Raw genomic sequence first — 54,138 nt, forward strand, 5'->3', positions numbered from 1 at the left:
AGTAGTTTTAATTTGTATGTCACTTATGATGAATCAAGTTAAGCATCTTTCATATATTTAAGGCCAATCTGTATTTATTTATTTTTTATTTTTTGAGACAGAGTCTCGCTCACTGCAACCTCTGCCTCCCGGGTTCAAGCAATTTTCCAGCTTCAGCCTTCCGAGTAGCTGGAATTACAGGCACGTGCCACCATGCCCAGCAGTTTTTGTATTTTTAGTAGAGATGGGGTTTCACCATGTTGGCCAGGCTGGTCTCGAACTTCTGACCTCAGTGATCCACCTGCCTCGGCCTCCCAAAGTGCTGGGATTACAGGCGTGAGACACCACGCCCGGCCACCAATCTGTATTTCTTTTACTCAGAATTGTCTGTTCAGGTCTTTTTCTCATTTTACTGTTGGGTTGCTAGATTTTTCTCATGAATATAAGGGAGTTCTTTATGAGACATTAGAAGTTGTAGAAAAGTTTTCCAGCTTGTCACTAGTGTTTTGACTTTGCTTGGGATGTTATGTTGTTGGAAATCCTTTTAATGGTTGCATTTATCAGTCATTTTAACCTTTACTTAGGAGAAAATCTCTCAATCTGCTCCAGACCTCTAGACCCTTAGAAACATGATGTGGTGTTGGGATCTTGTGTTTTTGTGGGATTTATCTTCCCTCCTGGAATGTAGGTGAGTGTCTTACTAAGCCATGTTGGTCATCTGCTACATCCTGCAGTTGTGAATCTTTAAATCACCATCAGGGTGGTTCAAGTCAGGCCTCTGTTCACCCTATCGTAGAGACGTTCTTGTTTTTTAATTACTATACAGATCAGGCAGAACCTGCATGAGCTGCCCTGTAATTTGGTCATAGGGGACCCATAATCAATCACCTACTGCCAGGTAACAGAGATCCTGTTATTCCGAACATTACCCCGACCATGCTGCCTATTTTCGTAAGAACATCCACCATGCCTTTGCCTAACCTCCGCCATCCTGGATCATGCTTTTTCTCCCCATAGAAATCAGGAAGCTCATTTCAATTTAGACATTTTTCTGATGGCCAGTATAGCAATATTCAAAGATGCTGGTGCTTCCCTTTCCAGTGTTTCTCAAAGTCTTGGTGCACACTGGCCGGGCACGGTGGCTCACACCTGTAATCCCAGCACTTTGGGAGGCTGAGGCGGGTGGATCACCTGAGGTCAGGCGTTCGAGACCAGCCTGGCCAACATGGTGAAACCCCTTCTCTATTAAAAATACAAAAAAAATTAGCCAGGCATGGTGGCAGGCACCTGTAATCCCAGCTACTCTGGAGACTGAGGCAGGAGAATTGTTTGAACCCGGGAGGTGGAAGTTGCAGTGAGCCAAAATCTCATCACTGCACTCCAGCCTGGGTGACAAGAGCAAGACTCCATCTTTAAAAAAAAAAAAAAAGTATTGGTGAACACTATCTTCTAGCTCTTTAAGGGACATATTTTGGTGAGGAGTGAGCAGTTCACCCATTAAAAAACCACTCCAGCATTCCTATTTTCCTAAGCCTTTGAATTACTTCCTTTGTATTATACTAAGGAATTTCTGGCACCTCAACTTCAATTAGCATGGGTAAGCTACGGCAGACCACAAAGGAGACCAAGGTTTGTACATTGGTGAGAATGACAGCTCAGACTTAGCTAAGGCTTCTCTCACTAGACTTTACAATTGCTTCAAAACCTTCACACATGATTAAGAATACATGTTGGTGTGAGTAAACGAGCACCTCAGGATCTCCTTTTTAAAATTACTTATGTATTTATTATTATTATTATTATTATTTTTTTTTTTTGAGACAGAGTCTCCCTCTGTTGCCCAGGCTGGAGTACACTGGCACATTCTCGGCTCACTGCAACCTCTGCCCCCTGGGTTCAAGCGATTCTCTGGCCTCAGCCTCCCCAGTAGAGGGGATTACAGGTGCCTGCCACCACGCCCGGATAATTTTCATATTTTTTTAAGTAGAGATGGGGTTTCACCATGTTGGCCAGGCTGGTCTCCAACTCCCGACCTCAAATGATCCACCTGCCTTGGCTTCCCAAAGTGCTGGGATTATAGGCGTGAGCCACTGTGCCCAGCTGGGATCCCCCACTTTATTTTTTTGGAGACAAGAGTCTCACTCTGTCACCCAGGCTGGAATGCAGTGGCATGATCTCGGCTCACCGCAACCTCGGCCTCCTGGGTTCAAGCGGTACTCCTGCCTCAGCCTCTGGAGTAGCTGGGATTACAGGCTTGAGCCATCGCGCCTGGCCAGGATCCCCATCGTTAATTACAGAGGTGTACCCTCAGTTTGGTGGTCTCAACAGCCCTCCCAGAGTGATGAATTCATCAGGTCAATGGAGTTGAGAAACATGACTGCCTTTGATACCACTTTAGGCTGTCCATTATTTCAAGGGTCCCACCTATTTCCAGAAAATAAAAAAGAAAACTTCTCATCTCACTGCAGGGACATAATCTGGTTCCTGCTGTTTTTATGCCTTTCTGCATCCTCAGGCCTGCTTGAGGCTTTGTCGTTGCAGGTCTGGGCAATAGCTTGCCACAGTGGGCCAGCTATTTTGTTGTTGTTGTTTTGAGACACAGTCTCACTCTGTCGCCCAGGCTGGAGTGCAGTGATGCCACCTGGGCTCACTGCAGCCTCCACCTCCCAGGTTCAAATGATTCTCGTGTCTTAGCCTCCAAAGTAGCTGAGATTCCAGGCCTGCACCACCATGCCTGGCTAATTTTTGTATTTTTAGTAGAGACGGGTTTTCACTATGTTGGCCAGGTTGGTCTCGAACTCCTGACCTCAAATGATCCTCCCACCTCAGCCTCCCAAAGTGCTGGGATTGCAGATGAGCCACCGCGCCCAGCCAATGGGCCAGCTTTTAAAATAGAAATGGAGCACACAATGAGAATTGCTCCCAGCTGTTTGATCTAGCCTAGCGATTTCAGAATCTCTGATAATTTCATTCACATTGATGATTTCAGCCTAAAGTTTTCATCTTTCCTACTTAATCTGGCGCCCTCAGAATAAACCTTAGGTAGCCTATTTTTTTCCTCTAATATAAAGTAGCAAAAACTCTCCCCTTAGTCTGACTTTGTAATTGCCTCATTAGTCCCATCTAGGCACTCCTCAATCTAGTTCAGCTGACACCCAACATTAACCATCACACGTGCCCAAACTCATGCTACAGAGTGAGTCTGCTGGGCAGACACACACAGCCACTTGCACCTCTAACATCATCAGTTTTGGACAAGGACACGAAATGTCTGTTCCTGCTGCCTCTGGGAAGTGGCTGTAGGAGGGAGGCTGCGTGTGCCAGAATAGAGTCAGTATGGTTTCTGCTTTTTTGAATCACTTGCTTCCAGTTCATCTGATGAATGGAAACTTCATGTCAATGTCTTTATTCTAGATTGCAAAGTAGCTTGGGAAAGCAAATACCCAGCATTTTCAGCTTCTGTAGTGGAGGTTTGGGTCTCTCCAAATACAGAAAGCAGTGTTTAAATGCTGAGAAACCAAAAAAGAATGACAAATGGCCACTTAGGGTCGTATAACTTGACACTCACCAAAAGAAGAAATTTCTCTCTCCAACTCCTCATCATTGAAAAGAGGCATTCAAGATATTTTTATTGGCCTGGGAATGGTGGCTCATACCTGTAATCCCAGCACTTTGGGAGGCTGAGGCAGGCAGATCACTTGAGGGCAGGAGATTGAGACCGGCCTGGCCAACATGGTGAAACCCCGTCTCTTTGAGAGGTGAGGCAGATGGATCACTTGAGGTCAGGAGATTGAGACCAGCCTGACCAACATGGTGTAACCCCATCTCTACTAAAAAAACAAAAAACAAAAACTAGCTGGGCGTGGTGGCGCGAGCCTGTAATCCCAGCTACTCGGGAGGCTGAGGCAGGAGAATCGCTTGAACCCATGATGCAGAGGTTGCAGTGAGCCGAGATTAGGCCACTGCACTCCAGCCTGGGGGACAGAGCGAGACTCCTTCTCAAAACAACAATGAAAAAAGATATAGGCTCATGCCTATGATCCCAACACCTTTGGGAGGCTGAGGTGGGCAGATCACTGGAGGCCAGGAGTTCAAGACCAGCCCGGACAACATGGCGAAACCCTGATTCTACTAAAAATACAAAAATTAGCTGGGGGTGATGGTGCATGCCTGTAGTCCCAGGTGATTAGGAGGCTGAGGCACGAGAAATCACTTGAATCCAGGAGATGGAGGTTGCAGCGAGCCAAGATCATACCATTGCACTCTAGCCTGGGTGACAGAGCAAGACTCTGTCTCCAAAAAAAAAAGGAGGAAAAAAACCGAGAATTATATCTTCTTTGTACTCTACTGATATGCTGAACCTATTGTATTTTCAAGTATTAGATTTTATACATATTAAATCCAAAAGTGTATGTCTTATATATTAAAATGTTTGAAAAATAGTAGAGTCATCAAAGAGAATATAATAAAAACAGCCTCTTAAAAAAAAGTTTGATTCTTAGTATTTGTTGGTACAATATACTAAACCCTCCTGGGTTTGTTTTGTTTTGCTTTAAGTAGAACCAATGATGGTCCCATCTCTTTGCAGGAAATTGGGTTCAGTGAGGGGCCGCTGCAGCCACACACAGTCCTTAAGTGGCAGTCCATTTCTAACTCAGAGCCTCTAGCCATCACACTAATCCTGGCAATATGAGAGTGAGACAGCCAGATCAAAGCCCATTTAGAGAAAAAAAGAAAATAATTCCAAACTGCTCCTTTGATGTCCCATTAGGCCATTAATATACATCACATCTGTTTAATTTAAAACTTCTGCCCAGTGCTGGTATGAGCTAATTGCACACCTCTCAAGACCCAGCATTAAGTTACTATGTGCTTGAATGGGAAACATGATTTGTGTGGTAGTTAATGATGGGGTTTAGAGTCAAGTCCACAGTCATGCATTCTCTATTCTCTCCACCAGCCTGACTGCATGCTCCTCATAAATAACATTTTCAGTGGATGAGGGGACCGTAAATCTGTCCAGAGGCGGGACACCCTGTTCTACTCTCTTCCTGGACACTACCTTTTAATTCACTAGAGGATAATGAGAAGTTGGAAAGTAAGTATCTTCTCTCTCAGTGGCCTATAGTCATTTCTGTCCTGCCTTATTCTGTGTTACGGAAGAGATGGGAGGTTGTTAGGTTTTTGACAATATCTCTAACATACAACCATCATTTAGAATATCATTTCTATTCATATTCCAGGCATTTTAGAGCATGGTCCTGTTTTTTGATTATAGAATGTTTTATTTTAGAGATTTATCAAGCTTTGTGCAAAAACTGGAGGAGCTGAAATAATGGGGAAAAAAGTAAAGAAGACACAAAGCTTTAAAATTATATAAAATGGCCGGGCGCAGTGGCTCATGCCTGTAATCCCAGCACTTTGGGAGGCCGAGGCGGGTGGATCAAGAGGTCAGGAGATCGAGACCATCCTGGCTAACACAGTGAAACCCCGTGTTTACTAAAAATACAAAAAATTAGCCAGGCGTGGTGGTGGGCGCCTGTAGTCCCAGCTACTCGGGAGGCTGAGGCAGGAGAATGGTGTGAACCCAGGAGACAGAGCTTGCAGTGAGCCGAGATCAAGCCACTGCACACCAGCCTGGGCGACAGAGTGAGACTCCATCTCAAAATAATAAAAATAAAATAATATAAAATATGCTGGGTGCAGTGGCTCACGCCTGTAATCCCAACACTTGGGGAGGCCGAGGCAGGTGGATCACTCGAGGTCAGGAGTTCAAGACCAGCCTAGCCAACATGGCGAAACCCTGTCTCTACTAAAAACACAAAAATGATCTGGGTGTGGTAGTGTGCACCTGTAGTCCCAGCTACTCCAGAGGCTGAGGCAGGAGAATCGCTTGAACCCGGGAGGTGGAGGTTGCAGTGAGTCGAGATCACACCACTGCACTCCAGCCTGAGCAACAAAGCGAGACTCTGTCTCAAAAAAAAAAACAAAGTATATAAAATAGCATCATCAACTCTGTTTAACTTTAGCTAATGTGGGAAATGCCATATCAGCATTAGCAGATTTTAGCAGAAAATGGCTCCTGCCTTTGCCTCCTGTCTTTACAGTACAGCAGGAGAAGCAGGTCTGTATTCATGGAAAGAAACTGGAAGAAGTAACTGCAGGTGCTAGGGAGGGAATGGAGCCATGTGAACAGGTGAGTCGGGGTACAGGTGCAGAATGGGAGAGACTAGTGTGCATGTATGTCCATGGATTAGCACTCTCAGGAAAGGGACCCCTAATATGAGAAAGCCAGCATGGTCTAAAACCATGGGCCTCGTGAACAATACTTGGGTATCTCTAGACAAATTTTTTTTAAAAGAAAGAAAAAGTTCATAAGGGTTTAGCACTCTTCTTGCGGTCCTGAAGTGCAGCCTAGGAAGAAAGGCAACCTTTAAAAGGGAATGTAGGCTGGACACAGTGGCTCATGCCTGTAATCCTAGCACTTTGAGAGGCCAAGGTGGGCAAATCACTTAAGGAGTTCAAGACCAGCTTGGCCAACATGGCGAAACCCCGTCTCTACCGAAAATACAAAAATTAGCCGGGTGTGGTGGTGTGCACCTGTAGTCCCTGCTACTCTCGGGAGGCTGAGGCACGAGAATCGCTTGAACCTGGGAGGCGGAAGTTGCAGTGAGCTAAGAGGGTGCCACTGCACTCCAGCCTGGGTGACAGAGTGAGACTCTGTCTCAGGAAAAAAAAAAAAAAAAGGGAATGTAAGTAAGCCTTAGTTGTGCCTGTTTTAGAGTTAGCCTACCTGGGAGACAGATGGCGGGTGGAGGGAAGAACCAGAATGATAAAGACCATACATTACACAAGTCAATGTTAGCTAGTTTTCCTCAAGGTCAGTGAACGCTGACTAATGTCAACATATTAGGTTAGAGAGTATCTTAAACTTCCACCAAACAATCCTGAAAAAACGAAAGGGAATATATATCCTGAGGGTGAGAGGGCTGTTGGAGAGATGATGCTGGCACTGCAAACAAAAATTTCTTTAGAATTTGCTGTTTGATCTTAAAAATTCATATACATGTTGCATTCTGTTTGGTTTTTAATATAAAATATTTTAGGCTAATCACCATTCAGCAAAATTGATTCTCCAAAAAAACTGCATCCCTGTTAGTCTATGATTTTGCAAAGTCTATAGGCCATTGCTATGGGAATCTCTGAGGGGGCTGTACTGTCTGTCATTTGAGAAGCACATGAAAAGCAATTAGCTCATTTCCAAATGTTGTATATGAAAATATTGTGACTTTTGTAAAGCGTATTCAATCATTTAGCCAAATATTTTAATAGCCTGAAGAATCCCAGGGAATATAAAGTTAAACTTTGGCCTGTTCTGTTCTCAGTTGAGCAGATGAAGCTTTGCATGACTCCTTTCCTGCAGGAGATGCTTAGTTAAATCAGAGGCATTGCTCATTCTAAAAATTTGATCCAAATCTAGAGTTAGTGTTAAATGACACCATATGTTTCCTTTGGTTAAATAAGGTCAATAAATCATGTTCCTTTTTGTTTCAGAAAACTGAGATATTTTAGTCTATTCATGTTGAAAGAACACTAATTGTGAATTTAAAAAACATGAAGGGGTTGTGGGGCTCTAAAAAACATGGAGGGGGAGCGTGGCCCTAAGTCTGTACTTGGCCTGATGGTCTTATCTTCAGAATTCTGGGGTATATGAGGTATTACTATAAAGATACAGGTCTGCTTCAAAAAACATATATCTTATTTTATTTTATTTTTTAGAGATAGGGGCTCTGCCGGGTGCAGTAGCTTATGCCTGTAATCCCAGCACTTTGGGAGGCCGAGGCGGGCGGATCACGAGGTCAGGAGATCGAGACCATCCTGGCTAACACGGTGAAACCCCATCTCTAGTAAAAAATACAAAAAGTTAGCCGGGCGTGGTGGCGGACGCCTGTAGTCCCAGCTACTGGGGAGGCTGAGGCAGGAGAATGGCGTCAACCCGGAAGGCAGAGCTTACAGTAAGCCGAGATCGCGCCACTGTACTCCAGCCTGAGCGACAGAGCAAGACTCTGTCTCAAAAAAAAAAAAAAACAGATAGGGGCTCCCTGTGTTGCCCAGACTGGTCTCGAACTCCTGGGCTCAAGGGATCCTTCCACCTTGCCCTCCCAAAATGCTGGGATTACGGGTGTGAGCCACTGCGTCCTACCACAAGTATGCTTTGCTTTTGTTTCTTTTTTTTTTTTTTCCTTTTTTAACTTCTTATTTAAGAAAAAAAAGAGAGAGAGAGAGAGACGGGGGATCTCACTTTGTTGCCCAGGCTGGTCTCAAACTCCTGGGCTCAAGCAATGCCCACCTTGCTTTTCTTATGGCTTAAAGTAAGTAAAATAAAATGCTTTGAGAAATGATGGCATTGTTAAATAAACATATAACAAGAAAAGACAATACTCACTTGAATATACAAGTTAAAATTTAAAAATCATCAGTAACTAAATGAACATCAGAGTTAAGCACGAATTCCTTCCTTCAAAAAATGAAAAATCTCATTTTCATTTTTTGAATGAATACTCAGGCCTCTTTGATTATTATAACGATCCCAAAGTCCCTATACTACTCAATAATTATTTTGCCTGAAAATATGTGGAGGAGGAGGGGATTAATAAAGATAAAAATCTCTTAATTGAATATAAACAATTTAACTGTTCAAGAATTCCCCAAGTAAATTTTATCTACATAGTGTGGGTTAAATGTGGGGGGAAAAGGGATGGTAGATGCAAAATGCAGTTATTTGCTTCAAAAATCTATCTGTGTGAGTAGCTCCAATGTATAAAAGATCAAATGAAGAAAGTTTTACCGGCTTGTTTCCAATGCCTCCGACTTATCTGGGTGGATCTTCCCCTCTGACTCATTCTGGAACAGTCCTCCATAAGTCAAGGAGACAGTTTACAAGCTGGGGAGGTTTCCCTTCATAACGGCTGAGGGAACTTATTCTCTCCACAACCACGGTTCAATGTGTCAGGTACTGACATAAGGAAAGAATGTCTCTGACCTAAGGAATTCATAATCTAATAGGGGAGACGGACAAATAAATAGGTAAGTTTAAAAATGTCAAGTTCCCTGTCAAGGTAGAAAAGTATAGGGTGTCTTGGAGCACAGAAGAGGGTGTCCAGAAAGGCAAATGCAGATCAGATACAGAAGCAAGGCGTTGGGGTCCAAAATGCCCAGGTGGATGTCCTGGTCGGATCTCCAGAGTCCTACAGAGGACTTCCTCCACACAGGGCGGGTCAGTTTCAACCCATGGGAATGAAAGGGGGGGAAAACATGGAGAGCAGCTTCCAGCGCAGGGGGAGGAAAACATTCCCCAAGGAAATACTAGATTCCTGAAATATGTCCAGCCCTTGTGGAAAAGATGTAGTTCGGGCTGCAATTCGAGCAAACTTCGGAGAAGCTTCAAAAGCTCCGACTTGGCAATTCAACTCAAAGCGCTCTTCCAAGCTCTTCCTATTCAACTGCAACTTCTAAGGCAAAGTCATTGTTTACAGCCTGGCGGAGTTGGAAGAGTCTCCAAAAACACAACTTGCCGTGACAGTTGGAGTTTATAACCACCCTCGGACTTTAATGACAGGCAAGTCTGAGAAGCTTCCAGCACCACGGCCTGACTGACTTCTGCGGGGCTGGAGGGAACGGTGGGTCCCAGATTTGGGACCACCCTTCTGCAGTGAACACCTCCCCCACATTCTCGTTTGCCACGCCTCTAGGCCACCTGGAGCTGAAGTTTCGCTGTTTTCCACGGCATTTCCGGAATGCCAGGGCATGCCCTGTCAATCCTGCACGCCCTGCGGCCGCGCTGCTTTCTCCACCGGGGCAGCGCTGAGTAGGCGGGGCATGCGGGTGGGGCGGGGCTCCAGCCAGGGTGGGTGGGGCCTCTGCACGAACACCTGCCTGTACTTGGGCCCGGAGCTTGGATCTCTGCCCAGAGAGCTCCGGCAGCCCCAGTCATCCCCGGCAATCAGGAGGCAGCGCCGCTCGGCTGCTGCAGAGGGCGTTGCCCGACTTAGCGACAATTTTGTCCTACCTCCTCTATACACCTTGCTCAAGTGACTGGACTCTCGAGATTCAATTTCCTTATTCACAAAATGGGGTTGATTATCGTTAAATTTCACAGCTGTTTGAGGATTAAAAGAATGACGTATCTATATTGTTTATGTGCCAAGCACTGACACTTATTCATTAGTGCTCGTTTCTTTCCTTTTTCTTTCCAAATTCAGTCTGATTCAGCAAATAGCTACCGAGGGTCTACTTGTTTCCAGTCACTGGGGATTTAATGGCAAAATAACCCTCAAGAAGCTTATTGTCTAGTGGAAAAGACCAACAGGTAAACGGGCAGTGGGAAGTGCTGTGAGGGTGGAATTGCTGGGTGTTGGACAGGTAGAGGGGGCTGTGGAGGAAGAGCACGTTGCAGCTAGTTAGAGAGGTAGGATGAGAGCAAGGACAGGGAGAAGCTGGAAGTAGTACAGACCCTCTGGAAAGGTGAAGCTGGATCATGGGGCCAGATCATGAAAGAATTCCTAAATTATAAATTCTAGTGGCTACAGATTTTTATGTTGAAGCAGAGAGGAAACATGGAAGTATCTTAAGCAAGAGACTATGATGTGATTTGGATTTTAGAAAGATTCCTCTGGGTAGAGATCACATCGATGCAAGGCACAATTTAGCTCCTAAGCTCATTATTAGCAGCTTCATTTGAGGGTCACATAAAGAATTCCCCTAGGGTCTAAATAAAGTATTTGGAATTTTTTAGGTCAGGCCATGTAATTCTGAATTCTAGAAAATGACTAGAATTGGTTAGTTCTTTCTCTATAACTGGAATTGAGTTGGGTTTTAATATCCCCTCTATAAACCAGGCTTGATTTCAAACCAAATTTTATTACTCAGTTGGAAAAAGAAAACTTTTATACCTACATTAATCAACTGCCCCTTTGTAAACTTGCTTTCTCACTCACCTCCACGTGCCTAGCTTCTGGGATCAAGAAACCAGGAGGCAATGAAAAGTGTTATCAGACTTGCATTAAGACCAGCCCCTCCTTAAAGATGTTCTGGAGACAGAACTTAATCAGGTGGAGCTGGGCAGGGCTGAGGCTTCAGGCTCAGGCTCGCAGGCTGGTTTGGGGGATTAAAAGCCTAAACAAGTTAGTTGGGTTGTTCCTCTCCCATCATTTCCTGTTAGGTGATATGTGAGTTGGTTATGTTCTTATTTTAATGATTCACCCCTGAACATTGCTTCTGAAACAGCAGTTTGCAGGGTTAGCGAATAACTGTGCTGTCATCCCTATTTAAACCCAGTGAACAGTGATTTAATCTCAGATGTGCTCAGTGCAGGCTTCAGGTTCTCTCTGTCTAGTCCTATCATTGCATAGGATGGGTGACTGAGCTGGTGTGGGGATGAATTAATTGGCTCCTCCTCAGAGTTCCTCCAGGTGGGCAGGTTCTAAAAGAGTGAGTCTTGTCAGCACCAACTCCTTTTTTGTGTGTGGCAGAAGGTAGGTCTGAAATTTTGCCCTGAGTTGCTCCTAATTTGTTCAGTGATCTGGAATTGCTCCTTCCATTCTTTGAGGCTTAGTTATAAAACAAGAGTTTGATAACATGCTGGAAATTTCCTTCCAGCTCTAGGAGGGTTCTGGTCATCAGAGCAGTCAATATCAAATCCCTACATTTAAAGGTACAGCGTGAAACTATAAAGAATTATCCTCAAACGCTCCTCTGGGTCTACACCTTTGCCTGGCAAGCAGTCTCTTTGTCATTGCAAATTGATTTCTAAATGAAACTGCAAATCTTGTCAAATATACAGGATTACATCAAGCTGATGAAAGTAATAATGGAGAGAGCAAGTTCTTTGCACAAACAGGGGTCTTGCTAGGGAGATTACCTAAAAGCTGAAGAAAAAAAAAATAAACAAGAATGATGACAACCTAAGTGCTTCAAAAGAGAATGATTAGATTAGCAAAGGATTAATAGAGACATTTTGAAAAAACTTGGTGAAGCCTATTTACATTTTTATAAAAATGGCAAGTCAAACATGATGGAAAATACCTGAAAAGTGATGTCGATAAAACAGTAAATACTTGATTTATTGGAATTATAAATAATACTTGTTTTATAATTTCATTATGTTTTTCAAAATGAAATCCAAACTTTTTTCTATGAAATTTTGTTTTCCCCTTTGTGTCCATTTTAAATGGCTTTTTCGGATATCACTATTTCCTTTATTAATCTTCAATCTTGTTTCAAAAGGGATTTAAGAGGCCTAACATTCTGTGTTGAATACCAGTATATTCTAAACTCTGTTGCCAAATAAATCCACTTTTAATACCTCTGATGGTTCTCATTTTAAAAATATATTTTGCCTATTAATTGGCATTTTTTTCTTCTTCTTTTGAGATGGAGTTTCACTCTTGTCGCCCAGGCTGGAGTGCAATTGTGCGATCTTGGCTCCACCTCCTGGGTTCAAGCAATTCTCCTCCTTCAGCCTCCTGAGTAGCTGGGATTACAGGCACCCGCCAACACACGTGGCTAATTTTTGTATTTTTAGTAGAGATAGGGTTTCGCCATGTTGGCCATGCTGGTCTCAAACTCCTGACCTCAGGTGATCCGCCCTCCTTGGCCTCCCAAAGTGCTGGGATTATAGGCGTGATCCACCACGCCTGGCCGCCAGCAAATTTTTTTCTTTCATCTATCTTTTTTGTCTAGATATATATCCTCTTTTCCTTTATCAGTGACTTACAGACTTATCTTTCACAGTAATGATGAAACTAGCATATTTAGTCCTGGTGTGGTGGCCAGTGCCTGTAATCCCAGCTATTTGGGTGTTTTCAAACCACCATTTCCCCAATGACCCCAGCCAGAACTCTGAAGTTATCCTTGAGTCTTACCTCTACCTTGTCCCTTCCATCCAATCATTGTTTCGATATGTATTTATTAAGGCTCCAGTAAGTGCCAATCACTGTTTCTGTATGTGGAAGGATAGAAGGGTGAACCAGACAAAGTCTTCACCCTAACACAACTCACATTCTCTCTCATTCTAGTGAGGGACACAGTCAACCTACAAACAAGTATAGATTTTATTGTCAGATATTGGTAAGTGCTATACAGAAAATAAATAAGGGTAAGGAGATGAAGAGTGGGGGGGCTATTTTAGGAAACCTGACTATATATATTAATTTAATCTCCTAAAAGCCTCCATACCATGTCTTTCCATTCCACTGACATTATTAAGGCACTTCATCATCCCCTGTCTGGATGGCTCTAACTATCTCACGCCCTTTACTACCTTGAGTCCTAAATCATTAGACCCATATCTGATCACGTTATAGCCCTGCTCAAAATACTTCAGTGGTTCTCTATCCCACGGAGTATAAAGCCTAAACATCTCTGCCCTCTTGGCTGATAACCTTTCCTCCTATTTCACTGAACGAATAGAAGCAATCAGAAGAGAATGTTCATATCCTCCTGATACCGCGAGTACCCACCTTCCTGCATTTTTTGCCCAAATGCTCTGCTTTTCCTTGTGCTTTTAGGCATGCACTGTTCACACTCCTAAAATCAATACCTCCCCTTGTATTCTAGATCCCATCACTTCAAATGCCTAAGGATTTCACTCTATCAGTTTCCACTTTCTCTTCTGCATGATCAAATTTCCTCTCTTTACAGGAACATTTCCATCGCAGACATCTTATTTCTAGCATTATAAAATTCCTTGTTGATCCTCTTTTCCCTTGGTTACAGCCTCATTTCCCCTATCGCCAAGGCTCGAAGTTCAGTACTCTTGTCTCTTGTACACTTAGTCTCTTCCTGATATCACCCAGTCTCATGGCTTTAAACCCCGCCTACCAGTATATGCTGACATCTCCTCTTTTATCTTCAGCCTAAAACTCCCCTTTGAACTACAGACTTGTATATCTAGCTGCTCTACAAAGCCTTGTCCTCTCTTCTTTACATTTCAGTAATGATAATGCCATCTTTCCTAGATTCTGAAGCCAAAAACCTTGGAGTCGATCTTGAAGTTCTTTATTTTACGTCCAGCCCTCACATTCAAGTATTTGCTCAAATGTCATCTTCTCTGTGAGTCCTTCCTGTCTGCTGTATTTTTTAAAATTTATTTTAATTTTTTTATTTTTTTGACATGGAGTCTCACTCTGTCGCTGAAGCTGGAGGGCAGTGGTGTGATCTTGGCTTACTGCAACCTCTGCCTCCCAGGTTCAAGTGATTCTCCTGCCTCAGCTTCCTGAGTAGCTGGGACTACAGGCACATGCCACTACACCTGGCTAATTTTTGTATTTTTAGTAGAGACGGGGTTTCACTATGTTGGCCAGGCTGGTCTCGAACTCCTGACCTCTTGTGATCTGCCCACCTCGGCCTCTCAAAGTGCTGGGGTTACAGGTGTGAGCCACAAAGCCCAGCCCTGTTTGCTGTGTTTTAAATGGCAACTCTCTTCCTACAAGTACTGTCTGTCACTCTTCCCTGATTTATTCTTCTGCATAGCATTCATTTCCATCTTCCATAAACAGTGTCATGAATGTATGCCATTTCTTTGTGTATGAGATACTGTTTTTGGCTTAGTATCTTAACTAGGGAGGAGGGAAGGGTAGTTTCAGGAGCTTCTCCTAGGCTACCACATTAGTGGATAGTTCTTACCTCCCTGGCTAAGGACTCAGTGTGGGTTTCTGCTGAATATGTCTATTCTAGTAACACATTTAGGGAGTAGGGAAATGGACATTGGAATGTCCACTGGAATGCAGAGCCATTCCATTTATTAATTAAGTTAAACTCCATTTATTATTTTATTGTCATATGCTTCACTCTACAAGGAGACTCATGATATTGCTTTGAGTCTTTGAGTATCAATTTCAAATCAGATTGGCATCCAGTGGTTCTTGAAATGCCCCTTCTCCAGTGTGCAGCTATTTGAGTACATGGCCACTGGTCTCTTGGGCTGGGAGAATCTTTACCATATATACTTGCCATGGTGTTTCAGGGTCCTTCCTCTTGGAGACATACCCTCTCTTTTAGTCAGTGGGTTCCAAAGTTGAAAAACTGGCTCAAGGTTCAGAAATGGAGCCGGGCATGGTGGCTCACGCCTCTAATCCCAGCACTTTGGGAGGCTGAGGAGGGTGGATGACCTGAGGTCAGGAGTTCAAGACCAGCCTGGCCAACATGGTGAAACCCTGTCTCTCCTAAAAATACAAAAATTAGCCAGGTGTGGTGGCACACACCTGTAATCCCAGCTACTCAGGGGTCTGAGGCAGGAGAATCACTTGAACCTGGGAGGCGGAGGTTGCAGTGAGTCAAGATCATACCACTGCACTCCAGCCTGGGAAACAGAGCGAGACTCCATCTCAGGAAAAAAAAAGTTCAGAAACTTGGAAAAGCATTTTGACTTTTTATTGAGCTAACTGCTGTCAGCCTCCTGTTTATCCATCTTTGATTTCTTTGGATTGTATAGCTTGAGTTCCCCCTTGTTGGCTGCCTGTGTGGAGGCTGAGTTCTGTTAATTATCTCCATAACTGTTTGGGTCAATCTTCCCTGGCTGCCCCTCTGATGATGCCATTCATTATTGTAATTGCATATACCCACCTTTTAATAGCTAAGCTCTTCCACTTGGCCTCTGCTTTAGGGTCCTAAAACCCTGTGGCTGTTAATCACCTCTATTCTGTAATGATGCCTCCTGATAGCAGCCCTGGCCTAGAGAGAAAAGCCACTACTGATCTTGTTGGTGATTGTCTTAATCCATTTGTGCTGCTACAAAAAAATACCTAAGACTGGATAATTTATAAAAAACAGACATTTATTTCTCACAGTTCTGGAGGCTGGGAAGTCCAAGATCAAGCTGCCAACAGATTTGGTGTCTGGTGAGGCTGCACACTCCAGAGGGGCAGAACGCTGTGACCTCACATGGCAGAACTGAAGAGCAACCTAAGGTAACGCTGTGTGAAGCCTCTTTCATTAGAGACTTAATCCCATTCATGAGGGAGGAGCCCTCATGGCCTAATCACCTCTTAAAGGCCTCACTGCTTAACACTGCCACATTGGCAACACTAGAACTCTGGAGGGGACACATTCAAACCATGGCAGCGATACTGACACCACTCTCATCAGCACATTCTTTGTTGCTTTGGAAATTGATATATTTATTGGGTAAAAGGCCCTGCCATGGAACATAGTCCTCTGATGGTTTTTTTTTTTTTTTTCTGGCCTTATATCATTACTTGCAGGCTCATTTCTCTGAGCTTTTTTTTTTTTTTTTTTTTTTTTTGAGACAGAGTTTTGCTGTGTCACCCAGGCTGGAGTGCAGTGGTGCAATCTCGGCTCACTGCAGCCTCTGCCTCCTGGGTTCAAGTGATTCTCATGCCTCAGCCTCCCGAGTAGCTGGAACTACAGGTGTGCACCACCATACCTGGCTAATTTTTGTATTTTTGGTAGAGATGGGGTTTCACCATCTTGGCCAGGCTGGTCTCAAACTCCTAGCCTCCAGTGATCTGCCCGCTTCTGCCTCCCAAAGTGCTGGAATTACAGGTATGAGCCACTGGACCAGGCCTCTCTGAGCCTTTTAATACCTTCTGCTTTCCAGCATGTCCACCTCACTTAGTGTGGGCTTTCACTTTTCCCTGCTTCTAGGACCCATCCTAGCAGCCTGTCTGCAACACTTCTGGGGGTCTTTTCCAGGTATTAAATGCTATATTCTGCTCTGAGTTGATAAACTCTAACTTTCCCTTATCCACTATCCTTTCCCTTATCCTTTCATGTTTCACTCTCCTTAGTCTAATTCCACGCATAGTCTCCTGGCTACTGCCAGTACTTGCTGGCTGGGACCTGCAGCCTCTTTGTATCAGTTCCTTTCCTTCCTTATCAGACCCGGCATGACCCCATCTGGGTTATATTGTGACTTAACCTAGTTATTAGCCTTGGGGCCAGCAGGTTCTGTGGGGACTGATCTTGTGGTGGGACAGGGTATTTTGCAGTATGTAAAAATCCCTATTAATTGCCATATGATTGAGCCAAGATCTATCTTCCAGAGAAAACTGAAGTTTTAAACTATAAGCAGTGTATATAATTAAAGTTCCCTGTCCTAAGACTGTTTTGTGCACTGATGACATTTTTTTCCTTTTTTAAACCTAAAGGCAATGGAAGACTTTTCTTTCAAGTAGTTGCCTCTGCTTTTACCTGTTTCTACCTGATTTTCATTTCCCATGTCATCAGCCATTTGTTCTCACAGTAGGAATGTTGCATGTATGAATGTTTCCTGTCATCATATACTTTTTATTATTTACGAGAAATGGATAGCTTGTGGACTTATTGGCAGGCAAGGAAAACATTGTGAAAGTTGATCTCTGTTGCTACTAACTAGCAAATTGGTAGTAATCACTTAATAGGAGTGGAAAAGTACAAATTGTATTTGATGCAGCAAAGTGGTAATTTCTTCAGATACACAACATCACTTGTTTGTCCTTATTGTGAAGTTAACTGAGACTGGCACCCACATTGCTTTAAGCCCTGGCTCACCATACCACATCCCTCAGCACAGCCAGTTCCAAACTACAAATGGGCTATGTTCCAAAAACGTGGTTGAAAATCAGTTTAAGACTCAAATCACTTTTTCCATGGAAACGATGTAATAAGTAAAAGTCCAGTCAACTGGCTGGTTCCCCCAAAGTCTATTTAGCACACAACATGGCTGAAATTGAGCTGGCGGGAGTAGTATTCTACATGGCCTCCTCCTCTGCCTGCACCCCTAATCTCATCTGCTCTCCACGCAGCAGCTGCCAGTGATTTTTCTAAAGTATAAGCCTCATCATATGACTCAGTGCTTAAAATGCATCCCAGAGCCCTACATCAAATCAATTCTCAATTCTATGCCCTGAACACTTCTCTAATCTTAATGTTTTTCTCCATTCCCATTGCTGTGATCTTAACATAGGCTGTGATCTATTCTTACCTAGACTATGAGAATAGTCTCCTAACAGTTCTCCCTATGTCTAATCACATCACCTTCCAATGTGTCCATCATGCTGCTGCCAAACTCTGGAACTTGTCAGGCATGACCTCTCCGTCCTGTCACAACCCACTTTTAGAGCCTCATTTGCTTCCACACCGACTCACATACTTCGGCACATTGTGTTTTCTTTACTTGGTATTTCCTGAGAAATTCCTGATCAAAGCCATGTGTCAGCTTCTCTGGGAAGTCTTTCCCTACAGCCAGAAAGAGGAAGTCACTCATTCCCCACTGCTTCCACAGCACTGTCAATATTGCCCACCATGTGCTAGGTGCGACGGATAATCAATGGGAATATCAAGGAGACAAATTCCCACCGCCTGCTCTCAAGGAGCTCACCATAGACAGAAAAAGAAATCGCTAATTAGAAACCATTGTGAGGGCTGCGCATGGTGGCTCACACCTGTAATCCTGGCACTTTGGGAGGTTGAGGCAGGTGGATCACCTGAGGTCAGGAGTTCAAGACCAGCCTGGCCAACATGGCGAAACCCTGTGTCTACTAAAAATATAAAAAGTTAGCAGGGCATGGTGGTGGGTGCCTGTAATCTCAGCTACTCTGGAGGCTGAGGCAGGAGAATCGCTTGAACCTGGGAAGTGGAGGTTGCAGTGAGCCAAGATCACACCACTACACTCCAGCCTGGCTGACAGAGTGAGACTGTCTAAAAAAAAAAAAAAAAAGAAAAAGAAAAAGAAAAAAAAGAAAAAGAAACCATTGTGAGAAATATGGTAGATGGGCGTGGCCGGGCGCAGTGGCTTATGCCTGTAATCCCAGCACTTTGGGAGGCCGAGGCGGGCGGATCACGAGGTCAGGAGATCGAGACAATCCTGGCTAACACGGTGAAACCCCGTCTCTACTAAAAATACAAAAAATTAGCCGGGCATGGTGGCGGGCACCTGTGGTCCCAGCTACTCAGGAGGCTGAGGCAGGAGAATGGCGTGAACCCGGGAGGCGGAGCTTGCAGTGAGCCGAGATCGCGCCACTGTACTCCAGCCTGGGCGACAGAGCGAGACTCCACCTCAAAAACAAAAACAAAACAAAAAAAAAGGATAGGCGTGTCTTGAGTGCGGCAGATCCAAGGACTTTTACTTACCTAAGGGACCCGCAGTCATTAAAGAGGTGGTGGTGATTTGAGTTGACTTGTGAAGGATGACCAGAGCTTCATGGAGTATTCCAAGGGAAAGGCCTTACAAGTAGAGAGATGAGTAGTCAGCTCTCCACATCCATGAGTTATGCATCTGTGGATTCAACCACTTGCATATGGAAAATATTTGGAAAAAAAATCATATCTGTACTGAACATGTACAGACTTTTTTCTCATTCTTTTTTTTTTTTTTGACAGAGTCTTGGTCTGTTGCCCAGGCTGGAGTGCAGTTTGCCTCCTGGGTTCAAGCAATTCTCCTGCCTCAGCTTCCCGAGTAGGTGGGATTATAGGTATGTGCTACCATGCCTGGCTAATTTTTGTATTTCTAGTAGAGACGGGGTTTCACCATGTTGGCCAGGCTGGTCTCGAACTCCTGACCTCAAGTGATTCACCTGCCTTGGCCTCCGAAAGTGCTGGGTTTACTGGCGTGAGCCACTGCGCCTGGCCTTTCTTTTTATTATTTTTTAAACAATAGTATAGCAGCAATTTACATAGTATTTAAATTGTAGTATGTATTATAAGTAATCTAGAAATGGTTTAAAGTATACAAGAGAGGCCAGGCATGGTGGCTCACGCCTGTAATCTCAGCACTTTGGGAGGCTGAGGCAAGCAGTCGTGGTGATGCACACCTGCAGTCACAGCTACTTGGGAGGCTGAGGCACGAGAATCACTTGAACCCAGGAGCAGAGGTTGCAGTGAGCTGAGATCATGCCACTGCACTCCAGCCTGCGTGACAGAGTGAGACCCTGTCTCAAAAACAAACAAACAAAAGTATGCAAGAGGATGTATGTAGGTTATATGCAAATATTACACCATTTTATATCAGGGACTTGAGCATCCTTGGATTTTGGTATCTGCAGAGGGTCCTGAAACCCCGATGGATACCAAGAGACAACTGTATTTGCAAAGGCATAAAGGCTTGGGAAGGTTTGGCATATTTGGAGAATTAAAAATAATTTTGTATGGCTGTAGGACAAGGTGTGTATGATAAAGCAGTGGGAACCAGGCAAAGAAGATCATTAAAGCCCTTACCAGCCAAGGTATGAAGTTTCCATTTTATTTTATACAAATGTCTATTACAGAGTTAAGGATTCCAGGTCATTCCATCTTCATATCACCTCTGATACCTAACATCATGCCTGGAACACAGTAGGCCTCCTCTTTACACTTTCTAAACTGATTTAAAATAGTTTTTGTCATCTCTAAGTGATAAAATCTGGGGAAATAGAGTTAAAACTAAAGTTAAATCTAATACATTTGCAAACAAATTTCTTATTTCCATGTGTTTGCTTTCATTATTTTAATACCCAAACAAACCCAGATATACAAGAAAATGAGCTATTACTTTTTCACTTTAATTTTATGTTTCTCCATGGTGTAAACATTTTAAAAATCAACTTCATATACTTTTCCAATTTAAAAAAGCTTATGTTTTGTTAATAAAGAAAATAGAAGCCTAAATATTGAAGGTAAAAAGTGATTTCCTCATTAATTTACATTCCCTCTGAGATTTATTGCACAGTAAATTAGTTAATTGCAAACCTTCTAACAATGTTTTACTCCATTATAGATTACTTTGGAAAAACAAATTTGATTTTTCCCTCTTGAACAATGAGTGGTTTATTTTAAAGTAGGTGAAAGGTAATGTGAAGGAAAAAAAAACCCAGCTTCACAGATGTATAGTTTAAAGTTTGCCAAGTACTTAGCAAAGGGTTACACTAACTTCAAACGGTTGGAAAGTATAATGTAATGTGAGAACTCGAAGGTCTTGTTTCTCTTTCAGCTCCCATTCTCACTCAGTCCCCTGCAAACCATCGGCATAAAGAGCAAAGTTTCAGAGATCACATCCTCTAGTGGAGAGCAAATGAACAAAAGGGGAAAGAGAGACGCGATGAATTGCACGTGCGCTATTATATTTGCAAGCGGGTTACATTGTCCTTGGATAAGAATTTTATATTCCCCGTGAGTCGGAGACTCTGTGCTCTGAATTATGTTGCTCAATTCAAGCGATGATCCAAGGCCAATGACAGTATACCAAGCTATCATTTCTTGGCAGGTCGAATAGTCATGTGTATATTTTATGTTCCTTATAAAAGTTAGGCGATATAAATATTGGTGATATGAAAGTTGATATTTTACATAAATTGTCAATTGCTAGTCAAACACGTCAAGGTTTTTTCTTTATGTGGTGGGGCTTTAAAATCTCAGCAGGGAGTTCTTTGAGTTTGAAGTGTCTCCCCTAAGCTTTCCATTTCAGACACTGTTTTTTTCCAAAACAGGTCTCAGTGTGTTGGTGTTTCCAAAGTGCAGATGATTCCTGTTCTTATTTTGTGGCTGTTCTTGCAGAATGCTATCAGCCCCAGATCTAGGGTAGAGGACAGGCTTGATTGGAGCCTTTGCCTGTTACAATGCATGATTCCACCACAGGCCAGCTGTGACCATTCCGCCCAGTGACAGCGTGGTTGTCTTTCCTCATAGGTGAAGGAGGTGACTTCTTATGGGACATGATTTCTGAAGCAGAAGTTTACCTGAGGTTCCTGGAAGAAATGTTTTCCCCACCTGTTGGCTCCCTGAGTATTAACATGCCAGATGCAAAGCTTCATTCATTCTATTAAAATGCAAATGAGCCCAACAGTGTAGTAAAACAGTTTGCTGCTAGAAGTTATTTACAATATTCTAAGAGTAACGCTCTTATTCACCCTAAGCACAGGTTTTAATAAAAAGTGGAAGGGATCGCAAGGGTATTGAGATCTCAGCAAGAGAAGGAAAGGGAAAAGGTTGTTTAAAAACAACATTAATAGAAGACATACCGTATAGAGAGAAAAACGCAGACTGTGCATGTTCAAGATAACTTTCATTACAATTTTGCCTAAGCCAGGGTGAATGCAAATGTTTCAGTTTTAACAGACTGGATCATTCATTCAAAAAGCATTTATTGAGTGCCTTCTCAAAAAAGAATGATAATTAGATTTTTTAAGTTATAAAGAAAATATAAAACCAAAACTGGAGAAATATACGCCAACATTTTTCCAATGGTTCCGTTGTCAAAGTAGAATTAGAATGTAAGTGCAGAGTTAAATTCCATTGTCTATCAAGAAGTAATTGTAAAGGAGCTATGTCTAAAAATGTATCTTTTCAGTGATTTTTGTTCTGAACAATCTTCTGCCTCAAATACATTTTGGATCTATGATTTGCAACCACTTTTTTTTGGTGGGTCAAGATACCAGCACTGTAACTTTAAGAAGTTCATCATTAGCATGCATTTAAAAAAATGTACCAAGTTAAGAAAAAAATTGAATAAATGTACATCTGTCTAAAGCAGGGGTTAGCAGAGTACAGCCTGCAGGTCAAATCCAGTCTACTGCCTGTTTTGTTTTTGTTTTTGTTTTTGTTTTTGACTAGAATGTTAAGATACATTTTTAAATGGCTGCAAAAAAAAAAAATCAAAAGGATAACATTTCATGACATGTTAAAAATTGTCTTCAATTCAAATTTCAGGGGCTGGGTGTGGTGGCTCACACCTGTAATCCCAGTACTTTGGGAGGCCGAGGTGTGTGGATCACCTGAGGTCAGAAGTTCAAGACCAGCCTGGCCAACATGGCAAAATCCCGTCTCCACTAAAAATACAGAAAATTAGCAAGGCCGTGTGCAGTGGCTCACGCCTATAATCCCAGCACTTTGGGAGGCCAAGGAGGGTGGATCATGAGGTCAGGAGTTCGAGACTAGCCTGGCCAACATAGTGAAACTACATCTCTGATACAAACACAAAAATTAGCTGGGCATGATGGCTCACGCCTGTAGTCCCAGCTACTCAGGAGGCTGAGGCAGGAGAATTGCTTGAACCTGGGAGGTGGAAGTTGTGGTTAGCCGAGATCGCACCACTGCACTCCAGACTGGACAACAGAGCAAGACTCCATCTCAAAAACAAAACAAAACAAAAACAATAAAAACAAATCAACAAATCCTGAAACCCTTCTTCCTAGCATTCCCTATCTACATTTTCTGCATTATTTAGCTTTATAGTATTTATCATTAACACAGCCTACATTTTACATATTTTTAAAAAATTGTATATCATTCCTTATTAGAATATTAATTAAATCCCAGGGATTTTTGTCTTTGTTTACTGTTGTATGCTGGAACCTAGAAGAGCATATGACTCCTATATATTGTAGTCGGTACTTGTTTGTTGTGTGTGTTAGTGGCTGAGCCAGGGCTTGTTGCAGACCTGCTTCCATGGTCAGGGAAGCTGGCAAGGTAATGGAATGAATGTGAGACTTTAACATCATATGTGTTTGGGTTCAGATTCTAATCCCAGCCTTTAGTAACTGTTGCAATTTGGAGTAGATTTCACCCAGATATCGGTGATATAAACAAGGAAAATGTTTATTCTTATTATTCTTTTGTGATAAAGAGGTCCAGCATTGATAGAGCAACTCCACAGTCATCAGGGACCCAAGCTTGTTCCACACCCCTTAGTATATGGTTTCCAATGGCCAGGCATGGTGGCTCACGCCTGTAATCCCAGCAGTGGGAGGCTGAGGCTAGAGGATTGCTTGAGCCTGGGAGTTCAGGACCAGCCTGGACAACATAGCAAGACCCCATCTCTACAAAATTAAAAAGAAAATTAGGCCGGGCACATTGGCTCACACCTGTAATCCCAGCACTTTGGGAGGCTGAGGCAGGTGGATCACCTGAGGTCAGGAGTTCGAGACCAGCCTGGCCAACATGGTGAAAACCTGTCTCTACTGAAAATATGAAAAATTAGCTGGGCTTGGTGACGGGCACCTGTAATCCCAGCTACTTGGGAGGCTGAGGCAGAATAACCGTTTGAACCTGGGAGGCGGAGGTTGCAGTGAGCCGAGATCGCGCCATTGCTCAAGAGTGAAACTCCGTCTCAAAAAAAAAAAAAAGAAAAAAAGTAGCCAGTAGTGATGACGCAAGCCTGTAGTCCTAGGTACTCGGAAGGCTCAGGTGGGGGATTGCCTGAGCCCAGGTGGTCAAAGCTGCAGTGAGCTGTGATCATGCCACTGCACTCCAGCCTGGATGACAGTGAGACCTTGTATGAAAAAAAAATAGAATATGGTTTCCATTCTCAAGTTTTTTCCTGACTATGGGAGCTCAGTCATGATGTCTGTGTTGGGGTGGGAGAAAAAACTCAGTTTCCTCTATTTAGTCTTCCCAGTGACTTCTGCTTCTCTCTCAGTGACTATGAGTAGGCTGAAAAATGTAGTAATTAGGGTGAGCATATTGCCAACCCAAATAAAACTTTTCTCTGTTGGTAAGAAAAAAGGAAAGGGTGGCTATTAATAGGTAGATGACTAGTAGGCACTGACATAGTAGCTGCCTAACTTGGGCAAATTACTTAATGATATCTACCTTGTGGATTGTATTAGATTTCCAGGGCTGCCATGGCAAATTACTACAAATTGCGTAGTTTAAAATAATAGAAATTTATTCTCTCACAGTTTAGGAGGCCAGAAATCCAAAATCAAGGAATCAGCTTGGTTGCTTCCTTGCCAGAGGCTCTGAGAGAGAAACCACTCCAGGCCTCTCTGGGTCTCTAGGGGTTTCTGGCAGTCCTTGACCTTCCTTAGCTCATAGGCCCTTCACTCCAATCTGCCTCATCTTCTCTGTGTCTCTGTGTGTTCTTCTGTCTCTTATAGTGACAATTTCCTTGGAGTTGAGGCCCACCCCCCTCCAGTATGATCTCTCCATTCTTACCTTAATCGCATCTGCAATAACCCTATTTCCAAACACAGTCACATGCTGCGATTCCAGGTAGACGTGACTTTCTGTGGGATACTATTCAGCGTACTACATAGAGTTATTATGATAATCAAAGATTCTGGGTATAAAGTGCTGGCATAGTCTGTCATATGAGGAAAATAGATCTTTTTTTACTCAGAAATCAGTATGAAACTACATGTAAATCACAAAACTCTTTTTGGAAGTTATAGCATGAAATGGGGATACCTTTTTCTGCCTTTTTATACTTGTTTATATGTAGCTTCTTGCACATATCATAGGCATTTAGTTCCATTAACTGAGTGAAGCCTGAGGATTACCTTTGGAGAAAAGTAGGTGTTGGACTTAAGCAACATCATTCATCTGTACCGTGAGGAGGAATGTTAGGAAAATGAGTCAAAGTGCATGTGGCAGGTGCATTTTGGGTTGCACGCCCTGCTCAGAGTCATTCCTCCCTTTCTAGGAACTGCCAGCAGCTGGGATACTCCTAGCAGACTGCCCAGAGGCCATAGGTGATTGGTCTATGGATGAATCCTCATCCTGGCCTATCAGATCAATTTTTTTAAAAGAGACTGGAATTTTGAACTACAGATGTAAATAGGGGGTTACGGGGCCTAAGGCTATTTGATGCAGCCTCCTGTTTCTGCTTCCTGCTTACTCCAAGGGAAACCTACATCCTTCTGATTAATTTGTGCTTCGGGGTTTGCTGAAGCTGGCACAGGTCATTTTCTGCAACTCAGAGAGCCTTAATTTGTAAAATACTGAAGTTACAGGATAGTAAACCCAACACACAAAGAATAGTAAACAGATATATCTACTTTCATATGTTTTCTATTTAATTTTTTTGATCTTGAAATCGTTGACTAATGGCACAAACCTGATTTTAAAGCAACCTTTCATTTTATGGATAAACATTAGCACATTAAAATGTGCCAGTAGGGGACTAGATGTGGTGGCTCACGCCTGTAATCCCAGCACTTTGGGAGGCCAAGGCGGGCGGATCATTTGAGGTCAGGAGTTGGAGACCAGCCTGGCCAACATGGTGAAATCGCATCTCTACTAAAAATACAAAAATTAGCCAGGCGTGGTGGTGCAGGCCTATAGTCCCAGCTAATTGGGAGGCTGAGGCAGGAGAATTGCTTAAACCGAGGAGGCGGAGGTTGCAATGAGCTAAGATTGTATCACTGTACTCCAGCCTGGGCAACAGAGCAAGACTCTGTCTCAAAAAAAAAAAAAAAAAAAAAAAAAAAAAAACTGCCAACGGGACCCAATCTTCCTAAGAGGGTCAGTGGACCTTTAAATAGCAAGACTTGGGCTGTTCTGAACTCCAGGAATATGGAGCTAAATAGCCAGAAAGATGCCAATGAAGCTGGCACAGCCGTTAGGATTTCTATTCAGTTCTGCATGTTCCTTTACTATCTATTATTTGGCTTGAAAAATCTAGGGCCCAGACTATAAGAAAGACAAAACAGAATGGAAGCTAAGATGGCCAGTTTTTATAGTAAAAAATCTATTCCAAGGGGATTGGGTTGACACTTTCTCTATTTGCAAATAGAGAAAAGTAAATTAAAGAAGAAAAAGCCACACAAGGTATTTTTTTTCTGAACATATGTATTTAAAATATTTGTCACTGCATTTTGACTTATTCAAATTGTTTAATATGATATTTGTTGGTTGTATTTTTAGTAAAATGGAATTAAAGGCAGTTTGTATTTTGGCAACCTATTTTGTTCTGGTATCTTGGAGAGTGGAGTGAGGGGAAGACGATCTGAGAAAATTCTGGCATGGGGAGAGATGAGGAATGGGAGTTCTTTTTCACCTTCTAATGTTCTTGAGAATGCATCTCTTGGGGCTCAGGAAACAATACCCCAAATATGGCACTTTGGCCTCCTGAGTACTTTGATTTTTTTTGTTTGTTTTTTTGAGATGGAGTCTCACTCTGTCGCCCAGGCTGAAGTGCAGTGGTGTGATCTCGGCTTACTGCAACGTCCACCTCCCAGGTTCAAGTGATTCTCCTGCCTTGGCCTCCCGAGTAGCTGGTGTTACAGGTGCCCACCACCACACCCAGCTAATTTTTGTATTCTGAGTAGTTTGAACTAAAGGAGATTGGAAAGCCTCAGAGGCAGTTTAAGGAGCAAAGTCTCAGGGGCTCACGCCTGTAATCCCAGCACTTTGGGAGGCCGAGGGAGAAGGATCGCTTGAGCCTAGGAGTTCAAGACCAGACTGAGGAACATAGGAAGACCACATCTCTACAAAAATTTTTAAAAATAGCTGAATGGGGTGGCACATGCCTGTAGTCCCAGCTACTTGGGAGGCTGAGGCTCTCGAAGGATCTCTTGAGCCCAAGAGGCTGAGGCTGCAGTAAGCCCTCATCGCACCACTGAGCTCCAGCCTGGGAGACAGAGCCAGACCCTGTCTCAAAAACAAACAAAAAACTCCCCAAAACAAAGAAGCAAAGTCTTTCTCTGACCTTCTCCCACCTGTCTGTTTCCCATCCACCTTCCTTCCCTGAAGTGAGTCATAGAACCATAATTCCTCTTCCCAACTTTGGGTCATAGAAATTAGAATCCCTCTCCCTGCAAAGTGAGCCATAACATCTAGAAAGGTTACTCTCTCCCTTCTCCCTTGAACACCCTCATTCAGGAGGGGTGCTGCCTCATACCAGAGAGGAAAGAATGCTGCACAGAGAGGCCAAGAAGAATCTGAACGGACAGGACTTGCTGGGTTTCGCTCCCCAGTCTCTGACTTTCATCCAATCACATTTCTACGTGGTTGTCCATTCTTCATCAAACCTAAGAATAAAAATAGAAAGTTTTTTCTGGGTCTTTGGGTCTTCATTTCTGAAGGCTCCTGTGTCATCACAAAATACTTTGATTAAATAAATTTGTTATGCTTTTCTCTTGCTAATCTGTCTTTTGTTATAAGAGTTTTGGCCGTGATCCTTATGAAGGGTGAGACAAACAATTTGGAAATGGCATGCAAACAGATAGGACTACCTCCATTATCGTATGTAAGAATAGCAATTATGGGCCGGACATGGTGGCTCATGCCTGTAATCCCAGCACTTTGGGAGGCCAAGGCCGGTGGATCGCCTGAGGTCAGGTGTTGGAGACCAGCCTGGCCAACATAGTGAAACCCCATCTCTACTAAAAATATAAAAAATTAGCCGGGCAAGGTGGTGGGCACCTGTAATCCCAGCTACTTGGGAGGCTGAGGCAGGAGAAGTGCTTGAACCCGGGAGGCAGAAGTTGCAGTGAGCCGAGATCGCGCCATTGCACTCCAGCCTGGGCGACAGGGCGAGACTCTGTCTCAAAAAAAAAAAAAAAGGGGAGTTATTAATTTTATTAATCACATGATGGAGTCTTTCTGGGGAGAACAGGTGGCTCCCAAGCAGGTCCAAGCATGGCTTGAGAGAGCAGGGAAAGGAGACTGACTCTGCTTTTACTTGTGATTAGAGGGTAGGGTTCTTACTTGGCCAAGGCTTGCATGGTTTGAACTCACTTTCAGTGCCAAAGGAGGAAGCACTCAGGATTTCTTATCACCCCGCCCAGAGGTGGGGCAAGGAGAAGGAAGTTGGCGGAGGGGGAGGGGGGGCTTGAAAACTGTCAGCAAACATCAAAAATGGAGTCAGACTATGAGAATAAAAGAGTTTAAAAACCTCCTGTTTACTTTTTTTTTTTTTTTTTTTTTTTGAGACGGAGTCTCGTTCTGTCACCCAGGCTGGAGTGCCGTGGCGCGATCTCGGCTCACTGCAAGCCCCGCCTCCCGGGTTCACACCATTCTCTGGCCTCAGCCTCCCGAGTAGCTGGGACTACAGGCGCCCGCCACCGCAGCCGGCTAATTTTTTTTGTATTTTTAGTAGAGACGGGGTTTCACCGTGGTCTCGATCTCCTGACCTCGTGATCCGCCCGCCTCGGCCTCCCAAAGTGCTGGGATTACAGGGGTGAGCCACCGCGCCCGGCCCCTGTTTACTTTTTTTCTCTTTCTTTGAAATGGAATCTATGTTGCCCAGGCTAATTTTGGAACTCCTGGATTCATCTTTTCTACATTAAAAGATAATTTTCACTTAAAAAAGGGAACAAGTAGCTTTGTGTATTATATTTAATTTTGGCCTCCAAGTTTGAAACATCTGAACTGTCAATTAATGAGGTCTACACTACCGCTATGGGGCTTGGGACTTGTCTGTCCCTGGTTAGAATGTTTCACTAGGGAAGAGACTTCAGAATCTCTCTTGTTACTGTTAAATAGTAGCGGGCACATAGTAGACATGTTGCAAATATTAAATGGATGGCTGGTGGATAAATGGATGGATGAGTTCAAGAGAGTTGCCACTAGATGGCACTGTTTATTTGGATCTGTGTTGCAAATTTTCACAGGCATCTCAACAGTCCAGGGGAAGGTGGTGGCTATTCTTCGGGATCACGTCAGCCACGTATGTCTGAACTCCCCTGATCCTGCCCCGTTATGGCTGCTCCTTCATCCCCCACCAGCCCTCGAGGGGGTTGAGAATCATGAAATTTTCTCCTTGGAAATAATCTCAGATATTATCTATTCTATTGCAACTCCCCAAATTTTCAGGCTAACAAAATGGGGGGCAAGCCGTGAAACACTGCAGTGGGAGTGTAGCTGTCAGCAATTGATTTAGTTCAGATGTCTCAAACTTAGGAGCCAAAAATAACGATAATATGCTGAGCTATGTGTTCATTCAGAAAAAAACAAAAACCAAAAAACAAGAATTTCCTGCAGCGGACTTAACACCTGCATCCTGCGCCCACCATGATCCAGCCCCTGCAGTTACCATGCCCCTACTCCCCCAACCTCCCCCGACCTCCATCTGTTGTAGCAGACCCAGAAGGTCCTTCCCTAGACTTACATCTAATATTTACGTTTCACTCCCCGATAAGCTGTAAGGATCCCTTGCTTTCTGCAAATCGACTAGGTCTGCCATTTTCATCCTTAAACCTGACCTCCTTCTCCATTTGGCCTCAGGCCCAGCTGACCTGGCCTTGTTTTCCTCATCATAAGTGACAGTTTTTTAAAATCTGAAACATTCTAGTTGCAAATCCCATTACTGCCTCTATAGAATCCTGCGGTTTTGATTTTATCTAATCCCAGCATTTAACAGCAACTGGGCAGCTCTGCTATATCCGGGCCTGTGGTAGTCTCATTATCATGCATTTTAGCAATTATTCAAAATGCACCTTTTCACATAGAAGAAGAGTAAGTCCAAGTCCAATCTAGCCATAATTCATTCACTCATTCAGTAAGCATTCACTACATGTATATTACATAGAACCGGGTTCGGTCATTGTTTATAAAAACAAATAAGGCATTTCCACTCCCCAAAAGTAGACATGCAATCAGATAAAGTACAATCAAGTACATTAAATGCTTAGTAGTCTAATGAAAATAAATAGCAGCGTCCTTTATCAGACTGAAATGAAATATTGTTCTGCAATACAGACCACTGCAACTCTGAGTTTTCATCTACAATATAAGAATGATAAACTCTACCTCCCAGGCTAGTATGAAAACTCAAGAGTGAGTGTGGATATATAAACAAAATTTCCTCAGTACAGCTCTTGGCCTACAACAGGTGTTCAATAAGTACTGTTCCCTTCTCCTTCTCTATAATAAAGGTATAAACAAAATTTTGTGGGAACACAGAGGAGGAAGGTTGTAAGAGTTTCCTGAAAACTCTGCAATCTGAAGCACAGAAAAAGAAGAAAGTTGTAGGCAGGGGGCAAAGTAAATAGAGAGATGCATCAGCTGGGTCCTCCGGGAAGCAGATCTGAGACAGAGTTAGTGCAAGAGGCTTAGTGGGAAGTAATGCCACGAAAAATGAAAGAGACTGGAGAGGCGGTGTTGGGTGGAAAAGCTCAGACAACGTTGCAGATCTGAGTCTCCACCCACCCAACAGAGAGCTCTGGAGCAATAGTGCCTGTTAGAGGAGTCCTGCATTTTGCAGAAATATCCAGGCCCTGGTTCCCCTCCAGGAAGAACATGACCTTAGCTAAAAAGTGGCAGATTCTGGAGGTAGTAACAGCAGAGGCTGCCAGCTCACTGCATTCTTGGCAGTTGAGCAGCAAAATTTTTTCTTGAAAAGAGATCTGAGGGGCACACCTCTGTGTCTGCCACAGTATTTTGTTCTACCTCCTTCTAAGACTTACAGAGTGCCAGTATGTCCAGATGCTGTGCCAGGCACTTTTTTCATTTATTCTTGCAACAGCTCTTTCAGATGGATAAGATCCCCACGTTTCAGATAGGCAAAGTGTGTTTCAGTCCATGCTCTTCCCCAGTGGCCTGCTTAAAACAACGTCAGTGGTGGTGGTTGTCTGAACCAGCAGAAGTTACTCCAGGGAGTGAACCTAACACAAGATTTGGATGCAGGGAGACACAAGCTGAAGGTAAACTGGAACTGACAGGTTCTAGTCAAAATAGTAGTGACCCTGATGGTTCAATACTCTTGAAAGAGAACTTTCAAAGATAATAATACATGGTTCAATTACCTATGGTGTAATTGGGATCACGTATTTCCCTTACTTGGAATTTTCCATGGCTTTCCATTTGTCTTAGTCACATCAGGCTGCTCTAACAAATTGCCATAGGCTCAGTGGCTTAAACAACAAACACCTGTTTCTCACAGCTTTGCAGGCCAGGAAGTCCAAGATGGAGGCACTGGCAGGTGTGGAACTTGGTGAGGGCCAGCTTCCTGGTTTACAGATATCTATCTGATTTGTATCCTCACATGGCAGAAAGCAGGGAGAGAGGAAGCAAACTCTCTCCTGTATTTTCTTATAAGGCCACTAATTCCCATTCATGAGGGCTCTACCCTCAAGACCTAATCACCTCCCAAAGGCCCCACCTCCTGATACCATCACAGTGGTGGTTAGGCCTTCAACATATGAATTTTGGGGAGCATAACTTTCCTCTATAACACCATCAGACTCAGAATAAAGTGCCTTATCATGGCCTTCAAGGCTCTGCTTGTCCTGGCCTTGCCTGAGCCTCTAACCCAGTGCTTCTCTTGCCCCCCGGGGGACATTTGGCAATGTCTGGGGCCTTTTTTGGTAGTCACAGCTTGGGATGGAGCAAAGGAAGGTGTTACTGGCATCTAGCGATACAGGCCAGGGATGCTGCTTAACATCCTACAATGCACGGGACAGCCCTCGACAAATAATCGTCCAGCCCAAAATATCAGCAGTGCCAAGGCTGAGAAGCCCAGCTCCCTCCCCTCCTATTGCTTCTCTCTCCTTATTCACTCCACTCCAGCCGCTAGCTCAGTGCAGGCCTCGACACATGTTCCCACTCTCTGGAAGCTGGCTTGTCTTCCCACCGCACCTCTCATGTTCAGGTCTCAGCTCAGATGCAACTTCCCCAGACAGGAGGCTGGCAATCTGTTCAAGGCATGTTCCTCCCAACCTCTCCTGTTATCTTCGCTCCCATCCCCCTGATATCTTTCTCCATGACACTCACCATGATTCACAAATCCAGATTTATTTGAACTTTGCCGTGCTTCTTTCTTGCTATACTATGAACTCCACACACTATATGTCCATCCATTAGTAGGTGCTAAGCATATTCTATGTGCTGAAAACATACTTGAGTGAATTAATAACATTTTCCAGAAAATGCCTTGGTTTGGGGAAGCTAAATTCCAGATGCATTTAGAGGGAAATTTCATTGCAGTTTAGTTACAGTGTGGCACTTATCATTTATTTTATTACTGATTATCCAAATTTTTGGCCATCAGCATGTTTTCAGAGACTGTCTTATAATATTTGCTTTGCCGTGGAGAACACCTCATTATTGCGATGGCCTTTCTTGCCCACCTGCCCACCCACCTCCTGCACTCCCCCTGGCTACCCTGGCAGTGCTCCTGTTCCTCACGAGCACTAGGCTCAGTCCCCTCCAGGGCTCCACACTTGCTGTTCTCTCTGCCCCTAGACCTTCCCACATGGCTCACTTATTTCAGATCTCAGCTCAAATATGAAATCTTCCTGGTTTACAGAAAGCCCAGATGGGCTTTCCTGAGCATCTCTCTAGAATCATCACTGCTGTCTCCTTCCTATCCCACTGTCTTTTCTTTTGGAGCATATCCACTATCCACTTGTGCACTGTCTCCCCAACTACAATGTCTGCTTACCAAGGACAGGACTTTGCCTGTCTTGTTCATGGCATCCGCAGCCCCTAGAATAGGGCCTCTGGTAAAGACTGTTGAGTGAAGAGTTCCAGAACACAGAGAAAGGTACACAGCAGCAGTAATAAGGATGAGCAACCTCTGTGCAGCAACAACTGTCCACCCTCTAAAAAGCTGCTTTCAGAAAGGAAGGGGCAGATTGTCCAATTTTCTCCAGTAAATGCTGCTACCATCTTCTCTGCTAGGAAGGGCTTTTTTAAAATTTTAATTTAACTTAATTTAATTTAATTTAATTTAATTTAATTTAATTTAATTTGAGATGGAGTCTCGCAGTGTCGCCCAGGCTGGAGCGCAGTGGCACGATCTCAGCTCACTGTAACCTCCGTCTCCTGGGTTTAAGCGATTCTCCTGCCTCAGTCTCCCAAGTAGCTGGGATTACAGGTGCCCACCACACCTGGCTAATTTTTGTATTTTGAGTAGAGACGGGGTTTCGTCATGTTGGCCAGGCTGGTCTTAAACTCCTGACCTCAGGTGATCCACCTGCCTCGGCCTCCCAAAGTGCTGGGATTACAGGTGTGAGCCACCACGCCTGGCCAGGAAGGGCTTATTTTGAGCCCAACCTGGATGAATTTCTCATGTGTCCTGTGGTATCTCACTGCCTCCTCAGCACACCACCTTGTTATTCTTACAGAAGGTGTGGTGCCAACAGCAGTGAGTGAGGCTACCCAAGCTTCCGGTGGGGAGGAATATTCTGGAAACAGAAGGACACAGATAGAAGGAGTTACAACTGATCTTATACTCTTGGTCATAACTCTATTATAATCTTAGGTCTAAGTCTCAGAACTATGAAACACTCTTAGGACATTCTTAATGTCCTTAGAAACTAAGAAAAACTTAGGAAGACTTGTCATATAAGGGAAGAGCCAAATGAATGATGTTCACAGTTCTGAATCATGTCAAACAGATAATCTTCATAGTGGCGTTTTAAATTTTCTCACCATAAGATGAGGACAGAGATCCGCTGTACCGTTCAGTGCAGGCTATGCAATTGGAAAAAATAGGAGGATAATTCTTCTTCAGTACTTTCTAGTCTTAATAGGGCCGCATTTTCTTTTGTTACTAAATGTACAATGTCACATCTTCTATTCTTGTTGCCAGATGAATGTGATCTAGCACAATACTATCCTGTTAGCATTTCTATGTAAATATGAGTCAGTGGTATTATGCTGAGCTGGAAGTTAAATAAAAAGTAATTAACCACAGGCCGGGCACGATGGCTCAAGCCTGTAATCCCAGCACTTTGGGAGGACACAGTGTCTCATGCCTGTAATCCCAGCACTTTGGGAGGCCAAGGTGGGCGGATCACCTGAGTTCAGGAGTTTGAGACCAGTGGCCAACATGGCGAAACCCCGTCTCTACTAAAAACACAAACATTAACTGGGCATGGTGGGCACCTGTAATCCCAGTTACTTGGGAGGCTGAGGCAGGAGAATTGCTTGAACCCAGGAGGCGGATGTTGCAGTGAGCAGAGATCGGCCACTGAACTCCAGCCTGGGTGACAGAGTGAGACTCCGTATCCAAAAAAACAAAAAGAAGTAATTAACCACAAAGACAATTACAGTTTACGTAGGTGTTTACAAGTCTGAGACGGTGGGAAAAGTTGACCTTTTTTAAAAAAAACACCTAACATTCCCTGAAATATCTTGACCTTTTAGAGCTGAACTACAATACATGGTTTCACACTTAAGATGAAATTATGCTCATATTAACATCAAAATATCTGGTTTGTTTTTTGGACTTTCCTAGTCTTTGCAGTCATATTAACAAAACGAAAGAAAAGTAAAAAGTAAAAGTAAAAATACCACGAAGCTATAGATTACTTTTTTTTTGTATTCTTTAATTTTATTTTTTTAAATTTTACTTCAAGTTCCAGGATACATATGCAGAATGTGCAGGTTTGTTACATAGGTATACATGTGCCATGGTGGTTTGCTGCACCTGTCATCTAGGTTTTAAGCCCCGCATGCATTAGGTATTTGTCCTAATGCTCTCCCTCCCCTTGACCTCCACCCTCCGACAGGCCCTGGTGTATGATGTTCCCCTCCCTGTGTCCATGTGTTCTCATTTTTCAGCTCCCACTTATGAGTGAGAACATGCGGTGTTTGGTTTTCTGTTCCTGTTTGGATTTTTTACTTTAACACAACACGTACAAATCTAGGCTTCACTGTCAGATTTTGCTTTCTCACCACTAGAAGGTGCTAACAACACCATTACATGTTTCCAGTGTGACAAACTGTAAGAAGCCCAGCGAGCTCATGGGGAAATATATTCATCTGTTTATTTTTGGCAAATTTACTGAGAGTAGTTTGATTTGAAACAATAACATATAGCAATCTGTTTCCTCTCTAATGGGAAGGCACCTAATTATCCATTTTGTTATTAATATTCAATCTAGAAAAGTGATAAAAAGAATGCATAAAAAATACAATTATCTCTAGATTCAAGTATACAAAATAAACTGATGCATTCTCTTGGATTTAGTGACAATGCTTCTCGAAATTTGTACCAAGATAAAATATCAGAGGGGTGAACAAAAAATGAATGGATAAGATGTTCATCTCAACATTGTTTAAAGTACTATATAATGGCTATGTTACATAACTTCATACAGTGGAACACTGCGGCCATAAAAATGATGGTGAAGATTGTGTTTATTGCCATGGAAAGCTATCCATGCAATATTATTGTTGTTATTATTTTAAATAGAGATGTGATCTTGCTGTGTTGCCCAGGCTGGAGCACACTGGTGTGATCATAGCTAACTACAGCGTTTAACTCCTGGACTCAAGCAATCCTCCCACCTCAGCCTCCCGAGTAGCTGGGACTACAGCATGCTCCACCATGCCCTGATAATTATAAAAATTTTTCAGTGATAGGGTCTCACTATATTGCCTAGGCTGGTCTCAAACTCCTGGGCTCAAGCAATCCTCCCGCCTCAGCCTCCTGAGTAGCTGAGACTATAGGCATGTGCTACCATGTCCAGCTGATGCAATATTATTAAGTTAAAAATGCAGGCTACAGCTCTTTTTCATGGTGGCTCGAAGGCGATCAGCTGCTTCAAGATGAAGCTGAACATCTTCCTGGCCACTGCCTGCCAGAAACTCATTGAAGTGGACAATGAACACAAACTTCATACTTTTTATGAGAAGTGTATGGCCACAGAAGTTGCTGCTGATGCTCTGGGTAAAGAATGGAAGGGTTATGTGGTCTGAATCAACAGTGGGAACGACAAACAAGGTTTCCCTATGAATCAGGGTGTCTTGACCCATGGCCATGTCCACCTGCTGCTGAATAAAAGGCATGCCTGTTACAGACCAAGAAGAACTGGAAAAAGAAAGCAAAAATCTGCACGTGGTTGCATTGTGGATGCCAATCTGAGCATTCTCAACTTGGTTATTGTAAAAAAAGGAGAGAAGGATATTCCTGGACTGACTGATACTATGGTGCCTTGTCATCTCGGGCCCAAAAGAGCTAGCAGAATCTGCAAACTTTTCAGTCTCTCTGAAGATGATGATGTCCACCAGTGTGTTGTAAGAAAGGCTTTAAACAAAGAAGGTAAGAAACCTAGGACCAAAGCACCCACGACTAAGTATCTTGTTACTCCACATGTTCTGCAGCACGAATGGTGGCATATTGCTCTGAAGAAACAGAGAATTAAGGAAAATAAGGAAGTAGCTGCAGAATATGCTAAACTTTTGGCCAAGAGAATGAAGGAGGCTAAAGAGAAGCATCAAGAACAGATTGCCAAGAGACGCAGACTGTCCTCTCTGTGAGTTTCTACTTCCAAGTCTGAATCTAGTCAAAAATAAGATTTTTTGAGTAACAAATAAATAAGACAGACTAAAAAAAATGCAGGTTACGAATTGTCATTTAATATCTCATTTAAATAAAGATATGATAAAGAAAAGCACGGAACATATTCACTGAAATGATGATTGTCTCTAGACAGTGTGATTATTTGTGATCCTTATTATCTGGTTGTGTGACCCTGAAAAAAAAACTTAGCCCCTCCGTACCTCTCAGTTTCATCATCAGCAAAATGGTGGCAATAATATTTCCTACCTCATGGCTAATATGAGGAATTTAACATATTTACATATGTAAAGCATTTAGAAGAGCACTGAACACATCACACATACTAAAAAACTATTAGCTATCATACTCATTATCCTAATTGTCCATATTTTCTAATTTTATGATGGTGTATGTGTTATTTTTATAACCAGTAAAGACAATAAACTACTTTTTTCAAAAAGATAGCTCTCACAGAGGAGGAGGGAAATAAATTCATTCCTATCTATAAGAATAGTGGCCGGGTGCGGTGGCTCACGCCTGTAATCCCAGCACTTTGGGAGGCCAAGGCAGATGGATCACCTGAGGTCAGGAGTTCAAGAGCAGCCTGGCCAACATGGCGAAACCCCATCTCTACTAAAAATACAAAAAGTAGCCGGGCGTGGTGGCATGCGAATGTAATCCCAGCTACTTGGGAGGCTGAGGCAGGAGAATTGCTTGAACCTGGGAGATGGAGGTTGCAGTGAGTGAGATCACGTCACTGCACTCCAGCCTGGGCAACAAGAGCATAACTCTGTCTCCAAAAAAAAAAAAAAAAGAAAAAGAAAAAAGAATAGTAAGTCACTTAATTCCCATTTACCCAAAAAGTTAAAATAGTCAGATGCTTTTTAAAAAATTATTATTATACTTTATTATAGGTATATGTGTGCCATGTTGGTTTGCTGCACCCATCAACTCGTCATTTACATTAGGTATTTCTCCTAATGCTATTCCTCCCCCACCCCCCAGTCCCCCGACAGGCCCTGGTGTGTGATGTTCCCTGACCTGTGTCCAAGTATTCTCATTGTTCAATTCCCATCTACAAGTGAGAACATGTGGTGTTTGGTTTTCTGTCTTTGTGATAGTTTGCTGAGAATGATGGTTTCCAGCTTCATCCATGTCCCTGCAAAGGACAGAAACTCATCCTTTTTTATGGCTGCATAGTATTCCACGATGTATATGTGCCACATTTTCTTAATCCAGTCTATCATTGTTGGACATTTGGGTTGGTTCCAATTCTTTGCTATTGTGAATAGCGCCGCAATAAACATACATATACATGTGTCTTTATAGTAGCATGATTTATAATCCTTTCAGTATATACCTAGTAATGGGATCACTGGTCCAAATGGTATTCTAGTTCTAGATCCTTGAGGAATCACCACACTGTCTTCCACAATGGTTGAACTAATTTACACTCCCAACAGTGTAAAAGCGTTCCTATTTCTCCACATCCTCTCCAGCATCTGTTGTTTCCTGACTTTTTAATGATTGCCATTCTAACTGGTATGAGATGGTATCTCACTGTGGTTTTGATTTGCATTTCTCTGATGACCAGTGATGGTGAGCATTTTTTCATGTGTCTGTTGGCTGCATAAATATCTTCTTTTGAGAAGTGTCTGTTCATATCCTTTGCCCACTTTTTGATGGGGTTGTTTGTTTTTTTCTTGTAAATTTGTTTGGGTTCTTTGTAGATTCTGGATATTAGCCCTTTGTCAGATGAATAGATTGCAAAAATTTTCTCCCATTCTGTAGGTTGCCTGTTCACTCTGATGGTTTCTTTTGCTATGCAGAAGCTCTTTAGTTTAATTAGATCCCATTTGTCTATTTTGGCTTTTGTTGCCATTGCTTTTGGTGTTTTAGTCATGAAGTCCTTGCCCATGCCTATGTCCTGAATGGTATTGCCTCGGTTTTCTTCTAGGGTTTTTATGGTTTTAGGTCTAACATTTAAGTCTTTAATCCATCTTGAATTGATTTTTGTATAAGGTGTAAGGAAGGGATCCAGTTTCAGCTTTCTACTTATGGCTAGCCAGTTTTCCCAACACCACTTATTAAATAGGGAATCCTTTCCCCATTTCTTGTTTTTGTCAGGTTTGTCAAAGATCAGATGGTTGTAGATGTGTGGTATTATTTCTGAGGACTCTGTTCTGTTCCATTGGTCTATATCTCTGTTTTAGTACCAGTACCATTCTGTTTTGGTTACTGTAGCCTAGTAGTATAGTTTGAAGTCAGGTAGCATGAGGCCTCCAGCTTTGTTCTTTGGCTTAGGATTGTCTTGGCAATGCGGGCTCTTTTTTGGTTCCATATGAACTTGAAAGTAGTTTTTTCCAATTCTGTGAAGAAAGTCATTGGTAGCTTGATGGGGATGGCATTAAATCTATAAATTACCTTGGGGAGCATGGCCATTTTCATGATATTGATTCTTTCTGTCCATGAGCATGGAATGTTCTTCCATTTGTTTGTATCCTCTTTTATTTCATTGAGCAGTGGTTTGTAGTTCTCCTTGAAGAGGTCCTTCACATGCCTTGTAAGTTGGATTCCTAGGTATTTTATTCACTTTGAAGCAATTGTGAATGGGACTTCACTCATGATTTGGCTCTCTGTCTGTTACTGGTGTATAGGAATGCTTGTGATTTTTGCACATTGATTTTGTGTCCTGAGACTTTGCTGAAGTTGCTTATCAGCTTAAGGAGATTTGGGGCTGAGACGATGGGGTTTTCAAAATATACAGTCATGTCATCTGCAAACAGGGACAATTTGACTTCCTCTTTTCCTAATTGAATACCCTTTATTTCTTTCTCTTGCCTGATTGCCCTGGCCAGAACTTTCAACACTATGTTGAATAGGAGCGGTGAGAGAGGGCATCCCTGTCTTGTGCCAGTTTTCAAAGGGAATGCTGCCAGTTTTTGCCCGTTCAGTATGATATTGGCTGTGGGTTTGTCATAAATAGCTCTTATTATTTTGAGATACGTTCCATCAATACCTAGTTTATTGAGAGTGTTTAGCATGAAGGGCTGTTGAATTTTGTCGAAGGCCTTTTCTGCATCTATTCAGATAATCGTGGTTTTTGTCATTGGTTCTGTTTATATGATGGATTATGTTTATTGATTTGCATGTGTTGAACCAGTCTTGCATCCCAGGGATGAAGCTATCTTGATCGTGGTGGATGAGCTTTTTGATGTGCTGCTGGATTCAGTTTGCCAGTATTTTATTGAGGATTTTTGGATCAATGATCATCAGGGATATTGGTCTACAATTCTCTTTTTTTGTTGTATCTCTGCCTGGCTTTGGTATTAGGATGATGCTGGCCTCATAAAATGAGTTAGGGAGGATTGCCTCTTTTTCTATTGATTGGAATGGTTTCAGAAGGAGTGCTACCAGCTCCTCTTTGTACCTCTGGTAGAATTCGGCTGTGAATCCGTCTGGTCCTGGATTTTTTTGGTTGGTAGGCTATTAATTATTGCCTCAATTTCAGAGCCTGATATTGGTCTATTCAGGGATTCCAGTTCTTCCTGGTTTAGTCTTGGGAGGGTGTATTATCCATTTCTTCTAGATTTTCTAGTTTATTCGTGTAGAAGTGTTTATAGTATTCTCTGATGGTAGTTTGTATTTCTGTGGGATCGGTGGTGATATCCCCTTTATCATTTTTTATTGCATCTATTTGATTCTTCTCTCTTTTCTTCTTTATTAGTCTTGCTAGTGGTCTATCAATTTTGTTGATATTTTCAAAAAACCAGCTCCTGGATTCATTGATTTTTTTGAAGGTTTTTTTGTGTCTCTATCTCCTTCAGTTCTGCTCTGATCTTAGTTATTTCTTGCCTTCTGCTAGCTTTTGAATGTGTTTTCTCTTCCTTCTCTAGTTCTTTTAACTGTGATGTTAGGGTGTCAATTTTAGATCTTTCCTGCTTTCTCTTGTGGGCATTTAGTGCTATAAATTTCCCTCTACACACTGCTTTAAATGTGTCCCAGAGATTCTGGTATGTTGTGTCTTTGTTCTCTTTGGTTTCAAAGAACATCTTTATTTCTGCCTTCATTTTGTTATGTACCCAGTAGTCATTCAGGAGCAGGTTGTTCAGTTTCCATGTAGTTTGAGTGGTTTTGAGTGAGTTTCTTAATCCTGAGTTCTAGTTTGATTGCACTGTGGTCTGAGAGACAGTTTATAATTTCTGTTCTTTTACATTTGCTGAGGAGTGCTTTACTTCCAACTGCGCAGTCAGTTTTCAATAAGTGTGATGTGGTGCTGAGAAGAATGTATATTCTGTTGATCTGGGGTGGAGAGTCCTGTTGATGTCTATTAGGTCTGCCTGGTGCAGAGCTGAGTTCACTTCCTGGATATCCTTGTTAACTTTCTGTCTCATGGAGCTTTCTAATGTTGACAGTGGGGTGTTAAAGTCTCCCATTATTATTGTGTGGGGAGTCTAAGTCTCTTTGTAGGTCTCTAAGGATTTGCTTTATGGATCTGGGTGCTCCTGTATTGGGTGCATATATGTTTAGGATAGTTAGCTCTTCTTGTTGAATTCATCCCTTTACCATTATGTAATGGCCTTCTTTGTCTCTTTTGATCTTTGTTGCTTTAAAGTCTGTTGTTTCAGAGACTAGGATTGCAACCCCTGCTTTTTTTGTTTTCCATTTGCATGGTAGATCTTCCTCCATCCCTTTACCTTTGGTCTTTGATGTTGGTGATCTACAGATGGGGTTTTGGTGTAGATGTCCTTTTTGTTGATGTTGGTGCTATTCCTTTCTGTGTGTTAGTTTTCCTTCTAATAGTCAGGTCCCTCAGCTGCAGGTCTGTTGGAGTTTGCTGGAGGTCCACTCCACACCCTGTTTGCCTGGGTATCACCAGCGGAGGCTGCAGAACAGCAAATATTGGAGAATAGCAAATGTTGCTCCCTGATCCTTCCTCTGGAAGCTTCATCCCAGAGGGGCACCCACCTATATGAGGTGTCTATTGTCCCCTACTGGGAGGTGCCTCCCAGTTAGGCTACACAGGGACCCACTTGAGGAGGTAGTCTGTGCTTTCTCAGAGCTCAAACACCATGCTAGGAGAATCACCACTCTCTTCAGAACTGTCAGACAGGGACATTTAAGTCTGCAGAAGCTGTCTGCTGTCTTTTGTTCAGCTATGCCCTGCCCACAGATGTGGAGTCTATAGAGGCAGTAGACCTTGCTGATCTACAGTGGGCTCCACCCAGTTCGAGCTTCTTGGCTAGTTTGTTTACCTACTCAAGCCTCAGCAATGGCAGATGCCCCTCCCCCAGCCAGGCTGCCACCTCACTGTTTGATCTCAGTCTGCTGTGCTAGCAGTGAGCAAGGCTCCATGGGCATGAGACCCACTGAGCCAGGCACAGGAGAGAATCTCCTTGTCTGCCAGTTGCTAAGACCTTGGGAAAAGTGCAGTATTTGGGCGGGAGTGTCCTGTTTTTCCAGGTACATTCTGTCCTGGCTTCCCTTGGCTAGGGAAAGGAAATCCCCCAATCTCTCGTGCTTCCCGGGTGAGGCAATGCCCCACCCTGCTTTGGCTCGCCCTCCGTGGGCTGCACCCACTGTCCAACCAGTCCCAATTAGATGAACCAGGTACCTCAGTTGGAAATGCAGAAATCACCCATCTTCTGCATCGATCATGCTGGGAGCTGCAGACCGGAGCTCTTCTTATTCAGCCACCTTGGAAAACAAGTCTTAGTCAGATGGTTTTAATGTCTAATTTTTTTAATCTATTCTAAATAAGAATTCACTTAACATATGCATTAGTCTATTCTTACATTGCTATAAAGAAATCCCCGAGGCTGGGTGATTTACAATGAAAAGAGATTTAATTGTCTCATGGTTTGGCAGGCTTTAAGGAAGCATAGTGCTGGCATCTGCTTCTGGTGAGGCCTCAGAAAGGTTACAATCATGTTGGAAGGCAATCGGGATCCAGCATGTCACATGGAGAGAACAAGAGCAAGAAAGAGAGGGAGGAAATGCCATGCCCTTTTAAAAATAACCAGATCTCAGGTGAACTAACAGAGTGAGAACCCACTCATCATGAAGGTGATGCCATTCATCAAAGATCTGCCCCCATGATCCAATATCTCCCACTTGGCCCCACCTCCAAGATTGAGGATTACATTTCAACATGAGATTAGGAGGAGTCAAACACCCAAACCATATCATTCCCCTTCTGGCCCCTCAAATCTCATGTCCTTCTCACATTATAAAATACATTCATCCTTTCTAACAGTCCCCCAAAGCCTTACCTCATTCCAGCATCAATTCAATCAAAAGTCCAAAGTCACATCTGAGTCTCAAGTTGAGTTCTTTTTACCTACAAACCTGTGAAGTCAAAACAAGTTATTTACACCCAAGATACAATGGTGGTAGAGGCATTGAGTAGACACTCTATTCCAAAAGGGAGAAATCAGCCAAAAGAAAGAGGCAATTGGCCCCATGCAAGTCTGAAACCCAGCAGGGTAGGCATTAAACTTTAAATTCCAAAATAATTTCCCTTGCCTCCATGTCCTGTATCCTGGGCATACTGGTGCAAGATGTGGGTTCCCAAAGCCTTGGGCAGCTTTGCCCTTATGGCTTTACAGAATGCAATTTGTGGCTGCTCTAATGGGCTGGAGTTAAGTTCCTGTGGCTTTTTCATGCTGAGCTTGCAAGCTGCTGTGGCTTTACCATTCTCAGGTCTGGAGGTTCGTGGCCCTCTTCCTACAGCTCCACTAGGCAGTGTCCTGCTGGGGACTCTGTAGGGTCTCAAACCCCACATTTCCTCTCAGTACTGCCCTAGTAGCATTTCTCTGTAGGGACTCTGTCCCTACTGCAGGCTTCTGCCTGGGCATCTAGGCTTTTCCATATATCCTCTGGAATCTAGGTGGGAGTTGCCAAGCCTCCTTTACTCTTGCATTTTGTACACCTGCAGCCTTAACACCATGTGGAAGCTGCCAAGGCTTACAGTGGTTTGCACTTTCCAAAGTGGCAGCTTGAGCTGTACCTATGGCCCTGTGAGCCATGGGTGGAGCTGGAGTGGCCAGGATGCAGAGAGTGGGGTCCTAAGACTGAGCAGGGAAGCAATGCCCTGTGCCTGGCCCCTGAAATAATTCTTTCCTCCTAGGCCTCTGACCTGTAATGAGAGGGGCTGCCTCAAAGATTTCTGAAATGTCTTTAAGTCCTTCTTCCCATTGTCATGGATATTAGCACCTGGCTCCCTTTTAGTTATGCCAGTCTCTTTAGCAAGTGGTTGGTCCACAGCCTGCTTGGATTCTTTCTCTACCACAGAGCCAGGCAGAAAATTTTCCAAACTTTTATGCTCTGCTTCCCTTTTATATATAAGTTCCAACTTATTTAAGTCATTTCTTTGCTCCTTCATCTGATATAGGCTCTTAGAAGCAGCCATGCTACATCTTTTTTTTTTTTTTTTTTTTAGACAGAGTTTTGCTCTGTTGCCCAGGCTAGAGTGCAGTGGTGCTATCTTGGCTCACTGCAAGCTCTGCCTCCCAGGTTCATGCCATTCTCCTGCCTCAGCCTCCCGAGTAGCTGGGACTACAGGCGCCCGCCACCACGCCTGGCTAATTTTTTGTAGTTTTAGTAGAGACGGGGTTTCACCGTGTTAGCCAGGATGGTCTCGATCTCCTGACCTCGTGATCCACCCGCCTTGGCCTCCCAAAGTGCTGGGATTACAGGCGTGAGCCACCGCGCCTGGCCCATGCTACATCTTGAATAATTTGCTGCTTAGAAATTTCTTCTGCCAGATACCCTACATCATCATTCTTAAGTTCAAACTTCTGCAATTTCCTAGAGCATGGACACAATACAGCCAAGTTTTTTTGCTAGGGTGTAACAAGGGTGGCCTTTGCTCCAGTTCCCAATAACTTCCTCATTTCCATCTAAGACCTTGTCAGCTTTGCTCTCACTTTCCATATTTCTATCAGCATTTTGGTCACAACCATTCAAACTTTCCCTCATCTTCCTGTCTTCTTCTGACCCCTCCAAACTCTTTCAGCCTCTGTTTGTTACTCAGTTGCAAAGCCAATTTCACATTTTCAGGTATCTTTATAGCAATGCCTTCCTCCCCAGTACCAATTTTCTATGTTAGTCCATTCTTGCATTGCTATATAAAAATACCCAAGGCTGGGTAATTTATAAAGAAAAAAAGGTTTAATTGGCTCACAATCCTGCAGGCTTTACCAGAAGCATGGCACTGGTATCTGCTTCTGATGAGGCCTCAAGAAGCTTACAATCATGGCAGAAGGTGATGGGAGCCAGCATGTCACATGGAGAGAAGAGGAGAAAGAGAGAGTGGAAGGAAGTTCCATGCTCTTTTAAACAACCAGAGCTCAGGTGACTGACAGAGTGAGAACCTATTCATTATGAAGGAGATGGTGCTAAGCCATTCATGAAGGATCTGTCCCATGATCCAATACCTCCCATTAGGTTCCACCTCCAACATTGGGAATTACATTTCAACATGAGATTGGAGGCAACAAACATCTAAACCACATCACCATATATGGATTAATTCCAGTATTAGGTTTCTTAGTGTTAATTCAGGCTAAAGAGTAACAATTAAACAGGAGTAAAGACTGACATATATGTACTGATGTCAAAATGTGTTATTGATGTAACAATTGGCAATTAAAAAATCATACTGATACTTTGCACCACAGTTGTTTGTGGGTGAAGAATAATCTTTGTTTGGAACAGAGGCATTTGATAGGTAAATGTCTGATAAATGGTGGATACCAAAGCCTGGGTGTAGATTGGGACAGTGCTTTACAGAGGAAAAAAAATTACTGTTCTTCAATGAAAGATGAGAAAAGGAGAGTTGAGGTAAGGGAAGGGGAGGAAAAGATAAGAGGATAAAAGAGGAGGAGGGGGGACAAAAGGGGACAGTAGAGGAGGTGAGAAGGGAGAGGGGGAAGAGGAAGAAGAAAGAAGTTGGATGGAGCACTGGAGGAAGAGAGTCAACAAAGGACTTCCTAGAAATGTGCAAGTTATTGTGGGCAGTAAGTGATATGATCAACCCACTGATTCTGTAGAGTCTACGTACTTTGGCTGGTGGAAAATTATGCAAAGGCTGCATTTCACATCTATGTTGGTGCTGGTTGGTCAGCGATAGCATAGATGAAGATTCTTGAGGCGCAGGGGATTATGGACCACATACATTTTCAGTAATTCATAGAAATCTTGGGCATTCCACGTCATGCAACTTGAGCCCAAGGCAACCAAGACCTCAAGGGGCAAGATGGTCTCCAAGTAGCAGCATCCAGGTTATGTAAAAATATGTGTGTGTGTATGTGTGTATGTGTGTGTGTGTGTGTGTGTGTGTGTGTGTTGGGGAGAAAGAGAGAGCACATATGGGGAAGAAAAAGAATTGGAGGATGGAGAGAGAAATCAGTTATGCTTATGAAAAATTCAACTACATTTTTACCTTTAATCCTATAATAGTCACATTTCATGCAAATAAAATATAGAATCTCTTTTAGTTCCCTCCCTGCTTCTGGTTGGTAGTTGCATGTACTGCTCAATATCCCTGGCAAGTAACATTCAGTTATAAGAAACTCAATGCCATTGGGGGAAAGTCCTTTCCATTTGTGAATACTTCTGTGGTTAGGAATTTCTTCACATTGAACTAAACTTTTCATTAAATATGTATTAAGTGTCTACTAAGTGGCAGGCACTATTTTATGTTCTGAGGATACAAAGTCCTTGCTCTTATCAGACTTATCTTCTAGTGGGTACAAATTCTAGATGAATAAAAGATAACTATGATGCCAGATGTTTACACTGAAATACACCTAGCTATACTGTACCAGCAAATACTAAGAAGGAAAATAAATAAGTCTCAGTGTAGAAATATGGACTAAAGACATAAATTTATAAGCATCCAGCTTATAATTTTCTTCAGATGCTGAGTATAAATGGCAATGAGAAAAGCCCCAGGGCACTCCACTATCAATATTCGGGGCAATGTAGGGGGACTAGAAAAGCAGCCAGACAGCTGCAAATTCCAACTTCCATTTCTGTCCTCTAGAGTAGAAATGCTTCTTCAGCAAAAAATCAGTTTTTTCCTTTGAAGATCACCATTCCGCGTTGCATAGTGGAAACTGAGCACTTCTTAACTGTGGTGGGATCAGTTAAGCACTTCCTTCTTACAACTTAAGTGTGATAAAGTGGCAGTGGGACTGAGGATCTGCTGGAGCTTTCCCAGGTAGAAGTGGCAGCAACAGCAACAACCTGCAGGCACTGGCAGGGCAGAGACTACAAGGCAGCAACGCCAGATCAGTGCTAGTGGCAGATGAGACCAGAAACATACACCCGATTGCCATGACAAACATTGTAATGCTGTATTAGCTACTGGAGCTAATTTCTGTATCACTGTGTGGACATAAACAGCAACAGAAGTTGGAAGAGAATGGAACCTGCCCCCTGTTGGCTGAGTCCCACCCCAAATGAATGGTGAAATTAGTAATCATCCCAGCTGGTATAATACTGAATTGTTTGAATGCTGAAACAATTGTTTCAAATCCAACTCAAACTGTTCACTGAGAGCCACTCAGTGTGCCCTGGGGAAAGGGGGGAGGAGTGGGGGGAGGGAGTGGGAAGAGGTAGATGGCCAGTAATGGAACTGTACGCACTCTGTACTCCGCGTACCCTGCCCCACCCCAAGCTGGTATGACTTCAGGTAAACACAAATTATACTATGAATCACATCTCTGCAATTCTATTCTTGAGCTATTTGATGCCCTGATGAGATGCATTTAAACCACAAATCTCAACTGTTGGGATCTGCTTGAATTCTGAGACTATTATCCAATTTACTGGCTATGAAGCCCAGATTTCTGCTACCTATAAAAATGATGCCCAGTGTCCTCAGCCAATCTACTCTTAATCATATTACTAAACATTAAGGAGAGATTTGATATCAGGCCCTGAGGCATCACGTCTTCAGAGACATTGTCCAAATCTTCTGCAGGGAGAAAAGAATCTGTTTAACAAATATCAAGTTGGATTGAACATCAGATGCAATGTGATACTATCATTCAACGTGTTTGTGTCTATTTTACCACAAAAATATTGTGAGAGACTTGCCAAGTGTTTTAATGAAATTCAAACATCTGCAGCCTTACCACCAGTCTCATCGGCTTATCAAAACAGGAAGTGGGTGTGTCGGGCCCAAATTATTTCATTTGAATGCAAGTTATCACCTGGCAATCCCTACTTCGTTATCTAAAAGTTCACATGGCACTCTGACAAATTCATACTAGGATCTTGCTTAAGATGGTTATCAAATGCATTCAGTCTAAATTGTCTGCAGAATCTTCTTTCTTCTCCTTTTTGAAAATTAGAATATTGGCTCATTTTCAGTTCTTCCACTATCTTGTGGGATTTTCAAAAATAATAACGTCTGTGCTTAAGTAATATCTTCTGCAATGTTTTTGAAAGTCTTTGTCCAAGACAAGAAAGAATTACCTAGAACTGCCATTTGCTTTGTAATAGCCTCCTCCTTAATCTTGACCTCTGTTTCCTCCTTACTAATGTTTGCCCCATCCTACTCCCCCAACCTTGCAGAGGAGTCACGCTGGTCTAGGAGAAGCACTAACCAAGTAGCTGCTGCTAGAGGAAGGAACCAAAAAAGCTGAAGCCAGAACACGATAGTCTGATTTAATTGAGAACAGTGAGGGTCAATGAGTCTGAGCTAACGTCCACCAGAAGGGTCGAGAGTCAATTCACAGCAAACAGTGAGAAGATAAAAGTCAGGATTCAAAAGCAAGCCAGGACCAGTCATGTATGGTACAAAGCTGTTGTATTAAATATGATAGCTACTAGCCACATGGGTGTTTCAGCACTTGAAATGTGGCTAGCACCACTGAGAAAATAAATTTTTAATTTCAGTTTAATTTTTATTTATATTTAAATTAAAATTGAACCAATGTAAGATATTTTTGCATTAATACAACTCCATTGGTTTGATAGGGCTACATTTCACTTTTACTGTTGCATCATGTAAAATGTCATTGTGACATTGTTCTGTGCATTATGCACACATGTGTCATATCATATAAACACTTACCAGTCTAGTTGGTGTCCACAAAATTATTTAAGTGATTTTTCCTATGCACCCATGTAACATTGTAACATGATTATTTGAATGTTTTATGCAGGTTGCACTAGTTAAATTGATACCTATATACATTGTAATTGGTAATTAAGTAAAAATGCTTATATTATAACAGAATTATATTTTGTTCTAATTTTAAAAGCAAGTATGGGAAAAAATTTAAGTTTAAAGCTAAGATATACTAGTGATGTAGAATAAAATGGTGATGCAGAGCCTACCAGTACTACAACTAGAACAGAAAAGAAAAAAAAAAAGACTGGAAGAAGATATGTCTTGAATTTTGCAATGAATGGAAATTGCAATTTGTTGTGGCAGAGCGAAACAAAAAAGCTGTTTGCTTGTTGTATACAAACTTTTAAAAGATATTAAAGTAGACAATATTAGAGATATTTTCAGACACTACATAGCAAATTTGATGTTTCCTTTCAACAGTCAAAAAATAATTGAAAAGAATAGATTTAGTCACCTGAAATCTGAAATAAATCTCTAACAAAAAATATTTTTGAAGGTTTCAAATGTACTTTATTTTTTCAATACTGCCATATTTTAATGGGTTCACAGTCCTTTTACTTGGCATAAATTGAGTTGGTTTTGAAACAATTCAGTATTATACCAGCTGGGATGATTTTTTATCTCTCCATTCATTTAGAGTGAGATTCTAGCAACAGGGGGGCAGGTTCCATTATCTTCCAATTTATGTTGCTGTTATGTCCACACAGTGATACAGAAATTAGCTCTACTAGCTAACACAGCATTACTGTATTTGTCATAGCAATCAGGTGTATGTTTCTGGTGGCTATGCTTTGTTGTTAATTGCTAAATGCTTCAAACTAGAAAGTGATTTAGTGTGTTTTTGGCCAAGGGAAGCATCGCGAAACTGAAGCTAGAACAGCGGCAACTGCAGTTGCTGGCTTGGTGCAACTTCGCTTCACATACCCTTGTTTCAATTTTTTTTTTTTTTTTCTCCTGAGACGGAGTCCCACTCTGTCGCCCAGGCTTGAGTGCAGTGGGACGATCTCAGCTCACTGCAATCTCCGCCTCCGGGGTTCAAGCAATTCTCCTGCCTCAGCCTCCCGAGTAGCTGGGATTACAGGCGTACGCCACCATGCCTGGCTAATTTTTGTATTTTTAGTAGAGACGGGGTTTCCACCATGTTGGCCAGGATGGTCTCCATCTCCTGACCTCAGGTGATCCATCCGCCTTGGCCTCCCAAAGTGCTGGGATTACAGGCATGAGCCACCATGGCCAGCCCCCCAATTTTTTTTTAAATTATGCTTAACAGGATCTGGGCTTGTAACTTTAGGTGGTGATTAAATGGCTTGGATTCTGGCATACAAAAAAAACCCATGGTGACATGGTAAAATACATTATTATTGTAGTTATGGAAATTTAGTTAGAAAATTATTAGGAAAACAGTAAAAATGATATTTCACAAAAAGTAAAATATTTTAAATTATGCCACCAAACAGTTGCCCATAGCCTACAAGCCCCTTTTAAGAATATCAAAGATAATTGATTAAAATTTTGAAAAATTGCAAGTACTTTACCTTTAGATAAGTCATGCCCAATTAATATTTTGGATATGTTTCATCTCAAAGAACTTCCAAATTTATGAAATGTTGCCAACATGTAAAACTAAAAGGTCAAACTCATGGTATAGAAATATTTGAACCTTTAATATTGTCAAAGAAGAGTTTCAGCTAGATATGAATTTAGGAAATTTTAAAACAAAAGATTGATGTGTCCCTTTCTTTCTTTCATCATAAATACATACTGAAAACATTTGTGCTCAGTGTTCTGAATCAGGCTCATGGAAAGCGTAGTGGATACAGTTATGAAAGTTGCGCAACATATGCATGCAAATGCTATGGATCGGTGCCAGTTTACGGAATTGCGGAAAGAAGTAGAAGACACTGACTTGAATGATCTTGTGTTGTTTTCCAATGTTTGCCCAAGACCCTAGCAGGCAGGCACACAGGTGGCTGGACATCAAGGGGAACTCAACGGCGTAGGAGCACACCAGCAGGCAGGCAGGCCATTGACCGCTGAACAACACGAAGTTTGTCTGGGACAGTCAAAGGAGAGCCCAGGTCCGCCGAGCTGCCCGACTCCACAGGAAAACCATTTTTCTTCTGGCTCCCCCATCTGCTGAGAGCTATTTCCAGTCAATAAACCCTTGCACTCATTCTCCAAACCCACGTGTAATCCTATTCTTCTGGAACACCAAAGCAAGAACCCTGAGATACAGAAAGCCCTCTGTCTTTGCGATAAGCCAGGGGTCTAATTGAGCTAACGTAAGCCGCCTATGGATGGCTAAACTAAAAGAGCACCCTGTAACACACGCCCACTGGGCCTTCAGCTTGAACATTCACCCCTAGACACTGCAGTGGTGTCAGAGCCCCACAGCCTGCCCGTCTGCATGCGCCCCCTAGAGGTTTGAGCAGCAGGGCACTGAAGAAGTGAGCCATTCCGTCTGTCGCAAGCCCTGCGAGGGGGACAAGGGAACTTTTTCCATTTATTTTATTTATGTATTTATTTATTTTTGAGACGGAATCTCGCTCTGTCACCCAGGCTGGGGTGTAGTGGGGCGATCTCAGCTCACTGCAACCTCCACCTCCCGGGTTCAAGCGATTCTTCTGCCTCAGCCTCCCGAGTAGCTGGGACTACAGGCGCACGCCACCACGTCTGGCTAATTTTTGTATTTTTAGTAGAGACGGGGTTTCACCATATTGGCCAGGCTGGTCTCCAACTCCTGACCTCGTGATCCACCTGCCTTGGGCTCCCAAAGTGCTGGGATTACGGGCATGAACCACCGCGCCCAGCCCTTTTTACATTTCAATAGTCCTAAATAGAAAAGTGAATATCACAAAGCTTCTAAAAGAAAATATAGAAGAAAATCTTCATAATCTTGGGATAGGCAAAGCGTTCTTAAACATGATATAAAACACACTGAACTTAAAAATATTATAAGTTGGACTTCATGGAATTAAAATATTCTACTTATCAAAAGAAACTATTAATGAAGCGTAAAGACAAGCTACAAATGGGGAGAAACTGTTCACAGTGCACATGTCAATGACAGGACTCAACCCAGGGTATATAAGGAATTCCCTGAAGTCAATCAATTCAATTTAAAAATTGGAGGAAGATTTGAACAGGCACCTCACAAAATATGATATCTAAAGTGTCGAGAAGCATATGGAAATATAGTCAACATCATTAATCAACAGGGATAGAAAAAAGCATAATGGGATGCCACCACATACCCAAAAGAAGAGCTAAACTTAAAAAGGCTCACAATACTAAGCCTTGGGAAAGATGTGTAGCAACTAGAACTCTTATACACTGCTGGTGAGAGTGTAAAATGGTGCAAAGACTTTGTAAAACTTTCGGCAATTTCTAATAAAAATAAAACATACACCTACCCAATGGCAATTCCGTATCCAGGTATTTAGCCAACAGGAAGAATTCATAGGTTCACCAAAAGAAAAACTAAAATGGGCTGGGCACAATGGCTGGGCACACCTGTAATCCTAGTACTTTGGGAGGCTGAGTTGGGCGGATCACTTGAGCTTGAGCTCAGAAGTTTGAGACCAGCCTGGACAACATAGTGAGACCTCATCTATATTATTAAAGAAAAAAAAATCTAAAATGTTTATAGGTTCTGGGCTGGGCATGGTAGCTCATGCCTGTAATCCTAGCACTTTTGGAGGCCAAGGCGGGCAGGTCACCTGAGCTCAGGACTTTAAGACCAGCCTGGGCAACATGGTGAAACCCCATCTCTACTAAAAGTACAAAAAATTAGCTGGGCATGGTGACTCGAGCCTGTAGTCCCAGCTACCGAGGAGGCTGAGGCACGAGAATCACTTGAACCTGGGAGGTGGAGGTTGCAGTGAGCTGAGATGGCACCACTGCACTCTACCTTGGGCAAAAAAGTGAGACTCTGTCTCAAAAAAAAAAAGTTTATAAGTTCTTTTCACAAGGGATTGAACCAGGCAACAACACAAATGTACATTAGCAGGAAAACAGAAAAAGAAACTATGGTAGGCCAGGCGCGGTGGCTCATGCCTGTAATCCCTGCACTTTGGGAGGCCAAGGCAGGTGGATCACCTGGGGTCAGGAGTTCAAGACTAGCCTGGCCAACATGATGAAACCCCATCTCTATTAAAAATACAAAAAATTAGCTGGGCGTGGTGGTGCACACCTGTAATCCCAGCAACTCAAGAGGCTGAGGCAGGAGAATCGCTTGAACCCGGGAGGTGGAAGTTGCAGTGAGCTGAGATCTCGCCACTGCACTTCAGCCTAGCCAACAAGAGCAAAACTCAGTCTCAAAATAAAAGAAACTATGGTATATTTATACAGTGGAATACTACTATGCAATAAAAAGAACAAATTACTGATACATGTTACAATATTGATGAAACTAAGAAATATGTTGAGTGAAGGAAGCCAGTATGAGTACACATCATATGATTTCATTTGTATGAAGTTCAAGGACAAACAAATGAGATCTAGGGTGATAAATCATAATAGTGATTGTGGGAGGGGGAGGGGTGGTGGGGGCATTATAGCTTGGTACTGACTGCAAAAGAGCATGAAAGAATTTTCTGAGGTAATGGAAGGTGTTCTTGATCTTGATCTGGTTGATAGTTAACTGAGTACATTCATTTGTCAAAATCATAAAGCTATACGCTTTTAATATCTGTGTACTTTACATGATATAAATTATATTTTATTAGAGTACTATCAGTATAAAATAAAGTAAGCCACCATTTATGAGGGGTAAACTTCATTATCTTGACTAAAGCTTTACATTAGAGGAGGTTTCTTTGTAAATTTGATCTTCGTTAGCACTTATTCAAGGCTGGTGTAATTGTATTTTATTTGCAAGATGTTAGAAAGTTATCAACAGACCAGGAAATTGTCAACATTTACAAGGACTCTCAGATTTGCTTTGGAATTAGAACAGTATGTTCCCTGTAAGATTTCACTTTCACTTTCAGTTCTAGATTCCTGGGTTTCTTTATACATAAAAATCTAAAAACTTACAGTGAAAAAGCATTAGGCTACAACTAAAGTTGTTACAACATTATGCGAA

At 42.6% G+C, this 54,138-nt stretch overlaps 1 long non-coding RNA gene and 1 pseudogene across 2 annotated transcripts, besides 3 other annotated features; both read left to right on the forward strand.

Moving 5' to 3' along the window:
• Positions 2,089–2,593: an enhancer, noted in NCBI's record as "H3K27ac-H3K4me1 hESC enhancer chr11:102131708-102132212 (GRCh37/hg19 assembly coordinates)". NCBI's record gives its function as "activates a minimal SCP1, AML or CMV promoter by ChIP-STARR-seq in naive H9 embryonic stem cells {active_cell/tissue: H9 hESC(naive)}" and the evidence as "EXISTENCE:reporter gene assay evidence [ECO:0000049][PMID:30033119]".
• On the forward strand, positions 4,953–22,351 carry LOC105369460 (uncharacterized). 2 transcript variants are annotated; one of them, XR_007062863.1, is made up of 5 exons: positions 4,953–5,077; positions 10,242–10,348; positions 15,828–15,947; positions 20,134–20,201; positions 20,945–22,351. It is a non-coding gene; the product is annotated as an uncharacterized LOC105369460 (long non-coding RNA). The 2 variants fall into 2 exon arrangements; XR_007062862.1 differs by lacking the exons at positions 4,953–5,077; positions 10,242–10,348 and adding an exon at positions 13,717–14,091 and having other exon boundaries at positions 20,134–22,351.
• Positions 9,861–9,970: a silencer, noted in NCBI's record as "silent region_3860". NCBI's record gives its function as "represses an Ori minimal core promoter by ATAC-STARR-seq in GM12878 lymphoblastoid cells {active_cell/tissue: GM12878}" and the evidence as "EXISTENCE:reporter gene assay evidence [ECO:0000049][PMID:35858748]".
• Positions 36,131–36,951, forward strand: RPS6P17 (ribosomal protein S6 pseudogene 17; annotated as a pseudogene).
• Positions 51,330–51,624: an enhancer, noted in NCBI's record as "tiled region #9487; K562 Activating non-DNase unmatched - State 13:Ctcf". NCBI's record gives its function as "activates a minimal TATA promoter and a strong SV40 promoter by Sharpr-MPRA in K562 cells {active_cell/tissue: K562}" and the evidence as "EXISTENCE:reporter gene assay evidence [ECO:0000049][PMID:27701403]".

This window comes from Homo sapiens, chromosome 11, assembly GCF_000001405.40.
Source record: "Homo sapiens chromosome 11, GRCh38.p14 Primary Assembly".
NCBI classification, from domain to species: Eukaryota; Metazoa; Chordata; class Mammalia; order Primates; family Hominidae; genus Homo; species Homo sapiens.